This window comes from Lissotriton vulgaris, chromosome 2_1 (assembly GCF_964263255.1).
Source record: "Lissotriton vulgaris chromosome 2_1, aLisVul1.2, whole genome shotgun sequence".
Taxonomy (NCBI): Eukaryota; Metazoa; Chordata; class Amphibia; order Caudata; family Salamandridae; genus Lissotriton; species Lissotriton vulgaris.
Genome location: NC_141687.1, coordinates 1,658,790,907 through 1,658,862,995, shown reverse-complemented (window position 1 = coordinate 1,658,862,995; position 72,089 = coordinate 1,658,790,907).

Here is a 72,089-nt window from a genome sequence, read left to right as displayed (position 1 = left end):
TTTTTCCCTACAATCGTGTTGTCATAAATATACCCTTTCTGCTGATCACTGTTCACCTAGAAAAACAGAGCATAGAAGGGAAAGCCAGGGCTTGTTTTGGCTGTTTAAATGGAATCTTTAAATATGTTCCTTAACTTGTCTTTCCCCTTTGCTGCTGATACTGGCAGGAGGCATTTATAATGTCAGAACTTAACTGCAATAAGTGATTACGGTTGAACCGCTACATTAATTCGTTATTACAGGTGACTAGAGATTTTACAAGTCACCTGTAATGAGGAAATTAGAGCCGGGCTTCAATACAGGAACTGGAGGCCCCCCGCCATTCACAGTGCATATGCAATCAGTGTTGTTATCCATGATCTGCTAGAACGTCATGAGTGGTTGAATATCTGAGGTCATAAGCAGTCCATGGTGAAAGTGTGAGTTATAGTTCCTTGAGTTAACTATAACTGGTACATTTCTGTGGCTTTTTTTAGAGTTTAATATGTAACATTGTAACTGACATTTTCACCTAACTATACTGTCACTTTAACCTTTGGTTTTGTTAAGTGAATTTCAAGTTAAAAAAAAAAAGTAATATGTTATTATCATACTTTCAATTCAATTCAAAAACTTTATTCGATCATTTTTAAAAAATAATCATAAAAGTGCATACAGTACATCACATAACTTACAATTAACAAATTAAATTTTATAGACATTAAGTTACAAAAGACATACTTTTCCTGACGGATACAGATTTTAAAATATATACAGCAGTAAAAAAGCACACATCAGGCGCATCAAGTGCAAATAAAAGGCTCATGGCTGATTTCATAAAAAATACCTTATATTTTTTAAAAAGTGGTTTCAAATAGATAATACGGAATTGTAGGTAATAAGGGCAAATCAGTAGAACGTGCTCAGTGCTCTGCTTTGAGGTCCCGTCACACGGGCATGGGGCTACAGTATGTAACTTGATGTGCGGACAAGCAACAAGCATGTGAACAGTCCCCATTCGTAGTCTAGTAAGGACATACTGATGTGAGCTTATAGTTACCATTTTTAGATATTCTGCAAAACCAGGTTCAGCCAGGTTATATGTACTGTAAAAACGGTGTGTAGAATACTGGCTGGTGGCAGCACTACGCTTTTGTGCCTTAGCCCTCATATACACGTACTTTAGCTCTTTTTTTGGGATGTCCGAGGCACTGGAAGGGTTTTCATGGACATTCAGATTAAAAACATCTTTAAATGAAGAAAAAATTTAATTGAGTCAGGGAATCAGGTTACACTTGTCCAAGTGGAGACAGTCAATAATGATTTTCCTCGTGAAACTGGTTTGTTCTTTAAGCCAGATAGATCTCCATACCAGTAGGGGTCTAAGGCCAATAAGATCTGATAGATGCTCCAAACCAACCTCCTGGTGGATCAAACTGGTAGAGACTGAGGATGGTAAACAGAGGAGTTTCTTAATGAATTTATTTTCTTCAACTTGAAGCAAGTTATGATTACAGTGTCCCCATACCCCTGACCCATAAAGGGCCAGAGCTACACATCTATGGCGATATATGTACAACATATCAAATATGCGCCTGGAGCCCAATTTGGATGCAAATTTAAAAATACCAAATGCACATTTGCCCATTTTTGCCCTGACGTTGGTCATCTCATGAGACCATATACCCCTGCTGTTAAAAGTAATACCCAGGTAACAAAATTTGTCAACCACTTGGATCGTTTGATCCTTAAACGAAAATGATCTTAATTTTTTTACTTTCTTTCCACAAGCCAAAATGAAAGTTTTTGAATTGTTAATCTTAAGTTTTCTCCCATTGATAAAACCCAGAAATTTATCCATAAGTCTCTGCAGCCCGACAGGGGTTCTGGACAAGAGAACCGTGTCGTCCGCGTAAAGATGTACCGGGATTGCTAAACCATCAGCAGACGGCGCATCGGCACTCACTAATCACAATTCCGACTCTATGGCATTAATAAAAAGAGAGAAAAGAAGGGGGGCGAGAACCCATCCGTGCCTAATGCCGGAACCTACTCGGATACTAGAGGTACATTCACCCATTTGCCCAAAACGGATCTTAGCAGACAAATTGCTATACAAACGTGCCAGAAAATGAATAATTTTGGGTGAGGCCCCCATATTCAATAAGGTTGTTCATAGTAAACCAAGTCGAATGCACTTGAAAGGTCCGCAAAACAGAGGAACAGCGAACCCTGTTTGGCACGCGCATACTTGCCTATAATAAGGTCTAGGTTGATGCACTGTTCTATAGTGCCTAGCCCCTTGCGAAACCCAAACTGGGAGTCCGCAAGGATGCCATTGTCTTCTACCCATTCCTCCAGGCGAATCAATAACACCCTGCTCATTATTTTCATGGAGGAGTCGAGGAGAGAAATAGGGCGATAGTTCTTGGCCTCGCCCCTATCTCCCTTTTTATAAATAGGGATAATAATCGACTCTCCCCAGGTCTGTGGTGCAGAGACCATAGCAACAGCGTTAAAGACCTTGGTCAACAGGGGGCTCCATAGCAATACATCTGCTTTGTATAGGTCGATAGGGACCCCATCAGGGCTGGGTGCCTTCCCTCCCTTACTACACCGGATGGCATTATCCACCTCGAGGATTGTAATGTTAAGCGGTGTAGGGGGACCAGAGTCAGCAACCGTGTCACTATCTGGGGATGTCCCACCTGGGTTAAATATACTAGAAAAGTAGGATACCCAATTTTCCTCGCTTACTTGGGCAGAGAGTACAGGGTATACCTCGTTATGTAGGAATGGGCTATTAACAGTATTCCAAAACAACTTGGTGTCCCGGAGTTCCACGGCCTTGGACATGTTGTCCCACGCTTCCTCCCTTAATTCCTGCTTCCTTAAGTTCAGGTGCATTTTGTAAGTGCGCCTTAGAGAACTGACCGCTTCCCTGTCCCTGAGTTTACTAGCGAGGGCATTTTTAAAATTTTGTAAGGATTTTGTACATGCCCTGTTAAACCACCCTCTAGGAGCCCCTGGTCCCTTTTCCTTGTTGCTAGTCAGAATCTTTTTCGTAATCACGTTAATTGTATCAAACCCAGCTAATATACCTGTCAGACCTGTATTGGGCTCGAGACAGCATTCCACCTCCTGGAGGCATGCAGACACGATTTTGACCAACAGCTGTTCCTCATTATGCCTCCCCCTTTTAATCCTAGGACAGTTCGGTCTATGCGGGATTAAATCCGCCACTGTTCCATGTGACACGCCAGCCTTTTGTGATCACTAAGAGCCAGATCTAGTACTTCCGGGGTGCTACACAAGGTGTTTATACTTGCAGAGGCTATGAGGTAGTCTATGATAGTGGCGGAATTCCTTCCCACAAAGGTTGGTACCAAATTACCCTCATTATCTTTCCTGGGTGACAAAATCAGCAAATCCAATTTTAGCAGAAGGGTATTAAGTGAATCACCATAGGCCGTATGTAGGAAATGAGCCTGGTCCTCCCCATCCTCCCCTCCAAAACCACACACCCTCAAGAAAGAATAAGGGCACATATGAATATTAAAATCTCCTCCCCACAAGATATCAAAGGGAACACAAGTTTGCCCACACAAATTGTCAACTGCTGCATCAAGTTCGTCGACCACTAAAGAACTGGAATGGTTAAACACATTATTATAATGGTTGATTATTAAAACATTCCGGCCACCATTGTGCTGCAACCATAGTACCTGTGAATGTGAACCGACTGTCATGTGAGTTTTAACTCGCACCGGGAGACTCGCTGACAGCAGAATCACCAGCCCACCTTTGGCTCTACCCATGTTGGAACTCTGGGCCGGACAGTTATAAGCAACATAGCCATCCAGAAGGATGTCTTCAGTACACCACGTCTCCTGGAGACAAAGAATATCAAACTTAGTAACAAAATCCAACCAGCCAAGGCGGTCCGCCTTATTACACCACCCTGCGATATTCCAACTCATTAAATTATATCCTTTTCCTGGAATACTTGCTTCCCCGGCTATATGTGTTCCCAAATGGGGAGGGTGCAGGAACCTATTCGGTGGTTCATCTAAAAACAGGGGGTTGGTAGGTGCCATCCAGGGTGCCATGGGGGGTGAACTATCGTTTTGGGCAATGACTGAATCCGGGTATACCCCTAATCCCTCATCTCCATTTACCGGGCAACCTAAAATAAGTCCAGTTTCATGATCATGACAATAACCCGGAAATCCCTGCTCCCCAGAGTCATTTAGGGGTTCCATTTGGGCCTGGTTATACTGTGAGCAAACTTCCCCGTGAAGAGTAATAGAACCCGAGGGATCATTGCACCCCATGGACCTCTGAATATTGTCAAACAATCTCGGAGCTTCCGCTTCAGTTCTTCCCGTCGGACTACTTAGGCGTGTTACAGTAGTTAAAGTGTTGTCCCTAGGAATCCCCATCACATCAGCTCCGTTATCAGTGCCCTCCGTGCTGAAGGTATGTATTCCACTTCCCTCAACCCCTAAACTCAAAAAACTTCAATCGCAATCATCCAATCCATTAAATATCTCGAACCTATTTGTGGTCTCCAATGGCGTAAATGGCTTTAAATGGTCCATTCTAGAAGGTACAAAATTCCACCCGTAGGGATCAGGAACCGGTACAGAATAAGGCACATATGGAGGGCTCCTGACATTCTGTATGATTGGAGAGTAGGTATTAGACTAAGCTTGTATTTGCGGGTGTTGAGGGAGTTGGTGCTGGGGTGGGAACACCACGGATCTCGGGTAAAAATACGTCAATGGTCAGGGAATGATGTGGTTGTTAGCATTCCCTGGGGGCCAATTTAATTAAAAATGAACAGCGTTTTGGTCTCTAAAATTCACTACCACCACATCGCCCTCAATATCCTTGGGTCTACCCCCCAACCTCTGAAGGCGGCGGACATGTACAATTTCGCCGCTGATATTACTTGCAATTGGCCTGTATAAACTCAGCCAATGCATAATTTTATTCTTCAGCTGGGCGAATCCCTCACGCTTGTTCTCTTCCAGCTCAGGCACCCCTGTAAGAACTACCACGAAAGGCACTGCTTCCGGTGGAAGTTCTGGAAGAGGGGTCCTATTTTGTGTCCCCCGAGTATGCCTGATACTTCCCCCCTCCCTTGTTGGTATCCCCAAAGATGCAGTACCCAGGCCCTTAGATGGTCTGCTAACAGAAGTAGTAGGAATCGGGTCGGGTTTGTTTGTCGGCAATTTAGAAGGTGGATTGTGTTGCTTGTTATTTTTATTGTGGGGGGGTTTCGGGGTAGCTGGAATCGTGTTCGGTGCAGGGTTGGGGGCAGATGTAATAGGTTGGGTAGGCAGTGTACTGGTTTGCGCAGCGTTGTTTGCTGCAGCCTTTATAAGGACTTCCTTTCTTCCCAGTTCCCGCTCTATTTTCCCTAGTCTTTCTTCCACCTTGTTTAATCTCTCTATGATTGCTAGGGAATAGCTCCTAATTATACACTCAATACTATCCAGAGTAACGCTATTATGTGCTACTTGCGGCACAGTGTCAGCTGGGGGAATATCCAAACTAACCTCCCTATCTATATGTGTGGAGGATGAAAATGCTGGCATTGGGCCTGTTACTTCGGGAGCAGCTATTGGGGCCTTATCACTCCCAGTGATAGACTTTACCTTTATGCCAAAGTCGGAGTGACTCAACTTTTGTTTATGTGGATCCCCCCTTTTCCGCCTTTTTTTGTTAGGTGGTGGGCCGTAATTTCTATGCGGCGTAATTTCTTAGCCCTATTACGTATAATTTTACATGGCATAGGTGTAGGAGTAATCAGTGCCTCAGTTACAATGGATGTGCTGGTAAGGTTAGGTGGCGAAAAACCATTCACAGTTTTCTTAGGGCAGGTACTGGGTGTCGGCGTGCAATCTCTAAGTACAGGAGGCAGGCTGTCCAATAAAACAATGCTATCATTGCCTTTTTGACTCTCTTCAATAGTGGGGGCAACTGGTAAAGGTGACTCAATCAATGACCTATTCTTCATGCTTTCAACGGAACGACGGCGTTCCGCTCGGCGCTCTGCTAGAGTAATTTCCTTGGGAACATCAGCGGCAGACTTTGTAAAATAATTATCCAGAGTTCCATTGAGCAAACCCCCAGACCTGTCCGTCATTACAGTGTCTGTGCTTGGCGCTAGCAATGACATTTATAAATGTTTTAAAACACCGGTAAATGAAGGGCCTGAGTAAACTTGCTCAGAATGTGCTCAACGGGGTGATAAACAACCAGGGGTTCAGGTCCAGTCCAGTCTCCTCGGGCCTCGGAGGGCCACAGAGGGCCCGCCATTTGCCCGGGCTTAGCCCCGGGCGCTCCCGCGCCGCGGGGTTCTCTGTTACCTATATACGTGAAGACGTAGGAGTAAGGGTGGGGCGGGGCGGCCAGGGAGAGCGGGCCAGGTGTGTCGGCCTCGGGGTTGCCGGGACTCCTGGGAGATCGAGTCCCGGTTCCCGGCGCTTGCAGCCCTGCAGCCCTATCAATCACCCAGCGCTGAATCCAAGGTCCGGTGCAAGCAGCTCCGACGATGCGGGACCCGCAAAGCGGGTTCCGCGAGGAGTGAAGGTATTTCCTGGTTAAGGCAGCAGAAGTCTCTATTAGCGTCCCACGCGCCAAACAGCAGGCAAAGTTTTTAAAGTAGTGAGGGTGGGGCGGGGCGGGGCGGTCAGGGAGAGCGGGCCAGGTGTGTCGGCCTCGGGGTTGCCGGGACTCCTCGGAGATCGAGTCCCGGTTCCCGGCGCTCGCAACCCTGCAGCCCTATCAATCACCCAGCGCTGAATCCAAGGTCCGGTGCAAGCAGCTCCGACGATGCGGGACCTGAGAAGCGGGTTCCGCGAGGAGTGAAGGTATTTCCTGGTTAAGGCAGCAGAAGTCTCTATTAGCGTCCCACGCGCCAAACAGCAGGCAAAGTTTTTAAAGTAGTGAGGGTGGGGCGGGGCAGTCAGGGAGAGCGGGCCAGGTGTGTCGGCCTCGGGGTTGCCGGGACTCCTGGGAGATCGAGTCCCGGTTCCGGGCGCTCGCAGCCCTGCAGCCCTATCAATCACCCAGCGCTGAATCCAAGGTCCGGTGCAAGCTGCTCCGACGATGCGGGACCCGCGAAGCGGGTTCCGCGAGGAGTGAAGGTATTTCCTGGTTAAGGCAGCAGAAGTCTCTATTAGCGTCCCCATCATACTTAATTAGGCCTACCCCGTGTCACCCGGGGGTTGGCAGTAGCCCTACCCCCATGGGCAGCCAATCCTGTGTTGCACAAAGAGCCAAAAGCCCCCCACTCCATTGCTGGCCAACATCCCATGGTCATACAACAGCCCACAGATACCCACCCAACTTTTTTTATCCCACTGTAATCTCATGGTAATTTTGCTGTACTCCGTACATTTCCACATTGAGTACTGTGAGTCTGCTGTGATGTGCATGTTTTTTTTTTACTTTGACCCATGGATAGGTCCCTCAGGTACCCCCTCAAGGGACAGGGGGTCAGGATACCCCTACCTAACCCTCTTATATGATTTGTTTTTGTTTTCAGGACATGAGGATCCAGTCCCTGAATCCTAAAATGGTGGCTGCAACATTTCTCTTCATGCCAATCACATCCCTTGGTTTCATGAGACTGGTCTTGGTCCAGTGGATCCAGCCAATCAGTAGGCCTCGTTTGCCGTTTAGTATCTCTGAACTCCCTTAGTACTCCCTCAGTAGTATCGAGAGTCTGCAGTGATTCAAACTTTTTTTAACACTTTGATCCCAGAGAGGAGGGTCTCAAATGGAATCCCTCCATACATGGGTCAGGGTTCCCCTACTGTGCCCCTGCATATGTTTTTTTGTTTTTAGTTTCAGGCCGCAGGTCTAGCCAATCAGTATGTTTCATTTGCCATTTAGTACCTTGTACTTTCTCATTACTCTACTCCCTTGCTACTCCATCACTACTTCCTAGCTGCTACAAATTCTATAGATTTCGAAGCTTAATTGCTCCGAAATGGTTTAACTGTTTTACACCAGGTCACGAAACCACGCTTTCTGGCTAAAGATCTAGCTTTCTGCCAATTTGGTGTAAATACGTTCAGCCGTCTTGGCTGCAGCGTTGTCTAACATTCCCATAGGAAATTGCATGGGGAAAATGCATTTTGGAACCCCCCTTTTTAGGGCGAGCAGACCTAAAAAGCATGCGAAGCATGCTTTGTCTGCGAAGACATCTTTTGTTGGCGTGTTCCGATGAATGTGAGACAGGGGATGTGCACGTGCTTTCCATCGGCGATTTCACCTCGTGGGCGCGCACGCCCAGCCGGAGCCGTGCACATCCCCTGCCTCTGATTCTCACCTAAACACGCAGTCAGGCACACACGCAGGCAGGCACACACACAGACGCAGGCACATACAAGTGCACGCACACACAGCCACCCACGCACATGCACCCCCACCCCCACACAGCCACGCACGCACCCCCACCACTCACGGGCGCGCGCACACACACACAGATACAACCCCCCTTCCCACTCACCGTGCTCTTTCTGCCTCGTCCGTGTCCCTCTCTCCCTCGGCAGCCATTGGGTGTGTCTCGGCGTGGGAGCTCCACAGCGCTGGTGGTCACTCGGGACGGGACCCGGGACTTCAACTGCCTTAGCGCCGGGGCTCCCTCTCCAGCAAAGAGCGCGCATGCACGGGCAGCCCCCGCCCTCAGTCGCAGCCCAGTCCTGAGAGCTGCTTTCGGTTTCCTCTGTAATGAAAACATGCCAACTTGTGACCAATAAACACAGACCTGCCGCTGGGTCTGTACAGCCATCGTGTGTCTGTGTGTCATGTATATGGTATGCAATGCGGCTTCGCCAAAATCCTTTTGTGATTTAACCAACTGCTGCCCTGTGGCCAAGAGCCCCCATCGTCTCTTTAGACTGCCGCTTCATACTGCACGGCGGTGACACAGCACTGGGGATACATTGCACGCTGGTGACACATTCCGGGTTGCCAGTGCACCGACTAAGTCGGTGATGACAGACACTGGGTGGCATTGCACAGGGGCATACAGCAGGGCTGTTAAACTGCACAGGTGTGACACTGTGCTTCTGCCCCGCCTCACACTCACTGCGGAACGTTTCCTGGTACTGCAGAGTGGTGACACTGCACACCAATTACTCTGTACAGTGCTGAGAGCACATTTGACGACATTGCACGGGGTAACTGCACGACGACGACACTGCACTGGGGTGACACAGCGTGGATGATAGACTGCACATGTGTGGCAGCCCCTGGTGGTACACTGCACGGCGTTGACAGCACGGGGTGTCTTACTTCACGGCACTGACAGATGACATTGCGCGGGGGTGTCACTGCACAAGTGTGAAACTGTGCACTGTCCTGCCCCCACCCTCCTTCTAATCTGCTGCCTGACACTGCACTGTACTGACACTGCGGGGGTGAGACTGCACACTGGTTTCTCAATATGTCCAACTCAATTTCAGTCACTGATGGTAGACAGGAGGAGGGTGTCAGCTAAACGTGTGGGTCAACTATTTGCATCAAAGGTTGTATGTGCTTTTGGGGGTTTAATGCTGGGGCCTCCTTCGCACTCCTCGTGACAGCCTCTTCCTGGTGAGCACTAGGATTGCCTTACACAAAGTAAACTACATACTGGTCACTGTGTATCCCTGTACCCTGTGCTGTACAGAGGCCTCTCCCTTTCAAACCCGCCATCTGGTCCAGTAAATTGCTCTATTGGGAAGAGAAATCCAATTATTAGCAGTGTTAATGTTTAAAGCCACATCTGGTGGAATTTTGCGGGTACTACAGATGCACGTGAAGCTGATTTTGGAGGCTGCAAGAACGCAACCTCTCTGAGAAAGAGACAAACTGATGCTAAATTTAAACAAGCATTTGCAATGCAATAGGTCTCGCAGTTCCGAGAGTTTAAGCTATTGGCATTGTAAATGATAATGCCTTTTATTTATATTTTAAAAACCAACACATAAATAAAAGGCATTGTCATTTACAATGCCAAGAGCTCAAACTGTTGCAAATGCGAGACCTATTGCATTGCAAATGCTTGTTTTTGTTGGTCCCTATCACCCTAAAAAACTTTCTAGGACGGAGCGAGCTGAGGTGGCTGAAATTGTTTTGAGGGACTTTTTGTGAAGATTCGTCAGATGGCACCAAAGTTATTAGCCAACCAAAAAATCAAATTTCCTATGGAAACACGTTTCTAAATATAGATTATATGTAAGCATTTGAAAAGTACTGGACCATTAGCCCAGGCACTTAAACACACTTCTTTTAAGGCAGAAGTGCACATGTGAGCAGACAAAATTCCTTCATTCACAGACAGGAGAGCCAGTATGCTGACCCTTTTTCCCAGGCTGTGTGTTTTGATGAAAACGAGCAAAATGTGAATAGCAATCGAAAAGCCCAAAATAACTAAATAAGGCTGACCTAAAGCTTCACAATGTGTGTTTATTTTTTTTGTATCATTTGGAATTTGTTTTATTAACCAACTAAACCTGCGATCTACAAATGTCCTGCCACCAAAACAAGACAGATCATTGTACTGTAGTATTTATGATGCACTAATTACCCACATGTGAGGCGCTGAAGCGCTTATCCACATGTGTAGCGTGCTTTAAGTTTATAATTTCGTTATATTCTTCCTGCAAATTATTCACGGCTGTAGCCGTAAATCGCCCATACTGAGGCCTCCTGGGTCTGGGGAGAGTTGTGGTGTAAGGAGAGAAGCAAACGACAGAAACCTGCCAGGATGACTGGTAGGGTGTATTAAGAAAGCCTCAGCTGGAGCCAGTGGTAATACAAGCTTTGCGGAAAAACAGCATCAGTAATATTACATCCAGAATTACATTACTGACTTTGGTGTATATGGACAGTAATTGCTGGGCGCAGCATTTCCTGACTATTAAAAGTTTACTCTGAGAAATAAGGAATTGCGGAATCTACCAGTGTTTGCGCCAGGATCCACGCATGCTTTTCTTTACAACAACAGCTTTTTAAAATCGGAATTTACTCCTGAAATATAATCAAGGCCTAAGTGTGGTTTAGTCACCATAAGGGACGGACTCAGGGCATGACGGGTTTTGCTCACCACTAATGCTGCATTTGCATTTAAAGAGAGCTTTTACTAGACCTGACAGGCCTTGTCAGCAGGGATTTAAGTGGGCCGGGTCCTGCCAGTGCTCGGCAGTTCTTAAAAGCAGGTGCCCCGAGACGGGTCCCTATCGTGCTCTCCATTTTCACCCTCACTCTCAGAATGGAAAACAAAATATTAACTCTGTGGCCGTTCACAGTTTTTTATGTAACTTTTATTTTTTTGCAGTTCTATATTGCAAAACTCGAAGAGCTTTACTTGAGCACCAACAATGACATATCATTTATTTTTTGGTAGTCACGGACGATTAACTGATTTACCCAGAAATGCAGGATGTTGAGCCGACTCTGAGACTCAAACCTGCTTCCTCAGCTCCAAAGTTGGCAGCTCTAGCCATTACGACACAACCTCTCGCGCAAGAACTAAAGCATTTTCAATATTATATACTACGAAGCCTTAGTTGTATGTATGCATGTTGTATACTTATCTTATGCAACTAACAACCTTTGACAAAGCCAATAGTCCTGGCTTGTTGTAGGTGTAATGTTACTTGTTATATTATTTATGTGGAGGCATTAACAGAAGCAGCAAAATACCAGTTGGGCGGCAAATTATGCTGAGCACAGATTTTTAGCATAATGTTTTAAGACACGCCTTTAATTATATCGGCCACGCCCCTTTGAGAGAACCCCTAGTTTTTTCATCCCTCTTAAAGCTCTAGTTGTTTTGTCAGTATCTACATATCAGATTCCTCAACTCTTTACCACTCTCCTCCTGTCGAGGCGCGTGCCACCGGGTCTGCGGGCTGACCATTACAGGCCTTTCTGGCAGCTGTCATGAAGAAATAAATATTAGATCACTCATGGTCATGACTTCTGAATCTGGAATTGCGCCCACAGGCGGGGCCTTGTCATCTCGAACACATCGTGCCCATTTTGTTGCTGGTCGGAATCCGGCGGCTATTTTATGGGATAAGCATGGGCAAAAGAAAAGGTTTTCACCTCAGGCCACCGAGAGACAGTGAGATGAAAGCAGTCATAAATAGAGAGTAGAGGACTCACGAGAACGCGACTAAGTCCCCTCCGGGAAGGTTTGGATGAAAGCTAGCCCTCTCCACCTCGTTGAGGCTGGCAGGGCATTAATAATTCCTTTCATTGTGGAACTTCAAGCGATGCTGCTGTGCCAGACCCAATCAGAGCCCAAGATGAGCGGGCACTATTGGTTTCGAGTGGCCTCATTATATTTGTTTACGGTTCTGCAAAATGTATTTTGTACTACGCAACCTCCATTGGTGGGAGTACCGCGTACACATCGTCTTTTCCCACGCCGTTGGCACAGTAATATACAATAATGGAACGAATTAATGAATACGTTTTTATTGCGTGACTGATTAAAATCATTGCAATTCCTTATCAATAAATACAATGTTACAAAATAAAAAGCTAACAGAGTGCAGTTATGTTAGCAATGTGAACAGTATATTCATGCCAGTTCTGATTCCATTATATAATTACGAAAGGATATATAGGAATACAATTACATAATAATAAAATCCTCCATAACATACGGAGAAAAGATTAAAATATCATGCCCAATGTGTATGCAAGCAGCTATACTCAAAATTGCAAATTCTACTGGCGAAGGGTGCCATTAACACTTTTCCTCCTCAGTGTCAGCCGCCACCTACCCAGCCAGACATCTGACATTATTTTCCTCGTACCCTGCTGTTTTCCTTCCCCCTCCCTCCTCCTCCCTCCGTTATTCATTGATCTAATTGCTGTAACTATGTACCTGTAACTCGCTGATCCTGTAACTATGTAACCTGTAACACACTGATCCTTTTGTAAAGCGCTCTGATACCTCTGGGTCTAGCCAGCGCTATATAAAACTTTATAAATAAAATAAAATAAATAAGTCAAGTCAAATGATCTTTATTCGGATTGTAAAACATCCATAAAAGTACACATAAAATCCAACAATAGTATAAAACACAGATTCCGTCCCACTTATTACAAACTCATAACGATATACAATTTTATCATGTGCAAAAACACAATTCTTAGTGCAAAGTATACATTGTGCAATAGGCAAATGTGCAAAAATGTGCATAGTGCAAATATTTCAATCAATTAGCAGAGAAGCACGTGATCGTACGGCTGCTTTAGGAAAGCTGCTCACTCTGAAGATGGCCTCATCCGTCTTTAACATTATAAAATCTTTAAAAGCTAGATTAAAATCGGTCAAAGCGTTCTTCCTGCAGTACGGCATTAAAAAGTGCAAAGTGTGCATTCTATAAAAACCGCAAAAGAAAATGAAATGGAGCAGACTTTGTGTATCACCGAGATTACAGGGACATTTTGAGTTTTCCACACATTTATTAAAACCTAACGGAAAACAAAGTAAGTTTATAATGCTTCCGTCCCTGAATCGGAATAGCAAACTCCTAGTCCATCTGCCTAGTTTTAAGCGTAGATAACTCTGAGGCAGGGCAGATGGTTTCTCACTTAACTCCATAAAGGAGGTGTATCTAATTGTGGTAGATTTTGTCAAGTCACGCCTTAGCCTCTCCTTGCGGTAACATTCATAGAGAGCCCTTTTTGTTAAATTCTTATGCATATGGTCAATCAGTTGTGGGGATGTAAAAAGATGACCCAGGCCCACACTTGATAAACTATTTTCTACAGCCCTAAACCAGCGTATACAGTTTGCCTTCTCACATTTTAGGCAATCCCTAAAATAAATAAATATTCTAAGGGGCTGGGTTCTGTGACTTTAAACTGTCCAAAAAGCGCAAAATTAAGTGTAAGGTCAACAGGTGTCTGTCAGTGGCGGCTGGTATTTGAAGGCCGTGGTGGGAGAACGGGTCGCAGGGCCAAGGCGGAGGAGGGAATGAAATATAAAAAAATTAAATACACACTTACCTGTCTGCCGCCTGCCTTTGCCGCCGCATCCCCTCGGTCCTCTTTCCTGCTTCTAGGGTAGGAAGCAGGATGCACCTGGCTCCCAACGTCCCAATAGCCAATCACAATGCTGCAATGCAGCATTGTGATTGGTCTGAGCACTGTGGATCAGTGCTCAGCCAGAGAATGGGAGGCTGGACATGTTCTCTGCATGGAGAACATGCAAAGTGCACATGAATGTTTGGCCGGCCCTTTGGGAGTGCAAACCACTCATCCCCTCCCCTGCTCTGTCAGCAGAGCAGCCCCACCCATCCTGCCCGCAAACCTGCCGCAACAAGGAAAAAATAAAATGATAATAACTTAAAGTTATTATCATTTTATTTTTCCTGTAGTGACACTGCTTAAAATCAGTGGGGCGACGCTCGTCTGCCTTAGCAGAAGAGCCGCCACTGGCATCTGTGCTTAAACAGTGACCCCCATCCTGCTAAAGATGTCCCTACACGCTAAACCTCTCAAAGCAGAGTGAAGCTTTTCATCAATAATGTCATAACATCTGCTCTAAAGACAAAATTCAGTAACACCAACATGTGCAAAAAAAACACAAGAAATAAGGTGTGAGTCCAGCCAGGATCTAAGCTGGAAAGATGCTTAATAAAGCTTAATACTAGTGTCAGATTTCGTTGAAGCTTTCATTTTGTTCCATCAAAGGCGACCTATCTGGGAGCTGTACTGAGATGTGCAAAAGAGCAAATAAAGTTCCTATGTACATGATTTTAAACAAACTGAATGAGGTCTCCCTACACAGTGAACCTGTCAGAGCGGGGTTTGGCTTTTCATCCTTAGTGTCTTGACTTCTGCTCTAAAGGACCAAATTCAGGGACACTAAGAAAGCACAGGAAAGTAAGGTGTGAGGACAGCCAGGATCTAAGCGGGAAAGATGCGGAATAAAGTACAATACTAATGCCAAATGTCGTTGGAGCTGTCATTTTGTTCCATCAGAGGTGGCCTCTTTGGGAGCTAAACTGAGTGACATAAGATATAAAAAAGATCAAATAAACTGCCTGTGTGCATGCTTTCTAACACGCTGGATGACATTGACATTGAGTCAGTTGGGAGGCAGAGTTTTTGCTGGCACAGTAGCACCTTGCTTCTTTTAGGGCCGTTCTTGCCACCTGCATTAATTTGCCAAATCTTGACAGTTCCGATGGTACCGTACAGAAGAAGAGCGTCTCCGCTGCTCCCACACATGTTGGCGTTCCCTTTGTCCAACAGTTTTTAGGTCTCGGGACCGTTAAGCTGCGAAGCAGCTTCCGATCCGGAGAATTAATGTCCTCTAGTGGGGCTTCAGAACCCGCCTCCCTGCTCTGTCTCTCCACCATTGGCTGGCTTCCTAAAAGAAGGCCAGCCATTGGATGAGAGAGCCGTCCCTCCAAAGAAGCTCCGTCTTTTTCGGATTCGGGGGCGTGATTTTTTGCATTCTTTAGCCCTGTGACGTCGTCTGTCACTCAGGGCGCAAAAAACACGCCCCCGAATCTGAAAATGGCGGCGCTTTTCTTTAGGCCATTTCTCAACAACAGCCGCCCCAAGAAGTCGCAGCCTCCTCCACCTGGCAGTCTCTGTGTGTACACATCGGGCCGTCTCGTTTTCTGTGGGCAGACAGGCATTGGGGGCACCACAGGGAGCCGCGAAGCGCACTCTGCAAAGCCGCCCTGCTGCTCTTATCTTTCGCAGGTCCGGGTCCCCGCTGCGCGTTGCACAAGCCGTGTGATCTGGTGAAGCACCGTGCGGGCAGTAATGACAGTAACGTTCACCTGACATCTAGCCGAGCGGTTTGCATCCATGCCAAATAAAGCGTGCGCTCTCACAAAGCCATGTATATTTCTTTCATATTTTCGTACATTAAACCTTGAAACCGTTCTTCTTTTCCTCCTGACTTTACTGTTTTTCCTTTCGTTTATTACTTTCTTGCCGCCTTTCTTTCTTCTTGGCTTATTTTCGTCCTTTTTTCTTTCCTTTTTTTTTTTTACTCCACACGTAATCACGCCCGGGCAAAGGAGGGACCGATATTACAAAACCCCACCATCTGCCCTTCAATCAGTGGCGCCCCCTTTCAGCAGACTTCTGGCATTTATTGTTTATTGTCTGATGCAAACCTAGTATTTTCCTCTTTATTAACTGCATACTTCTTGGGTATTACGTCGTCACAGGCTGGTTCGAGCGTTCTCTCTAGCGCGTAGAAGTCTCAAGGCATACCGCCCGAGGAGCTTTCGAAAGCAAAAGCAAGTACTTGATTGGGACAGGAGTACCGCCGTTGTACAGCCAGCACTGGACTCCACTACAGACCCCGGACAGGAGCCCCCTTCAGTGCCCCGCATTTAGACACAGACCTCGGAAATAATAATTGGAAATTTATGGCCGATGGTCGGAATTCGAAACAGAATAAAGACGAAAACAAACTACATTTTTGTCGTAAATCCGCACGTTGACCGTTGTGTTCTAATAGGTAGGCATCTGGAAGTGCCAACGTGATTTCTGAATGTTTAATTTGTCTGCCTCTTTGCAACAAATGATGATTTAAAGGGACAGTGGTCTGACAAAAGGCAGCACAGAAGTGGAAAAGCAATCGATAAGGAACATAATGATGGTTTCAAAACAGACGGGTGTTAGGTTTACACTACACACTCTTTACATGGGAAGCAAACTTACGGGGCACGTCTGGCCAACATATATCAATACTTCACGCGAAATCATTCAATCACGTTTCGTAAGCTGGAATAAAAGATATACGGTTTTCTTGTGACAGGCAGGCTCCCTCTCGGCGCTTCTCGTCCTGTGCGCTCCTCTGCCCAGTAACCTCCCACCTCCCTGCACTCTCACTCCCAGCTCGCCTCCATCCAGTCTCCCTCCTCCCTCTACCCTCCCGTCCCCAGCAGTCTCTCTCAGATCTACCCATTGCTGTCCAACCTGCAGCTCTCCACTCGCTCCCAGCTCTCCGCCCTCTCTCTCTCTCTGCCTTCTAGTAAATGGACTCGGTCCACCACAACAGGCGCCTCCTGGCACCGCCCTCTCCAGGTGCCCTCTCCCTGCAGAACCGGCATTAGGCCTTCCTGCCCTCTCAGCAGCCTCATCTTCTGGCACCCCGCCACAACGCCACCTCCGTCCCGTCCCGTCCCGCCCCCCTCACCCCCCCCAACTTTTCACTCAGGACTGATGTCCTGGCCCGCCCTCCCCTCCACGATCCCACTGCGTCTGGACGGGTGCACTGCCCACGCACCCGAGCCTGTGGCTGAAGGATACTAGGTGCCAGGCTGGTAGCGAGAGAGGTGGGGCCACGTCCGTCCCCACACTTGTGAGCCCGCCGCCGGCGCCCTGGGCTGTATTCACACTAGTTAATGGACGCGGGCTGCAGAGCTGCCTCCCGCTCTGCAGGGGGTCTCCAGACACCCTTTGATCCACCCTACGGCATCGCGTGAAGCAGACACTTGGTGGCACCGTGCTTCACGCTCCGACACCTTCGGGTAAAGTCCGCGCTATATAAAAACGCATAAATAAAATAAATAAATAAACCAAAACCGGCCAGAGGCTGCTGCCCCTGCGGGGTCGATGCTTTAAATCATGCCGTGTTCAGTCAGGCACGCACGAGCACACGCCCGGGTGTTCCACGAGAGCTCGTGCTTGCGCAAGAATAGGGGCGTCCCCTGCACCACCCGGGCAAGCGGCACTCACCGGAATCATTATAAATGATATAAGAACACATACTGACCGACTTTTTACCAACATGGATGCGGTAAAGCCGCTGAGTCTCCAGATCCGATTGTCGTCTCTCTTGCATCTCCAGGTGTGATCTGCACTCTTCTTCTCCCTCCACTTATTTTAATCAGCCCTCCCCTATCCCGTGCCATTCACTCCTCCATTTCCCCCTTTCATGCCTGTTTCTCTCCTTACCTCGTCTCTCTTGCTGCTCCGTGTTTGATCTGCACTCTTCTTCTCCCTTCAATTCTTTTCATTAGTCCCCCCTCTATCCCCAGCCCCTCCCCCTCAGTCCTCACACCTCCATTTCCTCGAGGTGCAACTAATCCTGTTGAGGCAACAAAAAGCGAAGCCTCCACGAGTGACACTGCAGGAGGTAGTGTCGCAGAAACCAGCAACTCCGGGGTGACTTTGGAGTGGATTGGTGAAAACCTGAGTCAGGAATGGTGTGGGGACTTTCTGTGCTCCAACTAAAAGATTATTTTATCTCCAGAGCGCGCCTCAAACACCTAAAAAGTCACATTTATAAGTCACATGTAATTATTGATCACCCCCATTATGTGGCGCGGTACGACTGGTTCCGTACCTGCCTTGTTAGAAGCGCTGGCCCTCCCCAGAGCTCAGACTTGAAAAGTCTCCTCCTCAAACGACCACGAAATCTATGAAAGATTTTGTTGACCAGTTGGTGTCAAGCTGCTCTGGGCCAATCCAATGTGACACAATGGGGGCACAGAGATTGAGGCCAACAGAGTTGACCCGGGGAAGGACCATTTAACAAAAGGGTCCAAGCATTGGAGGGGGGGGGAATAAACCAGAGAGACATTATGAAAATAGCTTTGAGTAGTGAATGCCTCAGTAGCCCAAGTGATCTGCTTACTTCCACAATGCTACCTGGAGCAAAACTCCAGGCGGGACCAACCTTAAGTGTGTTTACCAGAGTTTACCATTCATTTAACAACACAATGCACTCTGGGAGATGTAGTCCTGCTTCTCCACAACTTGCCTAAAGTGTTGGATTGCAATTATTTGACAAAAGATAAATTGCACTAGAGAGGGATGAATATGAACAATTTCCAGTAAAGTGAATTCCCACCGGAATGCCGAGCCCTTGACCTCTGTGGTGAGCGGGTACAACAGGTTTGACCTTGTGCACGTGGCATCTTTAGCATGAAGGAATGTCATATTTGGAAAGACTGGTGGCGGCAGGTTGCTGATATACTGACCCCTTTTGCAGTAGTGTCCATGCAAGGCATTGAGTACGTGGCACAGGACGGGCAGACGCTGCCCACCACATTCAGTGCAGATGAAGAGCTTCACAGGAGCTGAGCCCAGGTCCCTAAGGCCACGGCCCCAAGCTGATTCCGACAGGGGTGCCTGGCACTCCCTGGTGATACATACGGGGCCCCAGGTGTGCCACCCACGCGCAGCATGCCAAGTCTATATGTTTATAATATAGCATTAGCTCATCCCCACTCAACAAGTCGATATGAGTCAGAATTGTTTGGGCCTTGGGTCTCCTGACTGGAAAAAGATACGAATTAAGAGCATCTTGGCAGTATGGAGTTGGACAGTGTGGGTTTACTGATGTAAGCATCCACTGTGTGGTGTGTTCCTCTGTGTCTGCGAATACTCTCTACTACTCTCTAATGCTCACCTATTGCCATTGTAAATTACAATACCATTTATTTAGGTTTAAAAAAAAAAGGGAAAAAAATGTCATGAGCAATGCCAATAGCTCTACCTTTAATAATGCCGAGACCATTGCATTGTAAATGCTTGTTAGTTGTTTCTTTTCGAGTCTGTAGCAGTGCTGGACAAACGCATATCAGATGCAGTAAGCACTCCTTTCTATAATTGCATAGTCTGCATCTTGTGATATATGATAATGCTTTCCAGTTGGGATTTAATTCTTCTATCTGCGGGGCACCAGTCTGGCCCAAAGAATTTCTTTCAAGCATTTCCTCCCAAGTGCCTGGCTTAAATAAGGCTATATTTTGTGGGCCTCGTAGGATGCAGTTAAGGCTGACTGCCCTTGCTTTTCCTGAATGCTGGCAATGCCCGATTCTCATGATATCTTACAAATTTGGTTGTTTATAGAGTTTTTCACAATTGTATATCTAATTGCTTCCATAGACCAATTCTCTATTGCCAGCGTTAAGGTCTCCACCAATCTATTTAAGAAAGTACTCCATGTTGTCTGCTGTCACTGTATATTATTTTTAGGTCTCCCGTGGCGTTGCAGGGCAGAGCCCTGCTCTGCATCCGCGAGAGATTTTCTAAGAGAGGACTTTCAGAAGAGGGCTTTAAGCCCCGCCCCTCATTTCCATTGGCTGGCGTCACTGTTTATGCTGAACGGTGGCCTGCCTTTGGAAATGAGGGTTTTCTGTTCATCCCTTACTCTCCCAGCAGAACTGGCTCACCTGCTTTGCTGCTGTTGCAAAGCAGTTTTTTTATCTTTATGGGGCCAAACACATGACCCCGTAAAGATAAGACTTTGATCCTTGTTTTTAGCTGTCCTCAAGCAGTGTTGATGCTCAGCTGATGGCTGCCTTTCCTTTCTCGTTTTAGATGTACTCGAGCAGCATAATGGCTGCTTTTCCTTCTTTATTGCCTTTCCTCCAAAGCAGACCCCTCCCATCTCCCAACACAGCGTGTCTGTACCTTTATTTATTTAATAACACCGACGCTTCCTCCCTTCTAAATGATGCTGCAGTTGGAGCAAGCATCGTCACTTCGGGGCCTGCCTCTCTATCATGTGGATCATGTGAGGCCGGGCAGGCTGAACCGAAAGCAACCCGGCTGGCCACAGGGGCGGATTGGCAACGCGGGCATTCGGGCATCGGCCGAAGGGCCGGTGTCTCTGTGCCCTCTGTGGGCCGTTTTTTTTCTCCCCTTTCCCAGCCGCACAGTGAAGCTGCATTCATTTCTCTGTCTCTGTCTCCGTGCTCCCTGTGGACTGAAAAGGGGAGAAAAAAACGGCCCACAGAGGGCACGGAGACAGACATCGAAATGAAAGCAGCTTCTCTGCGCGGCCGCAGCTATTATCTGCTATGGCCTCTCCTTCACCTCCTGCCCTGCAAAGCAATCACAATGAGGGTGGGCTGGGGAGGGGGTGATTGTTTGCAAAAATCTGCCTCCCTGGGGGCCAGGTGTTGCTCAGGCCTTTGAGCCATTTTCACCTCAGCCCCCCTGGGGCCCACGCAGGCCAGAAACAGTGTTAGTTTTAACACCTCGCCCACAGCCCTTCACATTCAGAATGGGTCTCTCTGTGGGGGCCAGGTGAAATTTGCAACTTGCACCATCTTCACCTCAGCCTCCCCCTGGCTACCATGGATGACCCAGAAGCTGTGTTTTGTGCTCCCCTGCCTGGACATTGCCCTGAGGCTTGGGGAGGGCTGATTAATTTACTAATTGCAGGGGCCTTACTGCTATTCATGTGCTCCTGAGCTTAAGGTTTGGGGAGGGCTGAGTAGGTTAGTAATAGCAGGGGCTTCGCTGCTTATTAGGTGCTCCTTCCCTGGAGGGCTCGAATAATTTTGTGACAGAAAGGGGCCTTGCTGTTTTTTCAGTTGCTCAGCATGTAGGCCATTGTCACATTGGCCCTGTGTCCTGTGCAAGAACAGTATCCTCTCACTTTCATTCCTTGTCTGTGCCAAACATCTTAAGGATTTTGGGGGCCCTGGGCCAAACATATTTTTGGGCCCCTTTTCGGAACAGATTTGAATTTATAATCCAATTTCTGCTCTTTGATGCCCTCTTTCAGCTGGTCACTGGACGGTGCACTACCATACTTGTCCAAATTCTTAATGTATTTACATCTAATATTCAAGGACATTGACGTGTGTTACCAAATGGTGTTTCATGAAAGGGCACGCCCCTTGATTGTGGGCCACGCCCCTTAATTGTTGGCCACGCCTCTTGACTGTGGGCCACTTTTTTCATCAGTGCCCGGGCCAAATTATGGTCCCAACCCTGGCTGGCCATCTGTTGTTGTGCTGGTGGGGGCTGCAGGTGACATCACTGGAGCCTCTCCTCCCCTTGCCTTGTTTTATTATTTATTCATCGGATATCCCCGGTAGTTAATTTACATTTGAGATTGGAGGCCTTTCTTGCTTGTGTCCTCTGTGCCTGCGATCGAGGCAGTATTGGCCTTTTCCATACTCTGCCCTCTCTGAGTCAGCCCCATCCGTCCATCAATCTTCAGAAACGATGGCACATCTGGGTAGCTAATGGCACAAGACGTTGAGGCCTGTTCCCCGCACTGCCGCTTCTGTGCGCTCCTGTGGCCTTTGCCGAGTCGTGTTCTTATTTTATGAAGGGCAGAAGACCATTCCTTTGTGATTTCGGCTTTTCATTTTAAAACAAATTGTGTGACCCTCGCCAATTCACTCTGTCTCCTTTGGCCTGAACTCCTGCGCTTAACTTCAATAATAAGGCATTTTTACCCTGTTCAGGGGCAGTTTAAAATATTAAGAACAAAACAATTTTCATTATATTAAAGCAGGTATTTGATCCAGTCTGATGTGGGCAACACGAGTGTGTGTTTAGGCCACTAGATGGGTGACAGGATGGCCACAATATCACACCGTTGATGCTTCAGTCCAGCCCGTGAGCCCTGCCCCTCCCCCTAATGAAACGTTACAGAGCGTTGTGATTGCCTTTTAGGACTGTGTGCCACGCTTTTACATGTGTATATCCAAGCCCTCGAGGGAGGGGCAGGAATGAATCTGTTTTCGCAGAAAGCCAAATAAAGAACAGTTCTTTGAAAAGACAAAACAATTCTTTGTTTGGAAACAAGTTCCATGGTAAGATTCAAACGAGTCACGGTGAATGGTCAAAGGCCACCATAAAATAAAATGTCAATAATATGATCTGCTCTATTCATCTAGCCATTCACCCAGCAACCAGCCACCATTCACTTCCATTTGATATGACAGTTGGTTCATCCATTCGTCAATCCATCAATCCAAACCTTGTACATTGTTAATTAATTGGCCTGTCCCCTTGTAAATTGTTAATTAATATGAATGTCCGTCCACCATTTCTTTTCCTCTGGCCCTACATTGGATAGCCCATCCATTCAACCATCCATCCACCCACCCACCCATTCATCCATCCCATTTGCATGATCAGTTCAGACATTCATTCACTACTTTTGTGCCACAAGACACTTCACACACCAGTCTATTCTTCTATTGATTGCAGGATAAAATGACCACAGACACATGTATGATGCTAAACCTATTCATGTATTATTCCTAGTGCTTGCAGCCGAAAGGACCGCCCACAAAGGAAGGACACTGATTAATATGTAAAAAGTTAAGTGCCAGAGGCCTTCTAAGCAGAGCACTGCAGTTTGCACCTCCCATTGCCCCTGCAAGCGCTGCCAAAACCAGTATCAACACAACTAGTAACCATCACACCCCTAAAAATGTGACAATTCGGACTGTTCAAGGCCACCCGAAGCTATAAGAAAGGCCTGGGAGGCTGGGATTTTTTTTCATGGATATTGCACTAGTAAAGGCTGATGTTGTGCACGCCTCAAAATTAGACAAACAGTGCCACCACTTGTTGGACTGTCATAAGTGCAGGTGTAGCAAATTAACTGCAGATGCCGTGCACCGGCAAATGCTGGCTCAAATTAAGCACTGACTGACTAAGGGCCTTCAGGCAGCAACGATTTGACCACATTTGCTGCTCAGCTGAAATAGTGTTCCCTATTCACACCCTGTACTCTCTTTCGCCCTGGGTGTAAGCCGCTGCTGGGACGTCCTGCAGCAGGGAATCAACACATTTCAACTGCCTGTTGCTGGAAGCCTGTGGTGGCAGCTGGGATGCCTTCTCACTACCTCATGAACACTCCTCTCTTCTTAATAGCTTTTTTTAAACCTTCGATAGATTTGTGATTCACAACCCTGGCAAAGATTAATACATTTATTCGTAGTTGGGTAGCGCTCATCAACGTCACTTGGCACATGACTAGCGATGTAGCTATTAATGATGCAGAAGTTGCAGTGGCACCTGGGCCTTATGGTGTGAGGGCTACACAGCTCCTAGACTATGCTAGTTTTTCGCCGTCTAACCATGGGTAAGGAGACCATATTCCTGGCTTTCATTAGGATCCAAGGCACCCTTGTTTTGTCATTGCACACTGCTACGTAGCAGGACCTGAATATATTTCTGTGTCTTCCAGCCCATGAGGCAGCTGCCTCAAAGAACAGTTGGATCCAGTGGAAACGAACTCAGAAACGAATTGGAATTTCCAGTAGAAAGCACCTGTTGCTCAAAGCATGGCTTTAAGTGGGGCTGGTCCTTTGGTTTTGCCAGTGATTTATAGCCAGGGCTGGACTGACTACCAGGCAGTTTGGAATGCTGCCGAGCTGGGGGCTGATTTCACTGCAGTGGGGGCTGATTTCTTTCATGGAGACCTGCGTGTGCTTCGAAATAATGAAAGCAAAACGATTTTTGTTTAGTACACGAGGTCCCCATCAACGAAATCAGCCCCCAGCTCAGCAGCATTCCAAACTGCCCGGTAGCCAGTCCGGCCCTGTTTATAGCCATGAAGCACAAAAGTTGGTTGGGGTGGAAGCAACCCACTGGTGCATGTATGGGGATGAGAAGCAATGGGTGAGAGAGCAATATGGGCTGGTCAGGGATAAGGACACGGGTGGGTCAACACTGGTAGGGAGTGCAGTGTTGAGTAGGAGAAGCAATGGAGGCGAGAGGAACATTGAGCAAGTCAGGGAGAAGCGCACAGTGAAAAACAGCAGGGGGGAAATACATGAGGGCGAGCACAACATGGAGGGAGCAGGAAGAAGCATAAGGCCAACAGAGAGCAACATGGATTTCTGTCGATCAAAAGAGATGTTAAAGAGGCACTGCTCAGTGGAAGGGACAAACACATGATTAACAGACGGGGATACAAATAACAAGCATTGAAAATGCAATGGGTCTCGCCTTTGATTAAGTTAAAGCCATTTGCTTTGCTAATGGTATTGTATAGCAAAGCAAATAGCTTTAACTTAATGAAAGGTGAGACCTATCGCATTTCTAATGCTTGTTAACACATCCTTCAGAGATCCTGCTGGAGCTTTCAAAGTTTGATTGGAATATTTTGTGGTTGTGTCCAAATATTCATATTTCTGCAGTGTAAGGCCAAACTCCAGGGGCCTCATTTATGAGGCCCTGCGTCAGTTTTGCGCTTCCGATGCGTCACTTTTTTGTGATGCATCGGCGGCCTAAAACATGCATCCTGTTGCGCACTATTTACAAAGTGACGCATCTAAGCAGATGCGTCACTTTGTAAACCCCTGCACTACATTACACCTGCGTCAGGTATAATGTATGCAGGGGGGCGTTCCCCTGCAAAAAGCCTTGTAGAAATGACTCAGTGAAATCTAGCAGATTTCACTGCGACACTTCTAGGACGCTGTTGCGTCAAAATCTTGCGCCTGCCTCACAGCAGGCGTAAGACTAACTCAGGCCCTTTCACATGGGGCTTGCCCCATGTGAAATGACGCATTGCTGGAGTTGCATCTCTTTTTGACACACTCCAGCAATGCGCCACTTTTGCGCTTACAGATACGTCAGAAATACTGACGAATCTATTATTCCTTGCGACATGATGCGTCATACATTAAATATGACGCATCAGGTATGTCGCAAGGATTGCGCACTGAGAAGTGACGCATCGCTGCTTTCACGCAGCGATGCGTCATTTCTCATAAATGAGGCCCCAGGTGTATCAGGCTGTTGCGTGTGTATTTTGGTAGCTGAAAGATGCGCGTATATCCTTGACACTGGACTTTCTCTAGTAGTGTATCACATTTTCCTGGGAAAGCTTGTTGCACATAGCCTACTGTAGGTTTTGCTGGGATGGCCCTCCTGAATGAGATTGTCGTTGGGCTATATCATTTACCATGCAGTTTACTTAGGACTTAGGGCATATATAGTTGCTTGTCCTTTTGACTTACTGCTGTTCTGATGTATGACCGCGTTCCCTGTGTCACTGAACCAGGCTCCTAGGTAGTTGTAGCTTTTTGACGATATCATCGCCAAAGGGCCAAGTGTCCATTTTTCGATGTTTTCCTTGTGTAATGGACAAATATCAACACTTTTTTCAGGGCTAGACTGGCCGGAGTGGGCACCAGATGTTTCCCTGGTAGGCCAGAAGGGTAGGGGCAGGTTTTGTACCAGTGGGGGCCGTTTTTGTTGCTCGGGCCGGTTTTGCAGCAGTGCTTGTAACAAAAGCACAGCAGCGTTCTTGCGAATCCCAGTTCGGCCCTGCTTTTGTTCAGCTTTGATTACCAACCAGTTCATTACGTTCATGAAATGTATGTAGGACATACAATAATGAGGTTTAGCTCTGATCCTGCTCGGTGTAAGTTATTGCTTGCTATTCATGAACAATTTTGACAAGGGAAGCAGTTAGCTTTATCTTAAAGACACTCTTCTTGTGGTGGCATAAAATGAACTCAACCATATTTCGACTCCAGAAGGGGATTTTTGGTTCTTATGTGGGAACCAGTACTGGGCACTGGAATCGCCTTAACTCTGTCCCAGGACAGTTTACCAGATGTAATGACAAGTGCCGCAGTGGCAACTGCACACACTCAGTTTCTGATATGCTGCACTCAAAGCAACCTGCATGATTTTGTGAGGGGTCTAAAGACCAATTTCCCTCATCAACTCGCCTTGCTCCAAATGGTTTATTTTCAAGACAATCAGCAATTCTGTAACAAGACTGTTTCCAGACTGGCAAGGACTTGAGAAGAAGAAACAAAGAGATGCACGTCACCTCACAATGTGGCCCAACAACAAAGATATGCAAGCTAATAACAAGCTGTGTGCCTTTGTTTCCCCTCCCCATTATATTTGCAGCAAAGTGTGAAGCTCCTGTTAGCTCCCAGCCAGGTTACTATAACACAAGGAGGCCTGATGGCCTTTTCATTCCTCTCTTTGTTTTGGGCCCAGCTGGAATTTAAAATAACAAAGCATCCTTGCCTGTAGATTGCTGCTGGGAATGAAAGTAGACAGGGTGCAGGCGCGGCTGGATATGTCTTGGTGTCTGAAAATTACACCAGACGAGCCCAGAGTATTTATGTGAGGCCTAACTTCTTGGCAGGATGGACAGCATCCACCTTGCAAAAATAGTGGGTAGATGTCTTCTTCCCACGTGTGCCCTTGACTTGTGCCCTCAATATATTGTAGTATGCTAGTCCACGTGTTCATGTAATGAAGTAGCCGAGGCAGACGTAGCTGATATATATATAGTTGGTTTATTAAGTCCATAAGTAAGATAACAGGAAGCAGAGGTCTGGAACAAACAACCCCACCAGGAGCAGCCTACTAGCTGCTCAGCCCATCTCCCAACTGACAACAATCACACCAGGCACCCAAGCATTCCATCCATGTCAATCACACTAACATTCTACCCAGAACCCTCACACTGGCTGGGCAGCTAGTTACAGAGATGTAAAGAAACTCATGAACAAACCTGATTGTTTTACTTGCACTTTGCAGGGGACTGGTCCCATCAATCTAGGGGAGACTGGGGTGCTTCTGGCTTCCATAAGGGTCCCTCACTTTGGGAATTTCGAGTTTTAGCCAATGATGAGGGCCGTTCACTCAGTTACAAGTTTTTGCTTTGTGTTGGTGGGCAGAGTCCTGTTTTCAATGGCACGGGTCTCGTCTTGGTGTTTCTTTCAAGTAGATGGTTCATATCTGAGGTTCTGGTGTCAGGGGGTCCCTTAATTCCTAGACTTAGGCTAGTTAGGGGTGTGAGAGCTAGTAGCCAATAGGCAGCTAGTTGCTGCAGCTGGTCCGCCCCTGAGTTAACAACATCCGGTCGTGTAGGTCACCTTTTTTTACCTAAAGCCCACTATTTTTGCCCTCCTAAAGATGGCAGATATTAATTTTAGGTGCACAGATCAGGCTGCTTACCCTGGAGGTGTGGCCAGCCTTTTTGGAGGTTTTCACCTCCTGCATACCTAATTTTCTGCCGTCCCGTTGTCCCACCATGCCCGGGGCGGGGGGGAGGGCTGTGTCCTCCTCGGGGGCAGCCCAGATGCATATCAGAGGCGGTGCAGCCTTTGAAGATCACCACTCTGATGTGTCACTTCACTTGCCCACTTGGGAGGGGAAGTGTGATCTCCTTCCTGCCCAAGCCATTGCTCTGACTCCCGAGAGTGCTCACACGGCCTGGCAGTGGGTCAGAAGCCTGCCTTGGTGGCAGCTGGGGCTTGAAAACTCGAGCTTGCCAGCCAAAGCACATCAGCTAGGTTAACCAGTTTGGCAACCACTAGGTAGGCACCTGGGTGCAAGTCAACCTTCCACTGGCATCATATTCATGTCAGTGGAGAGAAGACATGTTGTTTGACACCAAATTCAACAAATTTAGGTGAGACCATAATGGAGCTTTCAACTCGAGTATGCATGGGTGCAAGTCTCATGTTATCCTGTGGACAGTCAATCACTTTTATTATACTTTAATAGTAAAGCCACTAGAGAGATACTAAAGCTTGCAGTTGTATGTCTACACTCGTAATGCACTTAACTCTGCCTCCTGAGCACAAGAGATCGCCTCTAGGGAGACTGGCATATACTTAAGAGAAGTGCTGTGACCCTCTCACACATGGTGAGGACAAAGAGAAAATGGTGCAGTGAACATTGTTCCCGCAGTCTGCAATGGCAGTTCTGCTGTCATCTGTTTACCTGGGTCACTCAGGGTGGAACAGTCAGTGCTGCAGGCCCTGAGTACCCCTTTACCACCCATTCCCTGGGCACCACAGTACCACTAAACAGGGACTTACAAGGGGGTATGGTCACTGTCAATCGGGGATGCTAATTACACATGTCACTTTTAGGGAGAGCACACTGGCACTGGAGCCTTGCTGGCAGGCTTCAGTGCACTGTCAGAGTCGAAAACCAGCATTAGTAGTCCAAAGGGGGACAAAAAGTGTTGGAACATTGGGAAAAGGCCATTTTGTTACAGTGGAGGGTGGGGGATGCAGGGCCCCTTTAAAGTATAGGGACAATCCATGCCCGTTCTTCCATAGAGGTTTTACGCCTGTTAGAGTTTTGTGCATTATATATTTTTGTGCATTATTAGTAACATGCATAATATGGATTCTTTTTTAAATTTATACTTGCACACTGACATGGTGCTATTGCACTCGAAGCTATTTACCAATAATAATAATAATCCATATTTGTAAAGCGATAACATATCACCCCAGAAGGTTTCAAGGCATCTGGGGCTGTCGGGGTGATTAACTGAGCTATAGTCCAGAGTCACATGATGCTGAGCTGCCACCGGAGCCGGGGATTGAACGGTGAACTCCGGAGTCAGCCACTCTGGCTGCTGCGCCATACCTCTCCCTTGACATACAGGAGCGTGTTTTCCTGGCTGTTGTTAACTAGGCCTCAATGTAAGTTCAAATGCCACCATGACTAAAATGGATGTCTCCATCTGCATGTACACTGTTCATTATTTTTGCAGCGCACAAGTCAAGCAGAGTCATGTTTCTTTATTTCCTTTGACATCATTCTTGTTGTGCTCCATAAAAACATTCCAGTGTGATCACAATAATGTTTCTTTCCTCAAGGACCCTCCTCTAGATCACTGTACCATATTCACTCATATTAGTTTGCTGGTAATCCTGTAACTAGTTTGTTCTGCATCTCCAGAGGACATTGGCATATAGTGGACAGAATCAATAATCATATAGGGGGATAGTGCTTAGGTGCTACGGCAATATGATGATTCACAAATGTTTGATCATATATTCCTTTTGCTCTCACCGTAATGAATTAGCACTTTTTCTGCTAGTTTCCAATATAATCTCCTGATTTTGGGGGCTGAGCCAGAAGACTTTCCAATGCTATTAGGGAAGTTGTCTGTTTCTCTATTGGTTTTGCTGCTCATTATGAACTTCACATTTTTTCTGATTTTCCCATTATTCTATATTGGCCTATTCTGCGAGTCTTCATGGCAATTTATTTTATCCTTTTGCATTTATGATCGCTGTACCATATCTTTTGAATTTTTATAATACATTTTTTAAACTTTATTCCTGATCTGGAACTCAATCATTGAGTGGGCCCTTATTTAATTCACTATATTTGTAATATGCCGCCGGGTGCCTTAACTCAGGGACACAATGCCTTATAAAAATTGAGGTTTAACACCGTCTCTGATTCATCAACCCATGGGCAAGTTGTTGAAGTACATTTTGGGGTGTGCAAATGTAGGTATTCTCGGACACTCACATGCCAAACCGGTTATAAGGAGACTGAGTGAGGAAGTCTTTTCCATTCACTTTTTTTCCTTTGTTTTGAGTCTCCCTGACAGGGAGCTTTGAGCCCCTCCCACCTGCTGACATTAGAGAGCAAAGACTGCGGCTTGACCAGTCAGGGATGAAAAGGCAAAAAGTTTGGACTGCCTCAGTGACAGACCTAAGGAATCTGCAGACATTTTCAGAAAACTGAGCATAAATATAGGCCATAAACCCTCAGTCCTAGTGCTAGGGTTTCTCTATTGCTAGGGGTCCTACAATAGTGGAGACGGATGTATGACGTTACAACGCATACTTTTACAACGCCTACCTTTACAACACAATTTTTACACCGCAACATTCATTACAACGCATACTATTACAACGCATGCCATTACAACAAATTCTTTGAAACTACCTTTACAACGCATTCCACTACAATGCATACTACATTTACAACGCATACCATTACAACGCATAACTTCACATTGCATGTAAGGTAAATATTGGATAGTGTAGGGGTAAAAATTACTATTCTAACTCCAGGGGGTGCAACAGTAGAGTAAGTGTTGGATAGTGTAGGGGTTAAAATTACTATTCTAACTCCAGGGGGTGCAACAGTAGGGTAAGTGTTGGATAGTGTAAGGGTACTATGTGTTGTAATGCTATGCATTGTAATGGTATGCGTTGTAATGACTGCGTTGTAATGGCATGCTTTGTAGTGGTGTGCGTTGTAGTGTCATGCGTTGTAATGGTTGCGTTGTAAATGCATGCGTTGTAATGGATGTTGCGTTGTAAAAGTTTTGTTGTAATGGTAGTGCGGTGTAAAAGTTGAGTTGTAAAGGTTGTTTGCCGTGGAGACTAATAATGATTACTGAGCTCCGGTGATGGCGTCGCTGACGGACATGCCACCTTTGGAGGTTTGGGAATAGGATGTGTATTGCATACTAATGTTGTTATACCACTCGTAAGAATCTGGGGGTAGCCTACAGTTAGGAATGGCTAATACCCCGCCAACCACAGTTCAGCTGTAGATTATGCATTTCACATGTAGTATTGAGCTGTGGGACGCTATTAAAGCACTGTCTCTTTTTCAAGTAAAAGCACTGGCTGGAGAATGGCCAACACAACTTCCTTGAGTAAGCCTTGGGCTGCTTTACCCGCTAACTTGACGTTCAAGTGGTAAAGGGGTGTTCTTGGCCCTCAGTTTTGGGTCCAACAGTAATGTAAGCCCAAGCAGACCAGAGATATATGGTCTTAGGGGCATATTAACAAGAGGCATCAATAATTATCGCTGACCCTGCTTAGTGCGGTTTTGTTATCGCCGCCTGTTGCTGGAACTTATTGCCAACCTAGCGCTGTATTAACAACGCTCAGTGCATTGGCAATAAGAATTCCAGCGATGGCGGGAAAAAGGGCGAACATCGCTGGAAATCCAGCGATGTTCACCTAAAAACGCCGAAAACCTTGCTGATACGACCCTGTGGTCGTAACCAAAGAATCCACCTCCCATGCAAAGTATGCCCAAGTCTGGATTTTGAAACATCATTTTGGGAATGGGCTGCACACCTTAATTACGTAAATTTTTTTTGTTCGTCCTGAGTTTCACAAGCGTGCTCATTGGTAACGCGCCCAGCTCCAGTGGCACGTGATACTTCAAGTTTCAACGCAGGGACACTGTAAAAGTGCCCCATACCATGGCACAATTACTGCTGCATCTGCAGATATTAATCCATTGTCATTGTCGTTCTGATTCTTTTGGACCTGTCCGCAGCCTTTGACACGGTCGACCATGCTTTTCTGGTCGACCGTGTCACAGCTCTGGGGATAAACGGCATGGCTAGAGATCTTATTTCATCCTTTCTGGCCAACCGTACCCAGACAGTGAAGTTGGGTAATTTTTACTCTCCTGTCTCTGCACTCCCATGTGGAGTCCCACAGGGCTCCTCGCTAAGTCCTACGCTATTTAATATCTATGTAGCGGACTTAGCGAGGGTAATAAAGGCCCATGGGTTGCGACTTACATCTTACGCAGACGACACCCAACTGGTTTTGGCGATCCATAGGGACGGCCCAGTGGTGGCAGCCAATTTCCAAAGGGCCATGCTCGCTGTCAGTACCTGGATGTCCTCCAATTGTCTGAGGCTTAACTCAGACAAAACCGAGGTCATGACCTTCGGCAAACTCTCCCCGAAATGGTCCTCCATCTGGTGGCCCAACCAGCTGGGTTCTCCACCTGTCCCAGTTGAAAAGGCTAGAAACCTGGGAGTTATTTTTGACAGCAAGCTGTTATTTAACCTTCACGTCAACAAGGTTGTGTCATCTGCCTTCTTTATTTTAAAGAAAATTAGGAAATTGCTGCCTTACCTCCCTACCTCAGCTGGGAAGACCCTGGTCTCTACCCTAGTTTTTTCTAAAATTGACTACGGGAATGCCCTCTTTCTTAACTCTCAGAAACTCGTTTTATCTAAGCTGCAGTCCATACAGAATGCGGCTGCTAGAATTCTTCTTGACATCCCTCGCCGCCAGCCTACTACTCCCGCCATTCGTCATCTTCATTGGCTAAGAGTAGAGGGCCGCATTAAATTCAAGGCCCTCTGCATTGCCTATAAGGCAGTGCATGGCGTTGGACCCAAGTTTCTGACCGAAGCATTTCAGTTGTACACCCCTAAAAGGCAGCTGAGATCTGCCAACACCTGCCTCCTGCCGGTACCTCGCACAAGAACAGCAACCTGGGGAGACAGACGTTTCCTGGTTGCTGCACCCAAGCTTTGGAACCTTTTGCCACTTACTATCAAAACTGCCCCCAATCTGATGAGCTTCCGTAGGCTCCTAAAGACATGGTTGTTTAACCAGTGAGCTTGCTGTTCGGTCCCTCTGGCCTCCACATGCGCCGAGACACCTTCAGGTATTTGTATGCGCAGTAAAAATATCGTAAATAAATAAAATAAATAAATAAATCCATTAAGTCATTTTTAATCACTTTTAATTCATCTTTTAATTTTCTTCACTTATGTTTTCCTTCTCAGTCCACATGCAAGGAAATGCAAATTTTCATATATTTCTCATATTCGTGATGGGCCATCCGAACCTCTTCAATCAAGAATACGTACTAAGGCATATTTCATCAAGAGCAGTTTATTAAAAAACCCAATGCAGTTCGGGCCTCAACGGGCCCTTCGTCAGGGGTAACTGCAAAATCAATTAAACATACATTAATATACAATGCGCCATAATATTCACACTCACCTAATTGTAAAATCTACTTTGTAAAAAGCCATGATAATACATTTCTGTGATTCACTGTGCACTCATTAGAGACCTGTTAGTATTTACCATCATTGATATATTTGCATACTTCGGTTAAATCCTAAAAAATATTGATTTGTGTTCCTGTACAGTCACAACATCGTTTATACATTCATATGAATCCCATCATATAAACTCACCCCTCCCTTCAGGCACATAACTGTCTTCTTATTTACCCTACTTTACTCCCTCCGACTGTTCCCCCGTCTGCTAAAAGAAACGTGTTACCCACCCATACACTTCAAGTATCAGCTGCTACTACAAACGTGCTCATTCGGCCATCAATCTTAATTTTAAAACGCAAACTGCCTGCACAAGTGTTCTGAGTCTCTGTGAGAATACGTCACTGCTGCTTTAACCAGACGTCTTAAACCAACTCCTTTCTATTATTTATTCACCCCTCTTGTCACGTACCTGCTAAAAAACCATCCGTCCTCCTCACTAGTCTGCAAGAACGGAATCCTTCGACATCCTTTACGCCTGACATTTAAACACACTTAGCACCCACAAAATATTGGGATACAAGAACCTTTCCTAGTAGATGCAACGTGCCACGTGCAAGGCGGAACAACATATTTCACTCAGCAAGTTTATTTATAGAAGCGTCAGAAGTTACATGGCATTCAATCATTAAACATGGGATGTTTAAGGAGTTCACAACAGCGCCCGAGGTCACGAATCATTTAAATATGCACTGATAATATTTTCACGAGGAGATGTTAACTGTTAGGATGCATTATGGGGGGTTAAAGTACTGGCGCCTCTCTGGTTGGACCCCAGCTGGTGAAGTGTAGATCAAGTTGTGTTAATGGGAGGTCTCATCTGGGAGGAGGGGTGGAAAGTGTGTTTAAATGTCAGGCGTTAAGTATGTCGAAGGATTCAGTTCTTGCAGACTAGTGAGGAGGACGGATGTTTTTTTAGCAGGTACGTGACAAGAGGGGTGAATAAATAGAAAGGAACACAAATCAATATTTTTTAGGATTTAACCGAAGTATGCAAATGTATCAATGATGGTAAATACTAACAGGTCTCTAATGAGTGCACAGTGATTCACAGAAATGTATTATCATGGCTTTTTACAAACTAGATTTTACAATTACGTGAGTGTGAATATTATGGCGCATTGTATATTAATGTATGTTTAATTGATTTTGCAGTTACCCCTGACGAAGGGCCCGTTGAGGCCCGAAATGCATTGGGTTTTATAATAAACTGCTCTTGATGAAATATGCCTTAGTACGTATTCTTGATTGAAGAGGTTCGGATGGCCCATCACGAATATGAGAAATATATGAAAATTTGCATTTCCTTGCATGTGGATTGAGAACGAAAACATAAGTGAAGAAAATTAAAAGATGGATTAAAAGTGATTAAAAATGACTTAATGGATGACAATGGATTAATATCTGCAGATGCAGCAGCGATTGTGCCATGGTTTGGGGCACTTTTACAGTGTCCCTGCGTTGAAACTTCAAGTCTGGATTTTAGCAGACGTTAAAATCCAGCGTTAATGGGCAGTTAGTGCGATTTTGTGTATAGCTACGGCGGCAGGAGCATTGTTATGAATATCGCAAAGCCCGATTAGTGATATTCTCCCGTATAGTTTTGTCACGCACGCCTCCTTTGCATATCATTAGCGTTGCGATGCTGGGCGTTTAGACAACGGGCGTTGAGGCATGGAATCACGGGCTAGCGTGTCCTTGATGTTAATGCGATAAAATTATTGCTGCTTTACGCTCGAAAACGTACACTAAAGCGGCGATACTTTTATCGCGGCCCCTTGATAATATGCCCCATAGTGTTACAGTTTGACTCAGTAACTCCTCTGTGCCCTAAGGCCCCTTAAAAAACCGCGCATATACAACGTGCTCATTGAATTTCCTCGTTAATCTCAAATTATCTTATTTTAAACACGTTTTGCGTTCAAACATACTCTCTTTAGTTTTTATTTTGTAATGGGCCCTGCTCTTGTTATTAGCTTGAAAACAATTATATATCATGTGGATACACGGTAATTTAAATGTTTATGCATTTGATAATGCAGTGGCTTTAAGTAATGAAGCATGAATAGTATTAATGTAATACTTATTGAACTGTGTTTTTTTTATCACTTTATAATGTGTGCTAATTTCAACCTAATGAATGATGCTTGTTTTGGTTATTTACAAAGCGCACAACCACCATAGTTTCTTGGAACTGTAAAGACTGTCAGTAATGAGAGATGGATACAGTGAATAGGAGACCAGAGCCATACGGAATGAACTTCTACTGCTAAGGGGAAAGAGGTACGCTTTAAGTACTTTTCTAAACTGTAGCAAAGAGGATAGGTAATGAAGATTGTTTGGAAGGGAATTCCAGACATTTGCTGCAGAAGTAGAATCACTTTTCGCCATGGATAGGAGTGAGTTCCTAGCGCCTCACTGGGTGGTAACAGCAGATTTTTCTTACAAGTATTTCCCGATTTGTCTGCATATGTGACCTAAAGCACTGTGGTCCTGGCTTTGAAATATGCTTCTTTTACCAGCAGAGAGGTACTGTAATCGGTGTCTAATTTGTAAAACATAAGTGCCAGGGCCCTTGTCAAGAAGCCACTGCAGCTTGCACAATTTATTGCCCCCGCTGTCAATTACTTTATCAACCCAACTATTAACACTACTACAAGTGTGACAATTCAGTCTATTCCAGGCTCCCAAAGGTGGAAGAATAGCTTGGGTGGCAGGTAGTAGTCACTTTTAATGTATATTGAATTAATAAGCAACTATTGTGTTCATCTCAAAAGTAGACAAACATCACCACCATGTGGCAAGCTGTCATAAGTTCAAGTATTGACAATTAAATGCTGGTGCTCAGTACCACAAACCACTGGCTCAAATTAAGCAATGAATGTAATCCTTATTTTATCAATTTCAGAAAAACAAAAGATTTGTATGAAACAGGCAAGTGTAGTGTAGCGGTCTAGTTCTTACGTGTACGCGACACTCAAGAACGGGACCGCGGGAGCAGTGCGGGAGCAGTGCGCATTCGCAGGAGTTGCGCTGGCTATTGATGAGCGAACCGGAGCGCGATTTATAAGACGCCCGGCCCTCCTTTCTGTACAGGAGTTATATTAATAAATAATAACCCTACTCTTACACTCTGGAGTCTGTCCAGTTTTTTGGGGGCAACCAACAACACAACAGTGGCGACGAGGAGTGGGATTTCCCACGAGAAGCCCCTATCTACTAACAAGAGACTGAAGACACGTGGAAAAAGGACAGACAAGGGAGAAAGACAGCAGTGCACCAGTCAAGAGGACAAAAAGGGAGAAGCACAGTGAAGGAGAGTACAGAAGGAGCGCGGCAGAGGCGCAAGAAGGTGAGAGTCCCCACCACGTGCACCAGGACTAGAAATTGAAAAAGCGGGAAGCAAGGCAGGAGGGTAGACACACCCCACTGAGGCCCTGGCAGGACAAGAAGGAAGAAGAGAAGGGGGAGAAGGAGATCCCTGGCCCAATACAGAACAAAGAGGGAATGCAAGCGCGCCAGGGAGCCCTAGAAATCAAGGAGGGGAACAAGAGGAACAGGCAAGGATGAGTACACAAGCCTCCTCCCTTACAGCGCCAATTCCGTTGCTGCCCAAACCAGGTGAACCCCAGATGAAATGGGAAGACTGGAGGGAATATTTCAAGAATTACCTAGAAGCATTAGAAGATGAAAAAGGAGAACCCTATCCAAGTGCGAGGAGGAGATGGATACTATTACATAATCTAGGTCCTGAAGGGATAAGAGTGTTTACGAATCTAGTGCCCACACCTAGACCAGCGGCTGATGATGACGTGTTCAAACATGCATTGAAGGATTTAGATAATCACTACCGACCTGCAGTGTGTGTCTCCATTGATCGCTTTAATTACCAACAGAGGAAGCAAGAAGTGGGGAAATCTATTGATGACTATGTTGCGGCGTTGAGAAGGTTGGCAATTACATGTAGATATGGAGTGATGCAAGATGAATTTATAAAGGACCAAATAGTAATGCACGCCTCCAACAAGACGGTGCAGGATAAGTTTTGGGCGCATGGAGAGGCAACGCTAAAAGAAGTAATAGCAATGGTGAAGAAAGCAGAATTGTCGAAGCTGAAGCAGCAAAAAGGGAAAACAACTAGAGAATAATGGTGAACAAAGTGGACGATGCGGAGAGTTTGGGATGAAGCAGAATGATGACTGGAGATAACAAAGGGACCAACCGATGGTCGGGAAAGTCAAATCAAGCAGGAAGAGCGTCTTCAGACAGCAAAGCCACGTGTTACAGGTGCGGTAGCGCTAACCATGCGGCCCATGATAAACGTTGCCCAGCATTCCGTGCCAAATGCATGTTTTGTGGTCTGATTGGTCACTATAAGAAAGTATGTCGAAGGAAAGGGAAGAATACATTTGTGAAGTTTGTAGTACAGGACAGGCCAGGAGAAGAAGAAGAAGAACTGGAAGAAGAAGACCTGGTGTTATGCATCGAGGAACAGGTGTTGGGAATCGACAACATGCGCTCATGCAAACCAAAGGCTGACATGCTGATAGGAGGAGTGAAGATAAGAATCGCGATAGATTCAGGATCACCATACACCATAGTTCAGAGATCTGTATGGGAGGAAGAGTTCAGACCCAGCCCAGGCCCTGATTTGGAACCACCAGACATTCGGCCGGTATCATACACAGACACTCCAATCTCCATGGTGGGTTACAGGATCCTGAAATTTGACTTCAGGGGAAGGACAGCTGACTGCAAACTGTATGTAGCAGAGAAGGGCCCATGGGTATTAGGATGGAGAGATCAAGGAGACTTAGGGATCAAACTGGACCCGGGAGGCAAGGAACAAGTGTTGCTGACAGATGGTGAGTGCTGGCCAAATGTGGAGAAAGTGAAGAGAGAGTTCCCAAAAGTCTTTGGAGAAAAAGTCGGCAAACTTGAGAAATTCACGCACAAAATTGTGCTCAAAGAAAACTCCCGCCCAGTATCACACAAAGTTCGGAACGTGCCCCTAGCGGTGAAGGAAGCGGTGCAACAAGAACTTCGCAGATTGGAAGAGCAAGGGATAATTGAGCCCATAGACAGCTCAGAGTGGCTATCTCCCTTGATCGTGGTACGCAAACCCAACGGCAAGGTGCGTTTATGTATGGACCTGAGGGAGATAAATAAATGCTTAATAGTGGAGAAATTTCCGTTGCCCAGGATTGAGGAAATGCCGGCTAGAGCAAGAGGAGTGAAATGGTTCTCCACCATTGACTTGGCGTCCGCCTATCATCAAATAGACCTACATCCATCGAGTCAAAAATTCACATCCTTCATAACACCCTTTGGATGTTATCAATTTCGTAGAATGCCCTTCGGACTGGCATCGGCCGCGGCGGTGTTTCAAAAGTGTATACACCGCCTGTTTAAGGATGTAAATGGTATCCAATACTTCCAGGATGACATCTTGGTGATGGGAATGGACCACGACAAGAAGCTGAACAAGGTACTGAGTGTACTACAGGAGAAGGGCCTCACAGCTGAGTAGAACAAATGTCGACTAGGGATGACATTCGTCACCTACCTGGGTCATGAAATAGGAGGAAATGGGATAACCCCTAAAATAGAGAACGTGAAGGCAATCTGCGATGCCAGAGCCCCTGTCAGCAAGGAAGAAGTGAGATCCTTCTTGGGCATGGCTGATAATTATAGTAAATTCGTTCAGCACTTCGCAACGAAAACACACCAGTTGAGACAGCTCATAAGAAACAAGACGACATTCCTTTGGGGTGAAGAAGCACAGAGGGAATTTGAAGTATTGAAGAAAGACTTAAGTCAAGCGGTCAGTGGCGGCTGGTGACATTTAAAAGTGGTGTGGCGTAAAATGATAATTATACTGCACCTTAGCGAGCGAGCGTAGTGAGCGAGCCCGAGAAAATTTTGAAAAAATAGTGGGAAAATTGTGAATTTTCAAGCAAATTTGAGAAAGCAGGAAGGTTAATAAAGCAATTGTGAAAGTGCAGGTATACATTATTAAAGAGATGTCATATAACATAGGTAGCTGCTTACCCCTTTCCTATATTCAACAAAAATAGCGTATTGCACTGTGAATACAAACACACACACACGCACGCGCACACACACACACACACACACACATGCACACATACTCATATATATGTGTGTTAACTTTTAAAAGAAGGAAATTAATTCTGTATAGGGTTTATTGTGCATTTACATTCTTACTTGATATTACAAATTCAACCTTCAAGCGCTTACTTTTGCAACAACCACAAGAGATATATATGTTTTTAAGATCTCTGTGTATCCTGGAAACAGCAACATTGAACCAAAGATTATGTGTTAGTCATTTTTTAATAAAAAAACAGCCTACGTATCTACTGTTTACTTTTCATTTCTACTGCCTGTTCAACAAAGAGCATAAAGAATTAATCAGATTAAAAATGAATGAACCCTCACTTACATCAAGCTGTACTAAAGCTTTTCGTCACAACCCATTGTGTGTGGTATGTAGGCATGCAATTGTGTCAGAGACAAACTGTACACCCTGATGATGCAGCAGAGATAATTGAACTGACTGAAAAGCGAACTGAGGCAGATTTCTGCCTAAAATATAATTCTCTACACATATAAATATGGTTCAAACATTTAAACACATAAAGAACAGCACACCAAAGAAAAAGGAGGAGCAGTGTAAAGCATACCAATATATGGCATTAAAAACTGGAGCTGACTGTTAAAAAGAGCACAGTTTTCATCTACCACATCATTTATTATTGCGAGGCCTTTTGTCGGATTGGGGCAGTATCCTTACAGTCAGGAGAATATTGGGGCTTTGTCTCGCCTACGATTCAAAGGTGCAAATTAATTTACTGTTGAAATGTGGTTTCCATTCCGGGACACTTTCATTCATGTCCATGCCCAACCAAGGCGCACGTCTTTCTTTCTTCGGGAATTTTGAGTAAGCATTTAAACGTCACATCATCACCGTAAACGTATCTACATTGTTTAATTTTAATAAACTGGTCTGCCACAATCTGTGCGACGCGAACCTGCATCCACATCCGCAGCCCGTCATTAGGATCTGCCTGATCTGCAGAATTTATGACCTAACGGTTGACTTTTAGAGGTCATTTCCTGGCTAGTTGAGTACATAAAAAAGTATGTGAAATCCCGTGATTAGCACCGAAAAGCAGCTACGGAATTCATTATGTGCGATATAGAACACGGGTGTGCTTCGTACAGAAGTTTCATTTATTATGTATCAGATCCACAGTAAAAAAAAATAAAAAAAACGTTCTCTTTGGGACTTGCCTCGGTCGGAGTGGTTACTGGCCTGAGAAATTAGTTTGAAATTACTGTAGGACAATCATTCAATCAAGAAATCTAATTAAACCTTATTGGGAAGGTCAGCAGGAAGTCACGTCAGAAGTCCCATACATTTGTTACGCGATGCAGTATATCTGCTAGAATGGATTAGGGTTAAGGGGAGGCTCATATTCATCCCCCACCTGCTGCTGGCAAAGACTGATAGCTGAGCTGACTAGGCACCTGTGGGAGGCACAGAGAGACGTGGTTGGGGGCTAAGCCAGGGTGGCCTATATGTGAGTGCCTGAGGGTGTCAAGTTCGTGTCCTCAACGGAGGCTGCTAGGTGGACCGAATGCCCCGCTGGATCGGTGGAACTGGCTAGGGCGGTGCTGTGGAGGGATGCAGGGGCTGTGGACTTTCCAGGACTCTTTTGGAAAACGTGCACCGTTTCATCAACGTAGACTGGTGCTAGAAACGAATATCCACGAGTTCTGCAGTGTGCAAGTCCAAAGAGTGCTTATTGTGGCTGTGTTGATATTGAATTGAATTGGCTGGCAGCTACTGTGTCACACGGCCCAGAGCTGCGCCACGCTGCGTAAAGACAGCCCTAGAGCATATAATCCAGAGAGTGTGCAGGTGCAGGACAGTCAAGAGCAGCAGTGAAGGGCCCGCAAGCACCACCAAGAACAGGACTAGCTCAGCAGCAAGCAGGTTTCCACCTAGCAGCACACTGGATATGATATGATTTACATATGGCCGGACAATGAGGGGTGTCACCGAATACTGTCTGGCTTCTGGATAGGCGGATAACGCTCTCCGCGCTGCTGATCGGGCAGGTCAGTCCTGTACCAAACGCCTTCAGTTCATTTCAAACAAACACAAGCCACCACAGCGGCCTCCACAACGGGCTTTCTGCCAAACAAGCTCTTTCATCACAAGGCATAAACGCAGCCACCAGCAGTACCATTCACAAAGGCACTGCAGATAAGAACGAGCAATTGCTAAAATGGTGCGGGCACGACAAGCAAAAGACTGAAGCTAACAGGCGGCGCGGTGCTGATCCATAGGCATCTGCACGGGGAGCGGTGGACCAACAGAGAGTCGGGGTGGGGAGAAGACAGGTAGGGATGGCATGCACATGGGTGCTTTACACTTGACTCACTTGATAATTATAATTTATTATTTACCGTCAGGGATGTAGTGCGGTTAGCACTCTAGCAGACGCACGTACGCATCCACGCATCCGCAGGCCAGGCGTGGCCTGCGGGGTCCAATAAAAGAAGGACGCGCGCTCGGGCACGTCACTTCCGAATGAGACGAGTGTGTGGTTTACTGGCTGATGCTCCGCGCCTCCACCCCTGCGCACGTGGCCATGCTGGTCGCTTAGGCCTACCCACACTCTACCAACCCTCGCTCTTTTCATCGGGTGGTACCATCGGCACCAACCCGCGGTGCCTACCGCGAGGAGACCAACGTGCCCTCATTCTGGCGGGTCCACCCCAGTGACCCGAGAGTGCCTGACACACGCCGAGGTAACACCACGGTTTGTCGACCCACTAACATTCGGGTACAGCTGCCATGGCGGACGAGGCAGTGGCACCGGTCATCAACATCCCGTTCCAGCATGCTGCTGCTGGAGTGCTGCCGCCTTTCAGCGAAGCGAGTGACCCATCCACAGCATCACCCCGGTGGAAGGTGTGGCTAGAGAGACTTGAAAATTACTTCGTGGTCACCAGAGAAACGGACGACGCGGTGAAACGATCGCTGCTCCTTCACTACGCGGGGGACGAGGTATTCCGACTCTTCAAACACCTACCCAATTCGGCGGGAGTAACCACGTATGCTGCTGCGGTCACCGCACTGAACAACCATTTTGACCCGCAACTGAATGTAGACTTCGAAGTCTTTAAGCTGGGACAAGCCCGCCAACGAGAAGGTGAATCGATGGATCAATTCCACACTCGGGTCCGGGAACTGGCCAGTTCCACGGACGAAGACCAACCCAAGGCCATCAGGCGCCAACTGATACAAGGGTGTCGGGACAAAACGCTGAGGGGCCACATCCTAAGAAAGCCCGGGATCTCGCTCGAGGACATCCTTGTCCTGGCCAGAGCTCATGAACTGTCAGATGCCAGGGCCACGGCCATGGAGCAAGCACTGCATAAGATTCCCGCCAAACCGGAAACGACCAGGAATGAGCGGGCTGACGCAGTTCGGACACGACCACGTGGCCCAGGAAGAAAAGGAGCCCGGCGAGACACACCACAGGGCCGGTGCGGATACTGTGGACACGAACCCCATGCGGCCAGAGACTGTCCCGCCCAAGGCCAAGTCTGCGGGAACTGCGGAATCCCAAATCATTTCGCAGCGGTTTGCCGCCGAAGGAACAAACCCCCAAACTCGCAGAAATCATGGACAACCGCCAAAGCGGTCCGCCAACTATCCATAGCAGAATCACCTCCGGGGAGGACAGACAAATTCCTACCAACGTCGCAGGCTGAATCAGACTCCGAGGACGAGGAGGAGGCGTATGTGGTCTCCTTCGCCAGGGAACTGAAAATCAGACGACGGCCGCAGCCAACATGTGTGATCCACGTAGGTGAGAGCGAAGTGAAGGCCGTCATTGATACAGGAGCCACCGTCAACGTCATGGGCCTACAAGAATTCAACAAGCTGCGCCCTCGCCCGGAAGTCTTAAACTCCAAGACCAAGATATTTGCGTATGGCGCCGACACCCCACTTCCCCTGAAAGGGAAAATAGTCACACCCATACGGGCTGACGACGTAGAAGTAACCGCAACGATCCACATCATTGATCGAGAGGCCGACACCCTAATAAGCAGCCACACGGCGGATGACCTGAAGCTCATTGCTTTTGCCAACCACATACGGAACCACCAGGTAGAAGAACTTCTGGAACGCTTCCCCGAGCTGTTCAAAGGTCTTGGGTGCATCAAATGCGCACCGATCAAACTGCACATCGACAAAACCGTCACTCCCACCGCTCTCCGCCATCGGAGAATCCCATTCCACCTGCGGCCCTTGGTGGAGAAGGAACTGGTGAAACTCGAGAAATTGGGGGTCATCGAAAAGGTAACCGGACCCACCCCGTGGGTGTCGCCCATGGTCATCGTCGAAAAACCCAAGCAGCCGGGCGAGGTCCGGCTATGCATAGATATGAGACTGCCGAACGCGGCAATCAAGCGGGAAAGACATCTGACCCCGACGATGGATGACATCATAGCCGATGTGAATGGCTCGAAGTGGTTTTCCAAAATCGACCTTAATGCGGGATACCATCAACTGCCACTCGCTGAAGAGTGCCGCTTCATAACCACCTTCAGCACCCATTTGGGCCTCCGGAGGTACAAGCGACTCAACTTCGGAATATCTTCTGCCGCCGAGGTGTTTCAGAACACCATCAGGGAGCTGCTTTCAGGACTGCCAGGAGTCATCAATGTGAGCGACGATATCCTCATACACTCAGCCACGGCCTCCGAACATTACAAGCACTTGCGGGATGTGTTGAAGAGACTCAGTGCACATGGAGCGACACTCCACAAGGAGAAATGCCAATTCTTCCAGCCCTCGATTGAGTTCTTTGGCTACGTGTTCAACCAGGAGGGAGTCCAGATCGACCCGCGGAAGTCAAAGTCCATCAAGGACGCCCCAGCACCCCAATCGCCCACGGAAGTGAGGAGCTTCCTCGGAATGGCCACATATTGCGGCCGTTTCATCCCAGGACTGGCCACACGCAGCGAGCCTCTCCGAGCGTTGACGAAGGCAGATGCCGCCTGGACCTGGGGCCCCAAAGAACAGGACGCCTTCCGGAGCATAAAAGAAGCGCTTCTAGAGAACGCTACCCTCTCATACTTCGATCCGACCAAGCGGACTGAGGTAGTCGTGGATGCCAGCCCCGTGGGACTCGGGGCAGTCCTGACACAAGAACATGAGCCAGGGAAATGGACCGCCCTAGCATTCGCGAGCAAAGCCCTAACTCCCACCGAGGCTAGATATGCCCAGATTGAGCGCGAAGCGCTAGCTATCAAGTGGGCCTGTGGACACTTCCACCTTTACTTACACGGACAAGCATTCGTCATGGTCACAGATCATCAACCCTTGGTGCCACTCTTCAAGGGAACTGCCCCCCATCCACCGCCACGAATCGAGAGATGGGTGATCCAGCTCCAAACTTATGACATGGAGGTCATCTACAGACCCGGAGCCAAAAATCCAGCCGACTACTTGTCACGGCACCCACTGCCGCGAGAACTGGCAGCCACTGATGAGGAGTGTGATGGCTATGTTCAGTGGGTGGCTCTCACATCTTGCCCCCAGTGTATGACTCTAGATGAAATCAAGGAGGCAGCCACAGAAGACCTCCCCTACATGCGGTCACTCCAGGCGGTGCAAGAAGGGTCCTGGACGGATTATCTCCGGCCCCCCCCGAGTTGGTCGGCGGCGGACAAGGAAACCCTCACCAAGTATTGGCAGATCCGCCATGAACTCAGCGCCACGGAGGAGGGCACACTCCTAAGAGGGACGCGCCTCGTGATACCAAGGCGACTCAGACATCGGGCCACCCAACTGGCACACGGAGGTCACCAAGGGGTCACCAAGATGAAGGCGCGCATGCGCGAGAAGGTGTGGTTCCCCGCACTAGAAAGCACCGTGGACGAGTATGTTAAGAACTGCATGTCCTGCCAGTTAACCAGCGACCCGGAACGACCAGTCCCCATCATCACGGAGGAAGCCTGTACAGCTCCATGGGAAAAGGTCAGTGTGGATTTTGGAAGCTTCCCCGGTGAGGGGCATACTCTGGTGGTCATAGACTCTTATTCCAAATACCCCCTCGTAGAGAAAATACAATCCACGGCTTTTGCCCACGTGGGGCCAGCACTTGAAAAGATGTTCTCCCTATTCGGCCTGCCTGGTGAACTCAACAGCGACAACGGCCCTCCCTTCCAAGGAGCGGAGTTTGCCACCTTCATGACGACGCGAGGCATCACCCACCGGCGCATCACTCCCCAGTGGCCACAAGCCAACGGAGAGGTGGAGCGATTCATGCGAACACTTAACAAAATGTTCAGGATCGCATTGGTCGAAGAGGCCGACCCCGAACAGAGACTGCACGAATTCCTGAGAGAGTACCGTGGAACGCCCCATTGCACCACGCTGAGAAGCCCGTGGTCGTTGATGTTTCAAGGCCAACGTAGGGACTTCCTCCCCGTGCCGCCGGGGCCAAGGCGGGAAGATGAGGAACCGGATGAGATGCAGGAACTCGCACAAAGACGCCGGCGCAGGAATAACATGCGGGCGAGCAGCCGCCGCAGGGCCACCCCAAGGCAACTACATCGAGGGGACCGGGTCATCATCAAGAATCGACGACCCGGGGGAAAGTTTCGGACCTTCTATGAACCTGGGCCGTGGACAGTCACCAACACGAAGGGCACCATGGTGACCGCCAACAAGGAAGGAGAAGAAGTGTCAAGGAACTCGTCGTGGTTCAAAATAATCACCCCAGCCGGCAATGCAAGTACTGAAGCCCAGGAGGACATCCCCGAAACACCCGGAGCGACAGCACCAGAAGCGGCGAGTAGCTCTGCAGCAGACGGCGGGGGCCTCACACCAGAGCCTGAAGCACCAACACACTCCACCCCCGTCCGGAGCCAGGCCCACCACGGGGATCGAGGCTCGGGCCGCACGCCTCGTTACAGTCTGAGACCCAACCCCTGCCCCAACCAGAAACTCAATGACTATGTCTGCCACCTGAGCTCCTGAACTCTGCAACCGGGGAGCACGCAAGTACCCTTTCATCATTGTATATTCGTTTCATGAACAGTTTACTGAACATTTTGAAATTGTCGAAAGTTGGATAGAGATGTAGTGCGGTTAGCACTCTAGCAGACGCACGTACGCATCCACGCATCCGCAGGCCGGGCGTGGCCTGCGGGGTCCAATAAAAGAAGGACGCGCGCTCGGGCACGTCACTTCCGAATGAGACGAGTGTGTGGTTTACTGGCTGATGCTCCGCGCCTCCACCCCTGCGCACGTGGCCATGCTGGTCGCTTAGGCCTACCCACACACCCTCACTACAAGGGCGGCACAGTAAAAAAACTTACGTGGACGCGAAAGAAGCACCAGGTGATCCGGACCGTCCATCCGTAGTAGGCACAGTCAGCACTCAGCACACAACAACGACGAACTGGTCACGCGTCCTGTCTTCGTTAGTTCTACTTTCACTTTGCTTGTTCTTGTGTTCTGGAACTTCTGGCAGCAGTGGCCACGCGTGGTGACGTCCCAACAGCGTAGAAATGGCCAATCACCTCGACACGGCTGGCTATAGCCATATGGTGATTGGCCATTCAGTGCGGCCCCTTAGCAGAGCAGCCAACACCCATGCGCGGCACCATCCTGCTGCAGCAGCCAATCCTGGCGCAGCGTTAACAGCAACACTGCGCCAGGATTGGGCTACGAGCAGGATACTATCTGCCCGTTTTGAGACCTGGGTCCCGGCTCCCTGCCTGACAGTGCCTGTGTCTAGTGCTATGGAGGGGAGGGGGGGGGGGGGGGGGGAAGGGAAGGACTACGCATGCGCGGGCCAGTCAAAATTTTGCCTACTCCTGGATTCTACATGCGCATTGCGCAGTCTTGTTGTCTACTCCGCTATTCTCTGCCTGTGCGCTGCCTGTCACTCTCTTCAGCAGCCCCGCCCCCCACGGCCCACTTCCGTATACGATGCCCGATCGATTCTGTCATGCTTGTCCCAGGGCCTGTATACTAGCGCTCACCGCTCAGATTTATTTTGCTCACATCACATGTATTTTTAATCAGAGAACATCACATGTATTTTTAATCAGTGAGAGTATGTCTTGCAGACAGTGCGGTCGTCCAGGCTAGTGGGGCAACGCCCCAACGCCCCCAATGGACGCACCGCTGTTGCACGGACATGATCCCCTGGGGCAGACCATACTAACCACTGATGCCAGTGAAAAAGGGCTAGGGGTAGTGCTGGCACAGAGAAGAGAAGATTGGACTGTGGAAACCCTCAGCTTCACATCCAGGGCGTTATCCAACACTGAACAAAAGTTCAGTGTAATTGAGAAGGAAATGTTGGCAGTCATATGGGCCATGGGGAAGTTCAGGCAGTTCCTGTGGGGCACGAGATTTCTTCTGCAAACGGACCACAAACCATTGGTCAAGGTACTCACCTCGAGTGGGCATGCAACAGTCACCCCACGCATAGCCAAGATGACTCTGAAGTTGCTGGAATATAGGTATGATGTGGAGTACATACCGGGGATGCGCAACAATGTAGCTGACTACCTCAGTCGAGCCTCAGCGATGGAAGAAGCGCCAAATGTGCTGCCGGAACAGGAAGAGATGGTAGGGGTGATGGAGGATTCAGAAAAAGTAATCAGCAGGCAAGAGTGGGCGCAAGCATAGGAGGAGGAGGAGGACATGAAAGAGAAAATGTGTGTTCAGTGGGTGGCCAGAGAAAAAGAAGTTGAAGGAAGTTCTCTGGAAATTCTATAAAGTACGGGAAGAACTGTCGGTGAGTGATTCGGGAATATTCTTATATCGGGGTGGCAAGGTGGTACCCCCCACTAAACTGATACCACTTCTGCTGCAGCAGCTCCATGAACGGCACCTCGGCATTGTAAAAACCAAATTGCGAGTGAAGCAGATGTACTGGTGGCCAGGTCTGGACAATCAAGTGGAAAGGCATGTGAGGGACTGTGACCAGTACCAAGGAGCAGACAAAATATTGAAGCCATTGAGACCGGCGTTGGGAAGGTTTGATCTACCACCCAACCCGTGGGAAGATGTGTCGGTTAACATTTTGGGACCGGTGGTGGATAACCAAGGCATGCCGAAATACCTATGTGTGTTGGTGGACAAATATTTGAAGTGGCCAGAGATACATGTACAAGAAGAGATGGACACGGACTCAATCATCAGGTTTCTGACTACAGTGTTCTTGAGGGAAGGGATTCCAAGGACGATCCTCAGTGATAATGGTCCACAATTTACATCAGAGAAGTGGGGCAAGTATGCAGAAAGAAATGGAATCAAAGTGAAACACACCTCAATGTACCACCCCTCAAGCAATGGATAAGTGAAGAGGTTTAATCGAGTCCTCATGGGATCCATACAAGCGGCAATCATGAAGGGAAAAGACTGGGAGAGAGAAGTCCAATACCTGTTGTGGGTGTACAGGATAACCCCCACCTCTACGGGGTACATCCCTTTCCAGATCCTAAGGGGCCGGCACCCGTTCATGAAGGACAATGCAGTCTGGAGGGAGAAGACTGTCAGCAGTAAATGGTCACCTGCAGTTGTTCAGCGTAATCTTGACAGAGCACAGAAAGTGTATACGGAACAGTACACTACAACAGGAGACGCAATGTAAAAGAAGTGCCTTTAGAAAAAGGAGAATGGGTGAGAGCCAAGTTGGCGGTGCTAAAACGTAAAGGGGAAAGCAAATACAGCCCACCCATGCAAGTGGAGGAAATATATGACAGAGCAGCGTTGCTCAGTGATGGAAACGTGTGGACCCAAGACCGCATGGCGAAAATTAACAAGATTTTACGGTGGCCTGAGGAAAAAGAAACAGGCCAACACGATCAAGGATTGTGTGGCAGACAGGAGAGAATAATAGAAGACGGTGAAGACCCTGCGGAGGGACACCTGCACGTTGAAGGAGAAGATCTGGAAGCCCCGGGGGTAGAGGAAGAGAGATGTGAAAAGGATGTAACACCCAAGAAAGATGAACTGAGTCAAGAGGGGAGCAGACTGTTGAGCCCGGTGAGAGAAGGTGTCCGAGAAGCTTCTACCCCGGTGAGGCGTACATGTGCAGGGAGAGCGGTGGTTCTACCTGCTCGATTCAGAGACTTTGAAGTGGGAGAAAGTTGAAGATTGGACTCTCAGCTTGTTTTGTGTGTATATGAAAAAGGGAGATATGTAGTGTAGGGGTCTAGTTCTTACGTGTATGCGATAACGTGACACGCAAGAACGGAACCGCGGGAGCAGTGCGCATGCGCAGGAGTTGCGCGGGCTATTGATGAGCGAACCGGAGCGCGATTTATAAGATGCCCGGCGCTCCTTTCTGTACAGGAGTTATATTAATAAATAATAACGCTACTCTTACACTCTGGAGTCTGGCCAGTTATTTGGGGGCAACCAGCAACACAACAGCAAGTATTCAAAGTTATGATGTGCAGCTTCATGCAGGTGTCTGCAGTGGGAGCACAATGCAATGGCTAGGGTATCAGGATGGGCACATGCGATCTGCATATTACAGGGGGATCACTACCACAAAGTATTAGCCCACTAAAATGTTTCATGCTAGTAAGACTCAAACACGAAACCTGCAGGTTACATGAAGTTAGGGATGTTCTAAGGCATGGTCAAAGTGGACAATTGCTCAGGGGCCCCTCCTTCCAAGGGGCCCTGGGGAAAGAGAACCTTCTCTCTATTTGACCTTTGCCTATTCTATTTTTCTATTTACCCACTTCTCCATCTCTGCCACCCTCTACCTTTGACGTTGTTTGTCTTTGCTATTGCATCTGATTGATTTTTGAGGTCCCAGGCAAGACATATTTCACCTGTTTTAGTGTGACCCTGTTAACGTATAAAATAATTTAGTATTGTTAGGCATCATGCAGGCTTGAATTAGCAGAAAATGTGTAATAGAATTCAAAGTTGTTATGTACAGAAGCCCCCAAAATATGTTTTGTCCAGGCCCCCGGAAATTCTTAAGATGACACTGCATGTAGTGCCCTTCACAAAGTGTACTACCTCTTCCAACTATTTCCAGCACTGATTCCTAGTCAATTTGCATTTGAGAGTATGCCCAAAATAATCTAGCCAAGAGCCCTGTAGAAGCTGGCGATTCAGCAGGGCAGCTGGTGAGGTCAAGGGACGAGTATTACACACCCTTCACTCTTTGCTGAACGGTGCACAGTAGAATGGCTTCCTGATCACTTCTGAGTTGGGGAGAGTATTGGTATTTCCACAACGGCTTCCTGTGGTTGGGGCAGAAGGATGCCTTTAACTACTCACCAATATATATTTGAGTGTAGGATGGTTTGCCCTTCTCCCTTCTGAATCAGGGAGAGTAGAACGACCTCCACTGTTTTCTTTTGGGAATCGGTGTACAGGATGGTGTCTACAGCTCCCTCCTGGATTCTATGAAGAAAGATATATTGATTTACACAACTATATTACTGCAATATTTATCCCCGAGGAGAAAGCCCTTCACCTACAGCTCCACTAAATGTAGGGCGATCCAGCCACCTTACCACCATGGAAGGGGAGTTACTCCAGCCTTTTGTTGGAGTAAATCTCTGATTATTTCCAGGTTGGGAAAAGAGATTGGAGTGTTGGAATGCCCACAAACGTGCACATGTGTAGGCGTTCCCAAACTGAAAAGGCAAAGCTTGTGTTGGAAGGCTCACTTCCTATCACTTGAGTGGGATTTACGACTGTGGAAATCTCTGCACAGCCAGAAATCCCTTTGTGAATTACTAACAGGAGTTGAAATGGCAAATTCAGGCCTAAAGTGTGTTTATAATACAATTTACCTTTTTTAAATAGGGCCCATTATATTCATAACATTGACCTTGATTCAAGCTCAAAGGAAAGTTTCATACCTGGCCAAAACACAAACTGGAAGGGATTCCAGAGTGGACTCCAAGATAGCAGAGGGCTGTTTTGTGTTCAGTTTGATGCTAAAATGCATGCCCACACCATCTATAAAGTAAGGAATGCTTTACCCGAGTGGTTCTTAACTTAGGATCTGGGGAATCCTGGGGTCCGCGAAGCCTACTCAGGGGATCCGGGACTGCTTAGAAAATTAAATAATGTTAACACATTAGTAATGTGTACATACATAAAGAAGTAAAGAGTATGAGTGAATTATTTTTTTAATTTCATAAATGTGAAAGAATTTGAAATTGAAGGCAAAAACTTAAGTTCATATCATTAGATTGATTTCTGGAAGCAGTTTAAGTGCATCAAAGAGAATATAACATGGAAGATGAGTGGCCTCAATTGAATTTAGAAAAGCCTCAACTTTTCGTATAGAATGAAAAAATTGATTTGTTTATATTAGTTTAAATAAAGTTAAATATTTTATAATTTGTATAATTGATGAATTCTTGTTGTTGTATTTTCTGTGATTTTTTTTGTGGTTCAAATGATCAAAAATGCTTAGACCACAGTCCCTGGCTTCCGGAAACGACGAGGTGTTGGTCCTTAGATTCCAATGATAAATCACTGCGGGTCCCTGGATTCCAGTTATGATTAAGTTGGGGTCCACAGACGTGACAAGCTTAATAACCACTGCCTTACTCTATCCTTAACTCTAGCCCTTACTGGGGCTGGACACCATGATTCAGAGAAGGACAGGCCACAATGGAGAGTGCTTCTACAAGGTTTGTGTAGGGACCTTTACTTCGCGAATAGGAAATGGAGCAAAGGTGGCAGTGAAGACCTGACGGACCTAAAGTCACACAAATGAAGAGCAAAGATGACACTTTTAGGAAATGACCAGAAGCACCTACGGATACAACTCCGACACTTCATGGGCTCTAAACACGGCCTGTAAAATGACGCACCACAATGTGTTTCAATATCTAGTTGAATTCTCTGTCTATGTATGATGGGTGTGCTGATTTAGGAAATTCTATTCTTATTACGATTTTTTTTTAAATGTCCACCTTTGTGATCTTCACAAAGTAGAAAGATAGTTAAAAACCAAGAATTTGTAAACATTTTTAACTTTGCAATATGTGTAGATTGCTGACAACTTTGCCATAAGGCAAATTTCATGGAAGTGAAAAATTTGTGCTGGAGCTGAAAAAAAAACCAAAAACCACAAGAAAAAATATCTAATCTCACTCAAACATGTTTCTCCAGCTAATTCATATTTTTTGGTAACTTAGGATCTACAAACTTCACACTGTCGCAAGTGCATTAAGCCACTTCTGTCAGTGGCATTACCACTCCTCTTTACAAGCCAAAAGGGTGCTCTAGATTGCAGCTCAGAGCTTTAAATATAGCCTTATAGGTATGGTTTCACAGGAACAGACACGGCCAAATGGAGAAAAAAAATTTGAACAGAGCCCCAAAAAAACCTAACCGGGGTGGTTGATTGCAATTGGTCTTTTTAACGCTCTTGTCATTGATTCGATGCTGAGCACTGGAGCACAGTCCAGAGGAGGGTACACAAATAGTCCCCAGAATATGGGTGCACAAGACCAGCAGAGCCATGGAAGAGAATGCCCAATCATGTTAGACTGTACTGTGGGGCGTGTCTTTGGGACGCACGTGAGGGGAGAGGGAGGCCCAAACAAGAGGTAGGCGGATCTCCCTGAACAGCCTTGCTGTCGAAGGGGAGCCGGTGGCGCGAGCGCTGAATGAGTTCAGATCTGTCATTGTTGGGGCAGGGGCAAGCGTCTGTCTGCCGCAATAATTGCTTCTTTTTGAACTTCATGCAGCAGACAGCGAGTTTTCAGATGAGAAGCAAAGAGAAAGCTTTCTGCACTGACTCTTTTCTTGTCTTTTTGTGACGGAGACAAGCAACTTGTTTTATTGCAGGGTTTGCCCCTCAGGGAGTTATACATGCCCCGGCCCCGCCCTCACCCCCCCCTCATCCGCCCCGCCCCCCCCCCCCAGTGCTGGGGGCCTGTTTATCTGCAGTGGAGTGGGCTCAATGGAAGAGGGGGGAGGGTTGGCGCTCATTCATCACTGTAGCCTCTCTGCACAGCAGGGCTCGAGTCGGGGTACCACGTGGGTGAACGGCGTCCCCCTACTTATTTTACCGGGAGCTCGATAACTGGAGCAAATGGAGCCACACATTCACTCTTTGGCCTCTCTGGGGCGAGCTCTCATTCAGAACGCTGCTCACACTCTGGCTTCTCTGATGCAACCGCATCTAAGGGTTGAGTGAGGGGAGGCAATGAGTCTGACGGTGCAAGGCAGCTTTCGTGACGTCACTTCCTGTCGTGACTTCAGCATCCCCCCACTTCTTTTTTTAGGACTTGTGCCCTGCTGCACAGTAATAGAAGCAGCCGTCCCTAGCTTCAGTCTGCTCCCCGGGAAGGCCCAGCATAAGGTCTTCCGTGCGCGCATTGTATTGTTAAAATTGGTGCAAAACAATTGTTGCAGCTGAGCCCTAACTGAGCCTGTGAGCAGAGAGGGAGCTCAACTGCAACAGAATCAGGGTAACAGAAGGGAAGGCGAAAAGACTGTCGGAGAAGGGGGCAAATGAACACTACAAACATCGAAGTGAGAAAGAGAGGTGTGGGAATGAGTGAGGTGAAATAGCTGGAAGACATAGACAAAAGACAGTTGTGAGAGGTGATAATGAGGCAGATGACAAAAAGCAGAGACGAGAGACACTTTTGGGAAAAAGAGTGAGGTGAGAAATGGACAGATGTGCGAGAAGAAGGGGAAGAAAGCGAGGCGGCAGGCATGTGAGAGAGCAATAGGTGGCAGCTGAGAGGCAGACTTGCAGTTCAATGAGAAAGAGGTCATAGAGAGTGGTGATAAAGAGACACCTAAGAGAGAGTGAGGGATGAATCAGATGAGAGGTAGAACACAAGGGAGACAGATAGAGAGGGTTAAAAGAGGCAGCTAAGAGAGGTGTGAGGAGGAGGCAGAGAGAGATAGAGGGAAAAAGAATTTGGGCTTGAGAGGGGTGATATAGAGACATACTGAGCCATCAGCCGCCTTGTCAAAAACGCAAAGAGGAGTCATGTATATTCATTATTGAAAATATATGTGTTATAATTAGCTCACTGAAAACAAGGCTTGCTTGTTTACTTTAAAGCAAGAGCAGTGCTCATGTGGCGTCAGTTATGCAAGCAGCCAGTACGGGCTTTCTACCACCTCAACATCCTTTGATTCTGGGTAAATCACTTCAGATAGAATGTTTCTGATCTTGTGTAATGTACTACCATGCCGAGGGCCACGCTGTTTGCACAATTGGAGCTGCATGGAGTCTTAACTATGGTGTCTGAAACGTAAGCATCAGAGCACGTGCCCCAACAGCATGGGGCTATTTCTTTTCCATATGTAGGCTCTGCCGACTCTAGTGCCACAGTGGGTGCCTTGACTCTAACCGTGTGGCTTACACTCACTCGCAACCGTTCTCTGGACCCTCCGGGCCCACCTCACAACTCTTGAGGTAGAGACATTGCATGCTGCTGCATTTCTACCCAGCTGGCGCCGGTAGAGTTTTCATAAACGGGCCTAAGGGACTAGGAATGAGGGGAGACAGCAACGTGAGTACAGTTTATGCGGATAGTCCGTGACTGACCTTGACGTCACGCCCCCCCTTTATTTTTATAGCCCACCACAATTCACTCAGGGACCAAACCACTGACCATGGTCTGCAGGGGAGAATCACTCTACACCCGGGCCTCCCATGAGTTACTAGGGGCCCGATTCACAGAATGAACTTACTGCTTTTGGCATTCACAGAATGCACTTACTACATTTGGTATTCACAGAATGAACTTACTCATTTCGGTATTCACAGAAGTTAGGACTACTAACTTTAGGACTCCTAAATGCCTTCTGTGAATACCGAAAGTCTTAAAATTACGATTTTTCTCAATTTAGTACTAAATTGAGAAAAATCGTAATTTTAAGACTTTCGGTATTCACAGAAGGCATTTAGGTGTCCTAAAGTTAGTAGTCCTAACTTTACTACTACTAAATTGAGAAAAATCATAATTTTAAGACTTTCGGTATTCACAGAAGGCATTTAGGCGTCCTAAAGTTAGTAGTCCTAACTTTACTATTACTAAATTGAGAAAAATCATAATTTTAAGACTTTCGGTATTCACAGAAGGCATTTAGGCGTCCTAAAGTTAGTAGTCCTAACTTTACTACTACTAAATTGAGAAAAATCCTAATCTTAAGACTTTCGGTATTCACAAAAGGCATTTAGGAGTCCTAAAGTTAGTAGTCCTAACTTCTGTGAATACCGAAATGAGTAAGTTCATTCTGTGAATACCAAAAGTAGTAAGTGCATTCTGTGAATGCCAAAAGTAGTAAGTTCATTCTGTGAATCGGGCCATAGGACATTAGATTCCTCCCCAACTTTGATAGCGAACATAATGCACCAAAAAATGTCAATTCAACATTATGTCAAACAGTGCACAAACAACATCGCACATCAGAGGGGTTCATATGGTTACTGCTCTTGCGACTCCAGACTGTACACCGTATTCTTCACACCAGGAATTCAGCCAGACGAGACGAGGTAGCAGGGTTGCTTCTCAGGCCGTACCTGGAATAGTCATTGCGGCCTGAGCAGATAGGAGGTGGGGGGTTCTGAGTGTTCATTTCTACACATAGCTAGGGGAGTGACATCGGACAGTTCCAACCTGGTGTCATTTGTTGGAGACAATTTTGGAGACCCACTTGGAAAAGTGGTCGAAGAGTCCAGGGTTGTGTCTTCATCACCAAGACTGGTGTCCTCCCCATGATCATGGAGTACTCTGTCCCTTCCATAGACCCTTTAAAAAAAAGAGACATTGTGGGTGACTTCTTCCTCACCTCGGCGAGCAGTGACTATAGTTCCTTTCTGACTTGTCACTACCCAAGGTTAGTGTTTGAAGGGAAGGCGGACCTTGCTGCCTGGATGGCGGTCTTAGGGATAGTTCAATAACTTGTGTCAACCTGCACACCTAGTAATTATTTTATACCAAAATAATCTAATGTGACAATGAAACAGTGTGTGCTGCTTCATGTGCGGGATTGTGGACACTTGACAGAGATTTCTGTTAGCATGAGCTGAAGCCATTTTGTTTTTAGCATCCATTTTGGTTAATCCATGTGTTTGCCATGTGCTTCCCTGTCTTCACTGTTGCCTGCTTCTCTATTACGAGTCATAATCTATGGTTAGCTCCTGCAGCACTGAGCCTGAGCACTGCGCATGCTTAGAGAGGCCTTAGCTGTTAGGATGCACCTGTCATGTATTTAACTGTCAGGCTATTTTAACTGATGTCAGCAACATTATAACTCCTCCCACTCTGTTGACTAAGCAATTCTTATATACCCTGGTATGTAAAAGTTTTTTTGTGTCTACACATGTACTGCCTCTTTTTTGAGCCTCCATGCTTACACTGCACTAACTGCAGTATATAAGGCCCATGGTTTCTGTACTCAATGTGCTGCCTCACACATTGCCTGACAGTTCTGTATCGATGTAGTTCCACTCATGAACCTAATAAACGACTTTCTTGATATTCCAGCTTCCGTGCCAATCTCTACTTTGTCAGTCTGAAGGACCAGTGCGCAAAAGGGCGAACGCCTGCACCAGGTGAGCCCCTGAAAAGGCTCACCCCCACAATTTGACGCTCATTACGTGGGGCTCATCGGCGACTCGGATGACCGACGGAGTGGTCTTGATAGAGGTTTGGAATCTCGCTAAGGATGTACACCAGTAGCGGACGGTGACATTTGCAAGTGGTGGGGCGTAAATTGCCGTGACAACTTTCTGAACGCAAATAGCAATTCAGAATTTCGCTCTGAGTTATTGAAACTGATATGAGCACAGGTTATTCTGAAATAAATAGAGGCCATGGTATACTGTAGGACCTACAGTATAGCTGTCAGCAGCATATGTTACCACAGATCCAGTCCATGAAATGGCGCTGGGAAGAGGCCCCTACTAGGGATACAGTAGGGTTCTAGTAAGAGGGCAAGAAGTAGCAGCACAGTACTGGTAAATCAAGGAATAAACCGGATGCAGCAAGAACTTCCCTGAAAGATATGGAAGCGTGTTGGAGGTGTGTACATTATCCTGTAACTTCTGAGAATTGCAATGTAACTCACTCGAGGCGAGGACATGCCCTATCCGCCAGTCTATTGCACGTTGTCTTGTCGAGACCCCTCCTCCTCGGAACCCTTCTTCACACCCTTGATTGAAAGGTATATTTAATATACCTTCTTAGATACATAATGGCCTAACCGCCGCCTTTGCATTTTAAATCACTGAGAAAGAGGAAAATGAAAATATATGCGCGGATATTAAAAAAGTACTGCTGATTCACGACGAGGCCTTTCGCTTTCGTATTTACAGTGCCATCTGCTGCTGCATTTGGATGCTGCGCTGAGGGGTTCCCCCAGGCTCGAGACCCAAAGACATTTGAAAGCCTCTTACAACATCATTGCGGTCCCAGCAGGGAGACTAGAATACGCCCGTGTTATACTACACCCTCCTTATTTTTTTTAATGTAAACTGGTCATCATCAACCCTGTGTATTGAACCTATGTGATGTATGGAATGCGTGTGCAATGATAGCACATATGACATCTTGATGTACTGTTTTTATATTTGAAAAGCATACATTCAAATAAAGAGCATTTTCCTAGGAACTCACTTTTCTCATATCTCTTCAGGCGGTATGATGTTCCGGGGCTTATCCTTCACTACAGCTAAAGCCATCTGTGTTTTTTTCTGGGGTCGTGTATATGTTTTTTGGCTTCGTCCAAACTCTCAATTAATTTTAAGGGCTGCATGTTCTCCTCCCGTCTTGGAGCGGCCAGGGAGGAGATAGCCTGATCTCTGAGGCGCGTGACCCGGGAGTCATCTGTCAGGGGTGTTTATTGAAGCTCCGTCTTGGTGTAACTAGGGTAATCATCAGCGAGTGATCAGAAAATACATTATTCAAAAACACAGCATCTTTCCACAAGACTAATGTGATATTAGAAAAAGATCTATATGTGAGGCGGCCGCGGTACCGTGCTGATTTGAGTGGCACGTATATTGACTCGTCATGAGCCCGCCAAGGGTCAATGAGAGCAAAGTTATGGATTCGAGTTTGTAGGGAACATATAGATTTAGGCTTCGTTTGACCCTTATTTAAGCGAGAAGCGTCTAGGAACAAATCCTGAATTACATTGAAATCCCCACCTAGTATTCGATGGCGCATCTCCTGTTGTTAAAGAGAATGAGGCTCTTGTAGGGAGAGGTGTGTTCTCAAAGGACTCATTTTAGCGTATTAGATCATACACTTTCTTCCCCATTAGTATATTACCCAAAACCATCTAGCCCCTGGAGTAACCATGCGGACCTCAGAATGGACAGCTGCCCCTCGACGTGAAGCCCGGGATGAGGCATGATATGTGTCGGATACACGAAGGAATGCAAGGCTAATAGCCTGTATCTTTTCAGTGCGTCTCCTGCAAAAAAGTGTTATCTGCATTTAAAGATGTGAACCAGGCTAGCATGCCTTGACAATTTTTAATCTATTATTTGAGCCATTCACATGGCATGATACGAGTTTCAACCTATAACAAGACATTGCAAGGGCAAGGGGCATTTCTGTGCCCTCCTGTCTGCTGCATATTTTTCTTTTTTTTAACCTCAGATGCACAGACTGCTTTTCCGGTCTTGAATTCATTCGTTGTAACAACGGAATTTACAAACCCCTTCCTGCTTTGAAGTTTTCAGAAATGTCGGTGCCCAAAAATTACCGCACATATTGTTTTTAGGTTTCGACTTTTGGCGAGGGGCGAAGCCCCTCCCAGTCGAAATCTTTTGTGTTTAGTAGTGAGGCTAGGACAGCCTCTGTTTCCAATTGGCTAGCTCCATAAATGGAGACTAGCCATTGGGAGGCAGAGGCTGTCAATCGCGCTTTCTCACGAAAACGCGATTCGGGGGCGTTTCTGGTGCTTTTTTTAAGCCCCGCCCCTTTGTCCCGGGCCGCGCTGCGATTGGCTGCCGGCCTGGGACACCCCCGTGACGTCATTCCCAGGCCGCGCTGTGATTGGCTGCCGGCCGGGACACCCCCGTGACGTCAGCCAATCACAGCGCGCCCCGGAGCTTTAGTTATATCCACCTCTCAGTGTGCTCATTTTAGGGACCGTGGACGAGCCGAGCCGTTTTTCTCCCGGTTCGATCTCGGGCCCGGGCCAGATCGAGGCAGCAGGTGTTTGACCTGCCAGATCGAGGCAGCAGGTGTTTGACCTGCCGGCTCCCTTTCCGTAGTATTCACTCACCAGGGATCCCCGTCAGAGCTGCTCGCAGTGCCACAATATACAGTCCCCGCGCAGCCCGTGGCACACTGTTGACATAAACACTCTTTAATTCTGCCTTGGCATACTTCGCCGAGGAATCTGAACACAGCATAGACCGAGCGTGTTGGCAGCCTTGCAGCAGGGCGCGCCCACACAGAATTATTTCTCTCTGCATATGTTGTATTTGTTTAAACAGAAACATATTTTTGCGTATTACCATAATTGCTCAGAAAATGTTAAGCCGCAACTCGAAGTGCTATCTGCACACCCTCCTGATTTCCCTAGGCACTAATTACGCGGCGGCATATAGGCACCTCTATACTGCACCTCCTCATTAGTCCGACGCAGATCACGCTCAACTGTTTTATAAACAGAATATAGAGATTCTGCTGCACGTGCTGTAAACGCTGAAGTTTCAGGTTTTAAATTGCTTGTTACCCATTGATGCGGAGTAATAGCAAGCTGGGCTAGTGTTAAATACGTATAAACAATTACTCACTAAAATATAATGTTCAAAGGTAGAAAAATACAGTTGCGTGCGCAACAACACCAAATTAGATGCATCGCGCACAACAAAATGTTAAAACATTCGTTTTCACCTTAATTGACGTAAATGAGGCAGCTGTTGGTAATTTATTTAATTTAAGTAACGGACATTTTTTTCTTCATTTCACAGTATTTAAACAAGTAATGCAACCGTCGGAAACTTTTCTGGAAAGGACACCGTCAGGTATACTTCGGGACAGCGGACTTATTCGTGTTACCTAAAACAGTAAGTAACTTTGTGCTTGGTAAAAGTAAATAGGCTCTCGTATTAGCGTGTTTGCATTTCTTTGTACTTCTTCCTTTGCTCTCTGTACTTGAAATAATTTATTTAAAAAAATCTATACCTGTTCCTGTTTTTTTTTTAACAAAGTATACAATGTTTTTTTAAACTACTGCAGAAATATTTACATTAGAGTTTCTTAGATTGCTGTTTTCACTGAGGGAAACTACATGTACGATAGCTATTTACGTCCTCAAAATTCTACCTTTTTACCCATTGCTTTTAGTTAATTTACCCATTGCTTTTAGTTATCTTTTTCAGTCTACTATATTTTGCACTTATTGGTATTACTGCTCGCCCTGAGAAAAAGAGGGCAGGCTGGCTGATTTGTGTAATATCGTTTTGGGGTGCTAGAATTCGGATTATTTTGATATGTCGGTTATGTGTTTTTTTTTCTTCACAAGGAAAGTAATGTTCCCTGCAAACACCCCATTTCCTCAATACCACCTGTAGAACGGGTGTGGCAGGGGGGGGGGGGGGGTTGAAAGGAAAGGAATAGAGCAGAAGCTTCTGGACTTTAGTGCAAGTTTGTGAGTGGAGGAAAATAGGGGAAAGGATTCACACATGCTTGGAAATACAGACTAATGGGCAACTTCCTCTGCCATTAGCCCCCTCTCCGGGACATCCTCTTCATCTCCCTGAGGTGTTACTACTCTGGGAATCCACACACCTCACGAAGGGTCCTCTGACGTAGTTGCATAATCTATGCATGCACATGCATTTGCATAGCCTTTCTCGTTCACAAGTAATACACGTAGGAAGAATGAAGTTTGAGAGCCATGCCCTGAGGGATAAGGTGCACAGGGTCACGCAACGAGGTCAACCGGGGAAGCCACTAGGGTTAGAACTTTATTGTTCTGAGTCGAAAGTCTGTAGACAATGTGTCCTTGGCACGTGATGTGCTGCACCCATCCCCCATTACCACTGTAATCCTGGCCCGAGATGTCAGCCGTTTAGATGTAAATGAATACCACCACCCATTAAACAACCCTACTACCCAGCTGCCAGTCCCAAGCCCCTGCTGAGCCAACACCCACACCCCCTGCCTTCCACCCCACTGAGCTAAGCCCACGTCCCCATTGGCAGACGAGACAGTTGTTGCCCTAGTAATATATTCTTTCGATCTTATTTTGTATCTGTGGCAGACGGAACGCATCACTTTCTCGACGCAGGCAGACACTGACACATAAGTGACGGGTGAGTGCTTCCATGGACTGAGGGCTTTTAAAGTTTTTGGAACGCTATCTGCATCTATAAAGACAAACATAAATCTTTCCTGAGCCTTGCTGTCCGTGACTAGCTGCATAACAAAACAGGGCAAGGAGACAATTTAGCAGTCTTGGAATAACTGGACAATGTTGTGACAGGAGAAGGCCCCTGTTTTCTTTCTTGCCACATACTCGGCATTCCTTACTTTGAATAATTAACAAAATGGCACACAATCAAACCTGAATGGAATATATAGTGCAGCCTTCAGTCTTTCAGAAAACATGGCAAGACTCGTGGTCTACGAAAAATGTCAAAGCCAATAGGCTTTGATGTGCTAATGCTCAAAAGGCCTCTGACCTACTTTTCAATGGAACAATTCGTTGCGCACGATGCAAAGCAAAATGCAATGTGCTGGCCACCACAAACTTCTGTAACTTTTTTTTTTTTAGGTCACATGTTGTAAATAGTCCATTTTTTAAATATAAGAAGTCAAACACGTTAGCTGCTGAAGTTCAAGGGCTTGATATTGGTGGCTTTTCGCAGTAAACATAAAAAATGTATTGCTTCATTTATTTTCACTCGTAATATTTTTCTAACACTCTGATTTACTTACACAGGGGAGAAAAAACACCAGCCATTTCCTCGAACACCACCATCTACTATACATCTTTTACGTTTAATAATACAACAAGGTATGTTCATATAATGTTTGTGTATTTACTCTTATGCCTTCTTCCTTGTGTAAGGTAAGTCTGTACTATGCATCCTTTAATGCACAAATTGTACTACACGCTGTACACAACAAATGCTTTTTACAAACACTTCTACACACAAGCTCTTTACATGCTCTCTCTAAACACGTCCTCTACGCACACGCCCTCTACGCACACGCCCTCTACGCACACGCCCTCTACGCGCACGCCCTCTACGCGCACGCCCTCTACGCGCACGCCCTCTACGCACACGCCCGCTACGCACACGCCCTCTACGCACACGCCCGCTACGCACACGCCCGCTACGCACACGCCCTCTATGCACACGCCCTCTACGCACACATGCCCTCTACACGCACTCATGCCCTCTACACGCACTCATGCCCTCTACACGCACTCATGCCCTCTACACGCACTCATGCCCTCTACACGCACTCATGCCCTCTACACGCACGCATGCCCTCTACACGCACGCACACGCCCTCTACGCACTCGCCCTCTACACACACGCCCTCTACGCACACGCCCTCTATGCACACGCACATGCCCTCTACACGCACACATGCCCTCTACACGCACACATGCCCTCTACACGCACTCATGCCCTCTACACGCACTCATGCCCTCTACACGCACTCATGCCCTCTACACGCACTCATGCCCTCTACACGCACGCATGCCCTCTACACGCACGCATGCCCTCTATGCACACGCCCTCTATGCACACATGCCCTCTACACGCACTCATGCCCTCTACACGCACGCATGCCCTCTACACGCACGCATGCCCTCTACACGCACGCATGCCCTCTACACGCACGCATGCCCTCTACATGCACGCACACGCCCTCTACGCACACGCCCTCTACACACACGCCCGCTACGCACACGCCCACTACGCACACGCCCACTACGCACACCCCCTCTACTCACAGTTAGTGACGGGTGAGTGCTTCCATGGACTGAGGGCTTTTAAAGTGTTTGGAACGCTATCTGCATCTATAAAGACAAACATAAATCTTTCCTGAGCCTTGCTGTCCGTTACTAGCTGCATAACAAAACAGGGCAAGGAGACAATTTAGATAACTGGACAATGTTGTGACAGGAGAAGGCCCCTGTTTTCTTTCTTGCCACATACTCGGCATTCCTTACTTTGAGTAATTAACAAAATGGCACACAACCAAACCTGAATGGAATATATAGTGCAGCCTTCAGTGTTTCAGAAAACATGGCAAGACTCGTGGTCTACGAAAAATGTCAAAGCCAATAGGCTTTGATGTGCTAATGCTCAAAAGGCCTCTGACCTACTTTTCAATGGAACAATTCGTTGCGTACGATGCAAAGCAAAATGCAATGTGCTGGCCACCACAAACTTCTGTAATTTTTTTTGTTTTAGGTCACATGTTGTAAATAGTCCATTTTTTAAATATAAGAAGTCAAACACGTTAGCTGCTAAAGTTCAAGGGCTTGATATTGGTGGCTTTTCGCAGTAAACATAAACAAGCATTTACAATGCAACGGTTTCGCCTTTGGAAATGTTTGAGCTATTGAGATTGCAAATGACAAAATTTGTATTTATGTGTTGGTTTTGAAAACAGATAAATAAATGGCATTGTCATTTACATTGCCAATAGCTCTAACTTTTCCAAAGGCGAAACCGTTGCATTGTAAATGCTTGTTATTTACTGTAATTAGTTTGATTGAAAAGTAAATTTGCATAGGACCCAAAAGTAAGTATGATGCCATTGTTGCCACCCACCACCATCATACGCACACCGGTCCGTCCGCAGCACCGCACACACGCATTCAGGGAGTCAACTACTTACGTGCTTTCATCATCAGAACCAGTGACGACGACCCAGACTCTCATCTCTCACACTTCGTCACCAAGAAGACAACGACTGCACCGAAGGCATGACGAGTCACGAGGTCTGACCTGACGAGGTCTACGTGCTCACCTCACTCTCCTCGTGACTCTCAGCAACCCACCCACGCGCGGTGGCACCATCATGATCCTCGTGCGCGGTAAGTCAGCCAATCCTGGCGCAGCATTAACATCGCCACTGCGCCAGGATAGGCTAAAGAGCAGGGCTAATACTGCCCATAATGAGACCCGGCTCCCCCGGGTCTCTGCCTGTGTTGGTGCGAGGGGAGGAGGAGGAGGGAAGGGGCTACTGCGTGTGTGCGCATGCATGGGCAAGTCATAAAAATGACTTGTCCTAAATGCGCACACACTGCTGCTGCCCTCCCTGCCACGCTGACGCTGCTGCTATCTGCCAGCCTGCCACTCACTGCCACAGGCCCGCCCCCACACCAGACCAGCCCTTCCGCGATGACGTCCCGACCGACCTCACTCAAATGCATTAATATGACTATCGGCAGTGTCGGTAATGGGTCTGCGCAGTGACAGTCAGTGACGGTCGTCCATAGCTAGTGGGGCAACGCCCCAACGCCCCCAATGGACGAACCACCACTGATGTACACTGCATGTGGAGGCCCTTGTCTTTGCAGGCCAAAGTGCTTTTCCGATTTTCCTGATTTAACCCTCCAGGTGGTGATGGTCTCCGACTAAGATCCCTTTTGGTGTATGTCTTACAGTGACCGTTTGGTCGATTCAGAGCTTGGCAGTTGAAGGCTGGAGACTTTTGCTTGGTAAGGTCACTACATGCAACACTTTTTGTTTGGATTTACTTGGCCAAGGTTCTGGTTTGGGTTGGGTTAATATATAAATTGCAATTTATATAGGCAGGCAATGTGGAGATTTTTCTCTAATTTTTGAATTCTTGAACGGTACAATATTCGTGTTAAGTACTACTTTGTTATAATATTATACATACTATAATATTTTTGATAAGCCTTTTTCTTCGAAGGATGTGTTGCTTTCTTGGAGGTACCAATATGGATTTAGAACACAATCAGCCAGCTCCCCCCGAGGGGACACCAAATAGGGATATGTACATTAAAAATGGTATTTCTTCCATAATGTATAGTGCACTTTGGAATAAATATACTAGGAAGGATCCTGATTTACGATGGCCAATACATGGGTCATTCAATATTAGAAAAATTCAGTATGTGGAACAATGTTTTTAAGCGCAAAAGTAGACCAGATATATTCGATTGTGTACGAATGTGGGTGAAAGAAACGCATGAAAGAGCAAGCTTTAGCAGACAAAGAACAGCGTAAAAACATCTATCTGAAAGCGCAAGAAATGAAAAAGAAAGAAATGAAGGAAATAAAAGAAAAAGAGGATAGGGAGCGCTGTCTACAGGTAAATGGGCAATACCCTGTTCGGCACCCTCTCTATCCTCTACTTAATAAACCGCAGGACGATTCAATTTTGTTAGATCGATCTCCACCACCATATACTCTTCCCTCTGCCCCCGAGGATGATTCTGATGATGACAAATCTTCCCCAGGTCAGACAGGGACAGAGTTAGACCCTAAACGACATACTCGCTCCTTTTTTGACCGCTGACCATGCATCCGCTCTCAGATTTGCTTCTCGTAAGGCAGCTCGTGGTGACGCCTCTGCTCCAGGCATTATAGCAGATGTTCAGCAATGGCCGGAGTCAGAGCAGTTATATTTTACAAAGCCGTTTAATGGAAAAGTAATTGCAATTTTTTGGAAACATTCCACAGATTTAGAGCCTGTTGATATAAAAACTGATCATAAACAATTGAGTGACGGTCTTTTTCTCCCTTCTCAGATGGCCGTTTAAATTAGACGTGTGGTTAAACCACGAACTGATGTGTTCTGTTTGCGAGAGGAGAAAAAGGCAGTTGCTTCAGCTGAACAAACAGCTCAGACCCCTGTGTCGTAGGAGGAAGTTCCAGGGAGAAATAAGGATACTGTAGTTCATGGGAAACCAATGCGTGAAGCTGCGCCTTTATATGTCCCTCCTAGGGGTGCGGGAACAAGCGACAATAAAGATTCCACTGATGCGAAGGGATATTTTGTTTACAATTGTGTTTATACTCCTTGGAGTAGAGCGGATGTCATGGCGCTTAAAGCTGCTCTGCCTGACCCGTGGAAAAATCTGGCTGCTTGTTATGAAGAAGTTGAAGGGGCTATTAGTTCTAGCACTATGACTTTGCCTGATATTGACATGTTTTTTGGACTTATTTTACCCCCTGATATGTGGAGATTGATTCGGAAAGTAGATGATCAGACAACTTTTGGAGATATTTGAAATAGAGAGAAAAGATGCAGAAAGTGCAACCGCACGGAAACCACAACAAGAGATATTAGACCTCCCAAAGGCTATCATAATTAAGTTGAAAACCATTATACCTCCTAAAAAGATAGACTGGACTATGTTAGCATCCTGTAAGCAAAAGGCGGATGAGTCGGTTTCTGATTTCTTTACACGGTTTGAGGAGACATCCCATGATTTTAGTGGCAGTCATTGAAACATGACAGAGACAAGCATCTGTTCATTGACAAATGTGTTGCGAACATGTTGCCAGGAATCGCTAGTCGCCTAAAGGCTAGCGAGAGTTCATGGATTATGTATTCCCCAGTTTCCCTTTTGACTATGGCTCAGTATTATGAACTTCAGGAATTGGAAGAAAAAGGCAAGGAGGATAAAAAGACTAAGGATTTAAAAACAAAAGTTATGTCAGCTCAAGTTTATGGTCCATCTTATAGAGGTGGTGGAAGAGGTGGACGTGCGGTGTTTGGCCCTGGTGCACCCTCTTTTCCTCTGGCTACTTTGTCTTGTGATCAGTGTGCTTATTATAAGGAGATAGGGCATTGGTGCTATGTGTGCCCACTTTTGTGAGGTCAGCAGTATCAGTGTGGCAGAGGACAAATGTAAAGCCGTCCAGGGAACTCAGGAAATAGGGGAGGTATGGATAATCGTGCAAGGTTTGAGGTAGTAGAGCATACTCAAAATTCTTCTAATAGTTTTGGCCAGGGAGTTGGAAGCTGCTTCTCCTGTTCAGAATCTCCTAGGAGACAGGCAGGCTCAATCCACACTTTGAACTTCAGCAGAATTTGACATTCCGGTGCGAAGAGCTGAAAGACAGAGCGGCACGCTTCATCAAGCCGATCCAGCTGTGAGCTCCCACAAAGGCCGATAACTCCTGTACTGACTTATATCTCGGTTCTAAGAATCCCTACTGCTGGTTGATTGAGCACTGTGGGAGGAGCTACGTGCCGCGGTGAGCCGAACCGCGCTGGAAAGCAGTGCTGGAAGCCTGAGTCCAGCGTGCCGCCTTCGGACAGTCGGGTCATCGGCTGACGGACCCCTGGGCCCCCCGGACCCCCGGACCCGCCGCTACCTTGTTGCGCCTTGCTGCTTTCCCGGACGCACTTTGCTGCCTCCCCTGAAGCACTGACTGCTGCCTCCCCTGACGGCTGCTGCTCTGCCGACCGCTGCATCACCGGAACGTTGCACCACCTGTGCTGTGGTTGGTGGCTGGCGGTGGCTGGCGGGTTTAGCTCTCCCTGTGCTCTGGGAGCCCCCTGAGAGCTGAGCTGAGCAGACAGACAGGCTGGGAGTCGAAACGTCGACTGCGGAGTGGTGAGTGGCGACGTGGTGAAGGCGGAGGGGAGGCGAAGGGTGGTGCACATACTCTGAAAAGGGGCAAAGGGGTAAACAAGCAAAGGAAATACAAGCAAAGGAAAGCAAATACAAGGCAAAGGAGCAAAGGAAGGACAGCAGTGGGGGTGAGGTGAGGAGGCTACTTCTCAAACTTCCTCACCCACAACTTGCCCTTAGCGGACCCCCGGCATCCCCCCCCCCCCGGCAGCCCAGGTCTCCCTTGTGCCTCCCCCGCGCATTCGGGACTTGGAACCCATTACAAAGGAAGAAGTGGCCCGGGGGTTCCGACATTCGGGTTTCTGCATCTGCTTGCGAGGCAATAGGCAGAGGCGAGGAAAAGAGGAAGGGACGCGAGCGCGGCTGCTGTTAGAGGCGGCTGCGAAGTAAGAGCCCGGGGTGCAGACTGAGGGGGCTGCTTGACTAGGTCTCCCAGCCTGCGGTCCCCCTGTGCGCCCCGCTTGCTCCCCACCTCTGTTTGAGAAAAAAACTGTTTAAAAAAAAAACTGTTTCAAACTCGCCCAAAAGCTGATTACTAGCGCCGCCCCCGCCTTTTCTATCACCGTCCCGAAACAGTGGTCTAGCGCTGTGGTCAGCAAATCACCCTATCCGCAGTCACTCCATCCACGGTCAGCAGGCGCCCTACAAACCACAGCCTGCCAACTGCTTGCAAACTACTTGCCAACTGCTTGCAAACTACTTGGCAACTCCATCACATGCCACAAGCCACACAAGTCAATTGGTTGGATAAATTATTTAAAAACACTTCAACATACTTGAAAAGAAGGCCAGCCCAGTTCCACTGCCAAAAGCCGTTGCCTAAGATACTTTCCAATTAAAAGGAACTTCCCTACAGCCCGACAAAGGTCAATCCTAAGCATTTCAACCATGAGATCAGGTAAGCCACGTGGCAAAGATAAACCACCAGAAAAACCACAGGGGAAGACAAAAAAGGGTAAAGGGGATCCTCCGAGCACAACCAAAGAGGCAGAAGAAGGGTCATCTGCGGGCAGGGGTGAGAGCCCCAAAAAGTTAACTTTGAAAGAGCCACACACCAACTCAACAGAGTTTTCAGAACCCTTCCAAGACATGATAAAACACGGATCGCAGAGCTTAGCCGCAGCTGCAAAGAGGCCCCACCGGGACAGCACAGACAGCAAACAATCAGAAAATAAAAAGGGCCAACCTGATAATGATGCAATGCCCTCTCCCACCCATAATGCTCAAGCCTCACATCCCAAAGCAAGCAAACGAGCATTAATCACTGACTTTCTTAAAGTTTGTCAAAGACTCTCCACTGGGAATGGAGTGGAACTTCCACAACACAATGTTAGTTCTAATTCTAATAGTAATCAACATAACTCCCCCACGGAGCCCATGAACAACAGCGCCAAATTAACATCGTCACCAATCAATTCAAGGTGTCAAAGTGAGCCCTGTAATGCCCCTAAACAAAAATAAGAAGGAGTCCTGGGGGTGGGGGATCGGGTCCTCCTGGGCCAGACGATCCGTTCAGCCCACAACAAGTCGAAGGCTTGGACGGACCCTCGGAGCAACCGTCTCCCAAGGCTCAACAAGCATTTCACCCTCCAACGGTTTGTGCCCTAGTCCATCAGGCTCCAGACGCAAGTAATGACTCGGTCTTTTTGGAGCAAAGCCCACGGTCAGTCCAGAAAAAGATCTCTAAAACAACAGAGGAAGGCTCTCCGCATAATCAAAATTGCACTCAAAAACCGAGTCCATCGTCACTGGTGCATTTCCCTAGTCTAACGAGTGGTCAATCCACACCGGAACTAGACAAAATGGATGGAAATAATAGTTTTCTCTCTGCAGGACCAGTAACCAAAGAAATCGAACAAAGTAAAATTCGGAAGTCACAAGAAGCAAATGCAACTGCAAACAACACAGTAGTTCTCAAATTAAGCACGTGTCAGTTCTCAGTCTCAAAAGTTCTATGCCCTGGTAAGGAAGAAAGTAGTGGCAAGGAAGAGAGTATTTTAAAAAGGTCTTCGCAAAGGAGCGATCACTGGCGCGAGCACCACACCCAAACAGATCTCTTCGAGCACCTCGACTCTCCACCTATACTTAGTCAAACCCAGGGCGAAACATCGGACAGCACTCTAATGGCCACCATATGGCCGCAACTATTAAAATCAAGGGAAACCATAGGCGTAGCAATGTCATACCACGCAGACAAACTAGATACACAAGTTGACCTGCTGAATATACTGGCCTCCCATGTCCAGGGGATAGAATCAAATTTACAGGACCTAAACAGTATGATAACGAAGGTGCAACTTAACAAGGACATTGCCTTTTACACCTGAAACTGCTCCCAAATAATAGACAAACTGGCTACAGTCCCCAGTTTGATGACACAAATACTGGGAGCCGTCATGGAATCATCAACGGAGACAAAGAAGACAACCACCAGCCAAGTAAATGACCATCAAGACGCCAATGAACGATTTGGCAGGTCAACCGACGTCTGTAGTGGCGAAGTGAGCCCCGAAACGCAAATAAAAACGCACTCTCCCTCTCCAAACGACACCACTACGTCAGCGATCGCGGACGAACAAACTCCAGTTGATATCCGAGAGGAAGCCCTGCAAATTCAGGCATCATCATCAAACGATTCTATCAGCAACAAACACGTTGAACAGGTACCCGCACTTACTAAGAGAGAAAGGAAGCGCCTGAGAAAAGCAAGAAAAACTAAATCACACACTCGAAGGGTGCTAGTAACTCAGCCTCAAGAAACTAACACCGACTCCAACGATAAAGAAAAGAAGGAGCAGATAGAGGACGTCCCACCCCAAACCACAACAACGTTAGAGCGTGGGCTAATTCCAAAAGTTAACTCTCCAACCAAGGCAACCATTACCTCGAATGGCCCAACAGAATGCACCAGTTCAACCCAGAATGCAAGGAAAGTGTACAGCATATTTATTTTCCCAGGAGGGAAAGCAGAACGCAAATTACTAAGCTCCGAGCCAACAAACAACACAGACACTGAGTTACGAATTCAATCTAAATCTAGCACTTTTTCCATGCAAGCACCACCAAACAATAGACAAGCAGACGCAGACAAACCCTTAAAGACTAAGGTAAAAAAGACAAGGGAACCTTCGAGTGGAGAATCACAAGCACCATCAGTTACAGTTCCCAATGGTCACGAGGAAACAAGCATCGCACACACATCTAACCTGGTCATACCCGACCCAGAGGCAGACAAAGCAGGAACAGTTCTCTCAAACACTGAAGAGAGAAGACGACTAAAAGACCAAAAGTGGCACACCCCAAGCAACAAACTCGAGCTAATCCCGCTATATAGCTCAAGAGGGTATCATGACATCCTGAACAGAGGGTCCATTTTAAAACTTCTAGATGAATTACCAGGCTTGAGACACTTAAAAACCAGTGACTAACACATCTTCACAGAATGAATCCTGACACACGGGGAAGAATTCGCGTTATGGGGCATTGAGCTAAAAAAGGTGGAGCCTGCACGATATCCCAGCCCGTTGCAGAAACAAAGCCCCAAACGAAGCCTTCTAATAGGCGCCAAAGGCCCGGATCAAAAAAGCAATATCGAAAAAGAAGATTATCCATTCAGGCAAATTACTATTACACTCACCCACCTGGAGGCAGCCACATTTGATAGTCACCAACAAGCTCCCCGGGTACCAACCAAAAGGAAGGTAGAATGAACCAACGGAAGATTAACAACTGTAGGAAAAGAGCAGGGCTGTAAGATCTGTTCGTGGAATGTCAATGGCCTAAATACAAAGTTGAAGGAAGATGACTTTATAGAGTTCATCACCCAATACAAAATACTTTTGTTTCAAGAAACATGGCAGACAAAAAATTCGCCTCTTGTGGGATACAAATAATTTTTTACCCCGGCTCACAAGGAGGCACGTCCAGGTAGGGCTAAGGGAGGCCTCTCAACATTCATATCCACCGACATCCTCTGGTCAGCCAGCCCCATCGAACTGGACTCCACATGGATGCAATGCATCAAAATTGAAATTTCGCCCATCATCGGTCTACTGATCGTAAATCTATACATACACCCCGGCGGAAAACACAAAGGAAAGAGGATGAAACAAT